General features: G+C 41.0%; 2 protein-coding genes across 2 annotated transcripts; both read right to left on the bottom strand.

Annotated features, from left to right (window-relative positions):
- Positions 1-822: 822 nt before the first annotated feature.
- Positions 823-15923, bottom strand: slc6a3 (solute carrier family 6 member 3). Its single transcript, XM_086217323.1, has 15 exons — positions 15555-15923; positions 14928-15138; positions 13758-13889; positions 10699-10915; positions 9365-9503; positions 8989-9123; positions 8100-8203; positions 7289-7413; positions 6179-6291; positions 5870-5998; positions 5649-5748; positions 3007-3107; positions 2649-2816; positions 2477-2548; positions 823-2372 (listed from the first exon to the last, which is right to left on the bottom strand). Exons 1-15 carry the CDS (start codon positions 15639-15641, stop codon positions 2349-2351), a joined length of 1857 nt encoding a protein of 618 aa, XP_086073449.1. The 5' UTR covers positions 15642-15923; the 3' UTR covers positions 823-2348.
- A 3741-nt stretch (positions 15924-19664) lies between these two features.
- LOC147253646 (lysophosphatidylcholine acyltransferase 1) lies at positions 19665-45937 on the bottom strand. The gene is made up of 14 exons (XM_086218909.1): positions 45488-45937; positions 34293-34432; positions 31674-31888; positions 29076-29188; positions 28534-28594; positions 28220-28278; positions 27316-27350; positions 26344-26398; positions 26040-26122; positions 25238-25363; positions 24621-24774; positions 24201-24299; positions 23609-23750; positions 19665-23476 (listed from the first exon to the last, which is right to left on the bottom strand). Exons 1-14 carry the CDS (start codon positions 45608-45610, stop codon positions 23244-23246), a joined length of 1638 nt encoding a protein of 545 aa, XP_086075035.1. The 5' UTR covers positions 45611-45937; the 3' UTR covers positions 19665-23243.
- Positions 45938-72089: the final 26152 nt, after the last annotated feature.

Genomic DNA, 72089 nt, shown 5'->3' on the forward strand with positions numbered 1-72089 from the left:
TGCTTTGCATGTCAAAAAATAAAGTCAAAATATTCAGAATTCAATTGAAATAACGCTTCAAAGCCAGAATCTCAGCTCGGTAAAGGAATCAACTTTAGCTGTGTTGCTGATATCTTACCGCTTCCTGTCGAGAAAACAGTTGCTGCACTGCACTCACCTGTTCGCTCCAACAATGTAGGCTAAGTATATATGTCAAATTATTTCTTCACATTTTGATTTCATTCGCAACACGTCAGCTTTATTCCTGACATCCATCCATTTTCTTCCGCTTATTCCTGTTCAGGGTCGTGGGGGGGCTGGAGCCTGTCCCAGCAGCCTTCAGGTGAGAGGCAGGGTTCACCCTGGACAGGTCACCAGTCCATCACAGGGCCAACATAGAGAGACAGACAACCATTCACACTCACAGTCACACCTACAGTCAATTTAGAGTATCAATCAGCCTCGTCCCCTCTTGATGTCTTCGGACTGTGGGAGGAAGCTGGAGTACCAGAGAGAACCCACACAGGAACAGGAGAACATGCAGACTCACATAGAAAGATCCTGTGCTGGAGCCGGGACTCGAACCCGGAACCTTCTTGCTGTGAGGCGACAGCGCTGACCACTGCACCACCGTGCCACCTTACTCCCAACATGCAAAACTCAACCAATCTCTACTGTCTGATACCCTCCTGGAAGAAGAGGGACTAAAATGTGGTAGGGAGAAGAAACAGAAATAAGAGGGGGAAAACAAACTAATTACAAAAAAAAAGGACATTGTAAATATAATTATTTATACTTTATTTGACGGTACGAAACAAAGTCATACGGTCAGAAACAGCACAAGGCACAGTACAGCAGCACAGGCATACAGTGTGGGACAGAATGAACCCTTCAGGGTTTCAATGCACCACAAGGTGGAAGCAAGGAATTTCTGACTAATTTGAAAAGGGTTTCTGATTATTTTCCATGTAATTCTCATCGAGAACTTGAGGGCTAATATGTATCAACTTCACATGAACAAAGCAATAATCAATATACATCATTTAGTTGGTCTTGTTATTCAATGTCATACATTACAATACAATACACGCCCCTCTACATTACATGAACCTACACAGATAGAGAACTTAATTAACTTGATACATTACATGACACCATTTGCAGTTCAATAAAAAGCAGCTTTTTTAAACAGTCTTGAAATACTGAATGATATTCTGTAAACGGTAAAATTAAAGCTTGTATGCATTTTGATAGAAACATGAACGTTTTAGCGTTTGAATACTTTGGGGATTGACAGAGCGACAAATAACGACTTCAACAACAACAACAAAAAAAAGGGTGAATGTGGTGATTTGAACGCGTCGATTCGCATGCGGATGAGCCGCTAACGTGGATTTGACAGTCAAGTTGTCCACGAACAAGAAAGAGAATCCCTTTGGCAAAGTTCTGACGCGACAAAGCTACATCTGAGTTAGATGCTTCTATCAGCGGCGATGGTGTTACTTTTGTGAGCGACAAGTATTTTGAAATCAGAAATATCTTTTTTTTTCATTTAACGGCATGATGTCGGCCTTAAATTCACCCATTATTGGTAAAAATAATAAAAGCTACTCCGTTGCAATTGAATCCATTTGTAACTGATGACTCATTGTTTTGTGTGCAGTGTTTTCCAGACTGATTCTAACTTGAACATTATATTATTTTGGTCTTTTAAAGAAGCAGTTGTTCGAGCCATTAAAATCTTGTGATGCAAACAAAAGTAGGCATCTTCTTTCGGCAAAATTTGCAGGAATATCATTTATGCTAACAGTCCCAAAAAAGAGACCGTAAACAACAAACATGAATCAATTAAATCAACGAGATATAGATGGGGATTCAGGTAAAAAATAATAAAAATAAGTCTAAAACGATGATATTTGAAAAGTACTTTAGCAAGGAATTCTGCGATACCGTGTGTATCACTGCAACATGTAGGGTAACAAAATATTTGATGGCACCAGTTTTACTGCTTCATGGTCACTCTGCACTCGACAGTGTAAAGTCAGCCGTTCTCACCCTTCGCTGCCTCTACACAAATGAGCTACAAGTGCAAAGTGAAGACAACCGAAATGCTAGAAAATGACACGCCGTCTGTTTGAGGAGAGTTTTGAACGGACGGAAGTGGCAGGATGAACACCACAGTAGCTGTTTGACTGAACCAACGGTGAAGAGAGGCTCAACCCTCAGTCGCACACATGCACTGTTGAACTTAAAGTACACTACAGCTTCTACAGGTTTTTATCGGCACTTTTAAACTCCTAATCGCTGTGCATGCATTCCTCCCTCCAGTCTACACACTCATGCTCTCTCTCTCTCTCTCTCTCTCTCATTCAGACTACCAACCAGTGATGCAGCTGTGGAGGAAAAGGGAATATGCCAATGAAACCAAGTGCACGCGTCTAAAGTACAAATAATAATGTTTGAAAATATGATAAATGAAATAGACCAAACTACTTACTGTGAACTGCCGAACCTCCCCGTTGTCTACCAAATGATGTTCTGTCTCCGGTGTGATGGCGTACGCCAGTCTCTGTTGACACAGTTCCAAAGGTATAAATCACATATTTAAAAGTAAAACTTATTTTCGTCATTAAGAATCCTGACCAGAAGCCTTGGTAGCTCGGACTTACATCACAAAACTTTCCAGGCAGTGTGCAAAGTTTGTAGATGGCGTAGAGAGGCACCATGGTCATGGATGAAATGGCCAGACACCATCCCACCATGGTCGCCCACGGAGGGAACATGTAGGAGCCGTAGGTTGGAGGGTTGAACGTGGCAAAGCTCACCACCACCATAAACTAGCACACACACGTCCATCAGTTCAAAGGTCCGGGGTTAGGATTCCATCACCAGAACAGTAACATCATCATCAGTGTCGACATGTTGCATTGAAACGGAAAAACCGCGTCGATTCCTTTATCAGCTTTTCAGGTTTATCTGGTTGTACAGATTTTTTTTTTCTTTTTCTGATTTTGTGCACCGACTCACCAGGAGGAAGCAGGGGCTGACAAACTTCCAGCACAGCCTCCAGTATCTACCGGGCCTCTGACCGATCATCTCCTCAATGTCGTCACTGAAACGGTCCACCCCTGCGACAAAGAATGAAACCTGTTTTTTTTTTTCTTTCTTTTTATTCACTCTTGGAAATAAATGTTCATTAATGTGTAGATAAATGAATCAAATCTAGTTGAGTGTCTTGAGCAACACCTCAAAAATGATTTGTGCTTCTTTCAAAGACAGAGAGGTTTCTGAGTTTCGTTCCGGCTTTCGTCAAAGGCAGAGATGATCTCCATGATCCGATAATGTCATTCCGGAGCAGTATTCCTAACAGCTGCAGGGAGAACATTTGTCCTCTAAACTCACTCACATACTTTCTACTAAACAATTTTTTACGACTGGATTTTTCAGTCAGTTTCTAAAAAAGTCGTGTTGTTTTCTGTGCATTTTAAAAGTTGATTCTCTGAAACTAATCTTAATATTTGTGTCTTTCAATAGAAAGGTTTCACAACCTATCTGGCCCATACAGAAGCCCTGAGAAGCAAGAAAAGAGAGGTAGTAAGATGATAGGAAGGAGAAGAAGATCATTTTTCTTTCTTTTTTCTTCCAAAAAACAGTTCATCTCTGAATCCGGGTTCATTTTGTTTGACAGAGTCATTTTAGTGTTTCTTCTTGTAATACTCATTTTGGCCACAGGAAGCAGAAGTGTACCATTGCCCTCAAGTTTAAAGAGGTCTGAAAAACCTTTTTTTGCCCCTTTTTTTAACATGTAGTGTCAGTACAGTTGAGTTCTTGTTAGGTTCGGCACCTCAAACCTCTCTTAGTCTTAAAAACCTACTGCAAAGTTAATTTTAAGCACAAAAAACACGTACGACTGCCGCTTCTGCGGTGAGACACACTGTGTCATAATTGTAATAATAATTAATGGTACTTGTCCCCTGGCTTCAAAGTTCTGTATTTGTTGGTACCAACCACCGCCTCATGCTGCCCTGATGCAGACTTCTTCAGGACCACCCCCCATCACTGCTGAACCACAGAAGAGGCTCCTACTTCACGTTGGCGTTACTTCCAAACACCTGGTAGTAGTTTCCCATGTTTTCAGCGATCGCCCTGAGAATTTACAAGTCACAAAGTCACTCCTGTGCAGAGCTCATTTCAGGAAGCTACTAGACTTCATGATACTTCCACAGATCTCATCATTTTCCCTCAGCCCTCCGGCCTGGAAGGCATCTCTCATGGCCCAGGAATTTATTGAGAATGACTAGCAGGTAGCACAGCTAGAAGGAAAGACCACAGTGGCCAGGGGTGAAAGGTTCCTGTCAGCAGTTATGAGGAGGGAAAAAGGCCCACTGAAGCCTTAGGCTTGATTTATCTGGCTTGCCAAGGTCACGACCCACTAAAGTGGGCCAATATGCAGACCCAGTGCCTGAGGCCTGGTTACTACTCAGCCCTTTATGGATCTCTCAGGCAGGTTCGAGAGGCATGCAAAAAGAAACTCAAGACAGATCAGGTCAATCGTTTTCCCTGACCTTCAGATTGTTTTCAGAATATTTTGTGCATGCTGATGTTTCAAAATGGGGGACAAGCATTCACACAGTATGAAAAGTCACTTTTTTTGTTTGCGACGAAAATACAAGTGAATAATGGAAATAGTTAATCATAAAAGATTCATAGTTGTGACAGTTTCAGTCGTATTTTTTGTTTGTCGTACGTTTTTGATCATGACGCTAATTCTGTTTTGAAGGCGTGTATTCATATTCATGGTAGTTTGAAGTCCATTCATTCATCTTTAGTAATTATTACCTCATTAAAGTAGGAAGTCACATGATGTCAATCAAATAGGGGGAAAAAAAATCTGTATGAGGGGGTTGACGTAGCTGTGTGAGAGAGTCACGTTGGGGGCAGCACTGAAGGAATCTAATCCTGTTTCATGGCTGGTTGGATGGGATGAGTGACTGCTTACCTTGCAGCTGCAGGGGAAGCCGACTGTTGACCTCATGTCACCAGTGGTGTGCTGCCTTCTTGTCTCCTGTGCTCACTTTAACCCAAACCTTGAACTTTTCTGAAACCTAACCAGTTGTTGCTGTTGTTTTTTTGTTGTTTTTTTTAACCTTAACATCATCCCTTTTTCAGTTAGTTGTTATTATCTTAGGTCATTCAGTAGGATTGGAGTCAGACTTTTTTTTTTCTTTTGGTTTGATTGCTATTAAACTGAACTTTAACTCTAATGTTATCGACACACGATAAAACATTACCTTTCAAGACAGTTTACCTTTTCTTTGGAGGTGAAAGTGGAGATTCATCTATGATAATGAGAGATGATAAGCACGTTGCCTACTGGTGGGTGCAGTCGGCCCCGTTTGATAGCAGCAAGATAACAAAATGATAATAACCATTTAATAGACTGATAACAAATGAAGCAGGTGGCCTGAGTCTAAAGGGGCAACAAGCCTCCGTGTGAGTCCACATTCTAGCGGCTGGTTCCTCTCGGTTAATAGACCCGTGTCGCGCCGAAGCACAGCACAGCTACATCAACAGATGTCTCATCAAAGCTCTAATCTAACATCCCACATTGCTCGCCATGAAAGCGTGAATCTTCACCTTCCGCCACATCTCCCGTCAATTTCTCTCACCATAAAACCAAGCGATGCCGATGGCTTCAATAAGCACTCCAAAGAGAATCGATGTCCCTGCTGCAAACTGGTCCAGCAGAGTAAACACGTACATGCCCCCCTAGACACAGAGAGAGAGAATACGGTCAACTGATTTATTATGTTTTAGTAAACCAGAGACTATCTGGTTTGCATAAACCAGACTTTGTCGGAATGAAAAAAAATACTAGTTTGATACTTGCATTTGTGACACAGAAGAGAGAAATGAGGAAGGTGGCGACGACTATGAAGAGGGTGAAGAGTTCTCGGTGCTTGTGGAGGAATTTGAACTCGTCAATCAACCCTGTGATGACCGACTCCATCCCGCCCATCTGTGACGGAGAAAACTGTAGTCTCATACTTGCTGTACTGCAAAAGTATTTGTTCTTCATAAGAAGAGTCCATATTCAGCACCTCCGAATTTTCTCAATTCTTCAGTTTCCTATTCTGTGTGTGTGTGTGTGTGTGTGTGTGTGTGTGTGTGTGTGTGTGTGTGTGTGTGTGATACTCACAGCACTGTCGATGCCTAAAGTCAACAGCATGATAAAAAAGATAACTGCCCACACAGATGAGCCAGGTAATGTAGCAATGGCTTCTGGGTAAATAACAAACACCAAACCAGCACCTAAAATAAAAAGAAAGAAAATAGAAAGTAAGAAGAAATCAAAAGAAAAAAGTTTGGTAAAACGCATTTCACAAACAAACAGAGTTCAGATTCATCTTTGTATACACACAACCCATCAGGGGAGGAATACATGGTTGGTGTGCAAATTCTTCAATGATGATGGATGACCGGTGCCATTTGAGTTCAGACACCACTGATTGCAGTCCTGGAAACTAACCAGAGCCCATCTGAAATATTGCTGACTCATGGAATACTATTATTAAAGAATGCGCCCTCTCTCCTCTAGCCACCTCCAACTTTCTTACATCCCACTCCACCTTGCATGAAGGAGGTCGTTTGTTATTTTTTGACAGGTGGGAGGGGCCAGTGGTAGGAACCCCTCCTGCTGGGAGCCCCAGACATTGTTGCAGTAACCATGACTGTGACATTTCTAGCTCTCCAAGCCCTTTCCACCCCAATAATGTCATTCTCATCTTTCTTTACCTTTAAATTAGGGAGGTAGACATGATGGATTTTCTTGCTATGGATTTTCATGCTATGGATGCTATCCCCCCCCCCCCCCCGACCCTAACGGAGGCTGTTCTTGGTTCTCGATCAGCCGATTGTTCTGGAACCAGTTTACCTCACTGACAACTTTAGCAGTCTTAGCAAGGAGCACAAGGCAAGTAACCCTCAACTCCTCAGCACCATGGACAGCACCACGGACGGATCAAGCCACTGAGCTACTGATATTTCCCAGCCACCATCCGAGGGGTCATTGATCCTGACGTGCTCAAACCTCAGTCAGGTTAAAGGATCAATGACTCAGGCAGACGAGACTGAATTATTTAACCAAACAAGCCCTCTGCACTCTCACTCTCTCCACCTGGAGGACACATGGGGGGCGTTTAGTCAATTTGCCAACGAGGAAGAATTCCACATGCAATGAGATGTGTTTGAGGAAATCTGTAGAAATACTCGAACCATATGTCACACGCACAGACACATAACAGCCTACCGTCTCTGGCAACCTTGTCCAGAGCCACGTTGTGTTTGTAGGACATGTAGCCCAGGAAGGAGAAGACCACGAAGCCCGAGAAGAAGCTGGTTAGAGAGTTGATGGAGCTGGTGATGATGGCATCTCTGGGTCCATCAAAGCATAAATAAGAAGATGATAAAAAGATAGAGGTGTCAAACAGTCAGTATTTACTCATTTGAGGATGTCAGGTGGTGGCTTCTGCGTGAAAGTAATGCAAGTGAGGGCAGGTTTTGATTACAGGATGTTTAATTTTATGGATTCTTCATGCGCCGTGTGTCTCACCGTCTCCTGGTGAGACAGTCTAACTTCCCTCTGTTCTACAAATGACAAAGTTAACAAGAAATAGAAATAAATGAATCGATCCCTGCAGAATTACAACAAACGCCTACATTCACACAAGCGAATTATACATTCACATCATCTGTATAAGTAATTGTCATGAACCTAAACTGTTATATTTTCAGCTCAAGGTGGAACTGTCAAGGTGAACAGTGTCATGAGTCAGTTGTTAGAAAAAAAAAGGGGGGGGGGGATAAAAGCCTCCTGTAGGATGTTGATGATTTTCAAAGCCAGTGTTTTCATTGGTATTACGGCTGTCTGTTGCACAGCATGGTGTCAAAGACATGGCGGGTTTCAAGGAGCTTCAAAGGTTATTGTAATTCACCTGCTGCTGTTGCGTGTGTGTGTGTGTGTGTGTGTGTGTGTGTGTGTGTGTGTGTGTGTGTGTGTGTGTAGAGGCAACACCCCATCACTGCTGAATCTCTCTTAACCTCGGTGTCCGTGTCTTTACCTGTAACAGTTGTTGCTGAATTTGTTGTAGCTGGAAAAGGCGATTAGCACACCAAACCCCACTCCCAGCGAGAAACAGATCTGCGTCGCTGCCTCGATCCAAACCTGTGGAGCAACAGGGAAAAAAAAAAGCACACTTGTGTGAAGCGGCAAACAAAAGGCACAGGAGAGGAAAAAAGCCATTATTAGGGATAATTGCAGGAAACTCATTCAACAGCAGTAGATGAAAGACGCTTGTGAATACGGGGGGTAATTTTGCAAATTACTGCTCCATGCATCTATCTAATCTAATTCTCCAACTGCCGCCATGCATCTCTCCATCTCTTTCTCTCTCTCGCTTTCTCCCTCATGCACCATCACACAGTTTTCAGACCTGCGTGCTTACTAATTGCTATCAAGGTGAATGTGATGTTGTTAAGGTGTGACTGCATGATGCAAAGAAAAGAAAAATATACTCTTTATTTTCTAGGTGGTACTTGAAACAATGTTGTGGTTAATTTACCAGCTCATACTCAAATATTAAGCATTAATCCAACAGTTTTATCCAAAATAAGCTTGTGAGATAAATCCGGGCTTTTTCCTGTTCTACATTGATTTATTTGTCGATCAAAATTGCAAGAGGAACCGGAAAGTTTTTGTGTTTAAATGTGCTGATTATCTAGTTTGTAGCAGTCGTCCTGCCTTATTTTCCTTTTTCTCCCTTCCTTTTCTCCATTCCTATGATATACTTTGTTCTGAGCTCACTGCTGGCCTGATACGGTATACATATTTATTTATGTGCATTTAATTAAGGAACATTGTGCAATCAGTTTAAGTATTTTCCAGTTACCGCTTTGCCACTGCTTCTTATGCAACCCCCCCACCTCCCTCACCCCATCTCCCCCACTCACCTTGGCATCACAGAGTCTCCGGAAGTCCACAGAGAGGTAAGCCTTAATGCCGTCGATGGCTCCAGGCAGTGTGACTCCTCGGAGCAGCAGCACAGTCAAGACCACATAGGGCATGGTGGCGGTGATCCACACAACCTGAATGGGTCACGGAAGGAAAACACACACACACACACACACACACACACACACACACACACACACACACACACACACACACACACACACACACACACACACACACAACAGAGCTACACATTTAAACCTGGGAGTATGGCCACACACAAACAAGCAGCTAAACGCACGCATGCAAGTTTGAGTGCTCATGTTTAACACTTTCCTACCTGGTGCCCACATTATCAAACATGTCATGTCCTACCTTGCCAGAGGTCTTGACTCCCTTCCACAGACTGAAGTACAGCAGGACGATCACCACAGCCAGACAGGAAGTCAGCTGCCAACGGGGACGACCCAGATCATCGATACCATTACTGTCCTGGATGTGCAGAACCCCTCGTCTACGGGAAGACAGAGTCAGACGGTCCTATTCAGAGTTCTAAAGTATCTGAGAACACAAATACATGACACACAGTCCAGTGTGTCCACTATGGCTCCTATGCAGAGATGTTGGATTTTCCTCACCATGGCTTACTGACTTGACCTCTAACCTTTAGTGCAATCTAAACCCATAGATTGATGCATTCTAGTAAAGGACAGTACAAACCGAGACCTGATTCTTTACAGGCTGCACAAAACTGGCTTCAAAACAACCTTAAGAGAGCTGCCTGGATTTAACAGGGAATATCTTGGTTCATCACTGCCAACAGATAACGACACCGATTGCTGCAGGAAAGGTTTTTGCAAGAAGAATATTTTGTCAGTATAGGAAAATTATATTGGCATTATAGAGTCCAGGCAATATACTATTTGCATGTTACACCACGCTTGAAGTTGAACGTGTGCTTTAAATTCTAATTAGATGACACCTGAAAGTTTATAAAAATACCAGAACATTCTTGATGCTGATTGTTTCAGAGGCAGCCGAGCAGACGAGGCTGAACGCACCAGAGCAGCGTTCAGCTGATCCGATCAAATTGTCTGCAGGTGCTTGTATGTTAATAGCACGCTGCCATCTCAGCGGATGAAATGCCTCGACTGTCACAACAGAACAACCCCTCCGCTTTTCGGAAGAGAAGACACCTGGTCAGCGTCACCCGCAGGGGAGCTGCAGGTGTTGCTTGACTTCAAAGTCGACATCATCACCTGAGGTTTATTTCTGTGTGTTATTCTGTTTCGAATATTCAGAGCGAGATATTCTGAGAGTTGCAGTGGCTTCAAAGTAACACGCTACCGCCGCAATGAACCAAACTTCTTGAGGACTCCCTGCCGGGGATTTGTTGTGGGTGGTATATGGGACAAGACATGAAGTTTTTGGATCTTGAACATGTATGTAAGTGTGTTTGCATTTGACTAAAGTCACGCTCAAGTTATGGATACATAACAAAAACGCTAAATATAAAAATGATCATATTATAGTTCAGTCCGGACCTCTGTAAAAGAGTATGTCATGCTTTCATGGTTCCAGTATAACTTCTTTCCAACACCATCATAGGTCCTCCAAGCAGTATATTTAATCCAGAAAAACAAAAGTATCAAATGTACAAAAATAAAATGCACACATAAATATTCAAAGTGAGTTTCAGCCCAACTCACTCAAAGTACTCCTGAGCTGGTGTGGCTTTGTAGATGTCACTGACTGTGCTGTTGTCGGCCCAGTCGGAGCAGTTGGGACTGTTCCAGGTGTTGTTGCAGTGAACCCAGGGCAGCTCGCTGGTGAACGAGGAGAAGAGGTAGAACAACGCCCAAGAGATGATGACATTGTAGTAGAAGCCGACGTAGAGGGAGATGAGGATCACGGTGAAGCCGACACCTGTCAGAGGTAGAGAGACGACCCAGGTTATTAGACGGGGGGGCACCTATTCTTGTTTGTCTTCAGGTCATTTACAGTTTCTCTCATCTCGCAGACCAGAACAGAATTTCTCTAAACTCGCGCTCATCGTTAGCTTCTCTCTCAAATGATTCTATACAAGTGTCTGCTGTTTCCTACATCATCAGCTGCTGATGTCATCTTGATCTGATCATCTCTGCATTAGTACTGGTCAAGACGTGTCAACAGCTGAACCAGCCTGTGGATCTGCACTTTACTATCAGACTTTAATGGGTTAAATACATCCTGAGATGAGGAATTTTAACAAGTCAGAGGTGCAGCTCATGAACCTCCTACTGGAAAGACTGACCACAGCAGCGCAACAGAGTTACTCAATGGAATTCTAAGGAAGTGAATATAGCCTGACTTCATCCATGGACAGGGTCCACAGCCAGGACACTGCAGGAAGGAAGGATTTCTGAGTCACGTGCAATTCAATGTTACAGATTGACGTGCAGAAACATGGAGGAGCAAAGCAAACAAGGGTGAACACAGTAAAGCTTGAAAACCTCTCTCCTCTGTAGTCCTGCATGAAAGCGGAGTGTAACTCTCTAACAGCCACGTACAGCAGTGGATGACGCATGATGATAGTTGATGATACACACCATACAAGGGGGGAAAAAAGCGTTCCTTGTGTGTTTTCAATCCCTAGCATCAAAACTTTCATCTGAAAATAATGAAACAGCGCTTTTCAGTGACCTATATGTCTAATTTCATTTACTGTTTTGAAATTTTGTGTTGGATATTTTAAACTAAAGGTTGTTTTTTTTAAAGCAAGTTACGGGGTTTTGCAGGTCATCCACTGGGTTTTGCTGGTAGAAATGATGGTGCTGTTTTGCAAATGTGACATGATGATCAGAGTGGTGCGCAGGCGGAGGGACGCGTCCACCAGTGGTCGAAAATGATCCGATTTCTGACCGTAGTTGCAGCTGGTGGGATGGAGAACGTCACAGCTCATCAAAGTTTAAGGGGCCAATAAATAATAATCAGCGAGAACCTTTGCGGTAAAGAAGAAAAGGGTTTGAATGTATTGATCAGAGACCTTGGCATCTCTTTCTCAAAGGGGTACTGAAATAAATCCAAAATAAATAGATAGAAAAACTCAGCTGATAAGCAAACATACAAATACACAGTAATACTATTACGACTACAAATCTTATCAATGATGTAGAAAATGATACAGTAAATCACCTTTTTACTTCATGTATGTCTCATTTACTAATATTTTTTAACAAGTCAGCAGAACAACACTTGAAGTACAAAAATATGGAGAAGCAGACACAGTAGCACACACACCTGCGGCCCTCATGGGAGTTCAAGTTTCTGCCCTCTGAGGGAAAAAGTTTGGGGACTCGTGGAATAAATGATGCGGTCTTTGAGAGTCTTTGCAGCAAAAATAATACACCTTCAAAAAGGTCAAACTGTGTCTCAGCACGACAGCAGGAGCAGCTCCTCCACGCCTGAGGTGTGACCACACAGAAAACACCACAACTTCTAAACACGGCCTCAATTATCGACACATCTACCCTTTCTACAAATGTGAAACTATGTCCACTCTTCTAAGGCCAAATGTAATTGTTCAGCTTTGCTAAGGAGCATGACCACAGCGATGCCCTATTGATTCCTTTGTAGTGTGGATGTGATATTTGTCCCTCTTTTATGAGCGCCACACGCAGTCGTGCCATCTCTCCATCTCTATCTGTCGCCCATCCTCACTCCCTTTTCTTCAAATGCATTGATCCTGAGAGGAAACCAGCTTGTTGATCAGAATAATTACTGTCAATATGGGCATGCGTGTGTGTGTGTGTGCGTGCGTGTGTGTGTTTGAATAATTACTGTTATCTCCCCCACTGAGAGAACGAGAGAGAGCATGTTATTAAAACGTCAATGTACTCAGTGGGTCCCTGACAGACGACACATGTTTGCACGCACACACACGCGTGTGCACACACACGCGTGTGCACACACACACACACACACACACACACACACACACACACACTGTAGGCCACCTTCAGATCCACAAGGACACAATCTAACAAAAGGCAGTGACATACAGTGATGCAACAGATGGTCTGATTGTAATAATGGCATTTCTCATGCATTTGTTTTATGAATTTTTTTAAGTGAAATAGTTTAAAGTTCTAAGTCAAACAACCATTTTACCAAGAAATTTTATAAAAGACCAAAACATACATACCGTAATTCTATGATAAATACCTGTAAAAAAAAAAAGAAATAAAGTGTGGAAGGGAGGATTGCTCAGGAACAAGAAGTGATCTTAATGTCTGTGTGTCTGGCAGAGCTTGGATGACATTCTTCTTTTGTTTATCGATGTGTTGAAAAGTACCTGCGGAGTGTGTCAGCCGGTATTTGACAGAGGAATTTGGACAATCAAGACAAGTCCTCTAAAAGCCTAATTTTCATTCGCTTTCCATCTGAGTGCCAGCAGAACCTGATGTTCTGGGAGGATAAACAATGCCTGTCGCTGCGCAGCACAGAGTCGAGCAAACAAAAGGAGACTGGCATGTGGATGGGCAGGCATGTGGGCAGACAGGAAGACAGACTGCAAGTATATTATCAGACACATGTAGGGAGATGGACAAATGGACACTACTCATACCATGACGGAGAGAGACAAGGGTGTGTGTGTGTGTGCGTGTGTGTGTGTGCTTGTGTGCGTGTGAGTGTGTGTGTGTGTGAGAGAGAGAGAGAGAGAGAGGGAGCGAGAGAGAGAGAGAGAGAGAGAGAGAGAGAGAGAGAGGGAGCGAGATGTCTCCTCTACCTTTAAATATGGGACATATCTTCCAGACCCCTGCAGCCCCCTCTCTGTTGTACTGTCCCAGAGCCAGCTCCATGTAGAACAGAGGCATGCCTGCTATCACCATGAAGAACAGGTACGGTACCAGGAACGCACCTACACACACACACACACACACACACACACACACACACACACACACACACACACACACACACACACACACACACACACACACACACACACACACACAAGGGAGAATTCAGCTCTAAGTAAAGGCTTCTTATCCTTACCTTATAAAACAGTTACGTAATTTAGACAAGATTAGTTTTTTATTGATACACATATAATGTAAACACAGAAATATTCATAACTATGCAAAACTTGGGGGATAATTGATTAACAAAGTTTAAAAAAAATTACCACCCGAATTAAACACATTTAATTGTTTTAATTTTGAAGGCCCAACACAAATCCCACCTTGTTGAGTGTGAGGAGAATCTGCCCGGCAGAGGAGTTTCAGCTGAGACTTTTCCTTTTATTGTTACATTTCTTCTTGTTATATGGAAGCTTGTGATTAGTTTTTAATGTCATTATCTGGACATCACAACTTAATTATTGCTTTATCCAGGGACAATAAAGCTTGTTGTCTTCCGATGATATCCTCTTATCTCTGCATAAAAATGGTTATTGCATGCACAGCTCTCCTTTGCTTCTGTCATGTTAAATGCATACAAATACAACACTGACCATGAATCGCCTCTCTACTTGACAGCCGCTAAATTAGACAATCAAGCCCCAAGAAAATAATTATAACTTCTTATTCAAGTCATAATATTTCCTCAAACACACAGGTATGACAACATGCTAAATCTAAAGACGTACAGTGTCTGTTAAAAGTGGTGACATCATCCTCTATGGCTCTAGTATCATTAACAGCCCTTAAATGTGATGAGAGCAGGATGTTCAACAGTCGTAATTAGTGGCTTTGATTGTTGGCGCTAATCTACTCCGTGCAGCTGTGGGTTTTTTTTTTTCTCACCATTTTATTCTGTTTAAAGGGTTAAAAAATACCTCTAACAGCAACCCAGGGAGCTGATATACACACCTGCATACATGTGTAAACACTCAAGTGTGTGTACGTGCAGGAAGGTGGGCTTCTGCCCGGTCATGTGACCCAGCCAGCTCTCTCACCTCCTCCGTTCTTGTAGCAGAGGTAAGGGAATCTCCAGACATTAGCCAGATCCACTGCAAACCCGATCACTGAGAGGAGGAAGTCGATTTTCTTCCCCCAGGTCTCCCTCTCCTCTTCGCCACTGGGGTTGGTCTGAGTGGCAGGTGGAGCCACCAGGGTGGTTGAGGTAAACTGAACACCATTCTTCTCCTTCACAAGGATCAGCTCCACCTGAAAGGTTAAAGGTCACTGAATGTTCCCAATCAACCCGGATAGCTCCTTGAAATATGATGATATGAGAGCAACCTCCGCTTGATTTAGCGTCATTCTTTGCTACAATGTTTCACATTTTCATCCCACCATCATCTCATGACCATGAGGAGCTCCACATGAACAGGCAGATGTCATACATGTAGCCTGCTGTGCACGCCATCTAATGTCTGAGCACAGGGTGAACCAGTCACACATTTCATCATTCTCTCACTTCCTACACATCACACTTCCTATCACCTCCACCAGCGTGTCATGCTTGAGCTGAGGTTTTTCGCCTTCTGGGCATCAGTGGAGCAGAGTAGTAATGAAGCTTTTAATTACTATTACATTTCTACAGCCAAATTTTGATTTAAGTCTGCAAAAACTGCACTCACCTCTTTGGGGCCCATGGTGTTGGAGGTGGGTTTTTCCGGGGCTACAACCGAGGACATGAGGCCGACAGGGACTCTCTCTGTCAGCATGGAGGCATGCACAGCTTTCAGGAGGGAAATAACAGTGGCTGTGGCCCCGAGAGGAAGCTGAAGAGAGCAGGAAATTCAAACAGAGCAAATCCCGCAAAGGAACTTCCAAAAAAAAATAAAAATAAATAGAAAAAAATCTGAAAACATTCTGATGAGTCTGATTCTTATGGATTCTTCTATGAATGAATGAATGTCCAGCCATTAGACTAAAAGCAATCAGGAAGGATTGGGATCGCGGCTATGGTTAACAAGAGGGTGTGCGTGTGTGTGTGTGTTGGGGGGGGGGGGGGGGTGCGTTGCTGCAAGGCCAACACAGTCTGCTCATTTCATTTCAGACTTGTTGATCGCCATTTTACCAGCAACTTGTTTTAGAGACACGTTATTCACTAGAATAATCATAAATAGCGTTATTTAGTTGAATTTATGCTGATTTTTTTGACTTAGTTGTATGATCATCTCTATAGAAATCTGCACAAGCATTTACACAATTAAAATATGGATTTTGTGATTGCTAAAGCTGATGATGTACCTTTAGTCCCATGAAAGAAGCCATTGGTGTCATTTTACACACTATTCTACAAACATTTCAACATGAATCAAACATGCTGACAAATTCAAGATAACATTCTATTCATTTTACCACAAGAGAGCGTTGATCCACTGGTTATAGCCAAATCACTTACTTCATATAAAAATACTCACGAAAGACTGAAACTGCAGAACTTACCTTGATTATAGAACAATCAAAAGCTTCTCCAGTTTCCCGTTTATTTCCAGTTGTGGTGATTTTCTTCGGTTTGCTGCAAATTGCTGCTGCTAATATTCACGAGAACCATTCCTGATAAGTTAGAGACGCATCCTGACTGGAGAAGAAAAAAGCTGATAGTGGAAGAAACAGAGGAGGAAAGATGGTGAAGATAAAAAAGAAAAGAGTGTAATCTAGGATGAATTGGAGAACCCTCCCGCCCTCCTTGGCTCCAGTGACAGACACACAGAGACCAGAGAACCCTGTGGTCTGCTATGGAGATCTGTCTGGGGGACCACTCTTGAAATATGAGAAACAATCAACACCCCCCCCCCGTCACTCTCCTCCCTCCCTCCCTCCCTCCCTCCATCTTTCCCTCCCTCCCTCCTTAGGCTAGCTTTGTCTGTTCCTCCTCTTCTCTCTCCAGTCGGAGCATATTTTCTCACCTGATGTTTGTATTCTGGAGGACTTTTCTGTATGAAAATTGTCAACATTGAAGGCAAAAAAAAAAAAAACAACAACCCCAAAACAAAAAAAACATTTGTTTTACAATTACAATAAATATATTGCAGTTCAATTCAAGCACTTATGACTATCAACTTCATTTCTATCGTCCTCATGGTTGTGAAATAATTATTATTGTTTGTCAAATCTCGGTAAAACTTCCTTCATGACCGCCTCATTTTAAAGACAGAATCAATGGTTTATCCAAAGCCAGGGAACAAATGAGGTGAGAGGTTAAAGATGCATGTTTCTGGAAAGTGCAAATTAACAGAAATTGTTGCAAGATTTTAAGCATGAGGTTCTTGGTTCGATTCCCACCTTCGTTGCATCTCGCTTCTCAACTCTCCTTCTGCTGTCCAATACAAGCATATAATGGCTGAAAAATAGATTAAAAAAAAAGAAGGATAATTTTTGCTCTTTTAAAGTGATCTGCCCTTGAATTGAATGGGTTCTTCCATGGCTCGTACTACACCGCTCCACTCTGCACCACAGGTTTGGAGACATTATGCCAGTATAACAGTTTTTGTATAATCCTGCAAACAGGCAGGAAAACATCCTGAAAGGACCTTGTCTCAGTAGGAGGCTGATTAAGAATGTAGGCTTTTCTAGGGGTCTTTGGCCTGTTAAAACACAAGCACCCGCTTAAAGTAGTACCTCAGACTCAGCTCTTATAAAACCACAGTTGACACTTTTCCCGCTATTCCTCTCTACTTGCTTCTCCTCCAAATACACCCGCTGACCCACCCACCCATCCTGTCAATTGGCAGAAATCTCATTACCTCTAATGTCAGATGGGCCTGACACCCAGACCTCACCCATTTCTAACTCAACCAAAACAGGACTGAGGCATCAAATAACACAATCAGCCAGCTCCCCACGGACAGATTTATGACCTTCATGGCCAGAATGCTTGTTGTTGTTTCCCAACCAATCACAATGATCAATCAGCCACTAAACACCAACACTAACCGCTGCCACAATGCGCACACACACACGTACGCACACCTTTTTAAAGTGCATTCATCAATCAAACCTCAGGCCTCATATTAGAAATCGTTGGAAAGCGTGGTGGATGTATGATTTTTCCGATGGAGCTCAGACAACAATGAGGTGAACATAATCGAGTGTCTTGTTTTCATAAATGCAACAGCTGAGACCCAGAGAGAGGGGACGGGTGAGGAGAGGGGGACACAGTGAAAAGGGACAGGACGCGAGGAAGGAATGGCAGAAGGGGAAATGGAGCGGAAGGGCAAGAAGTGGTGTCAAAAAGAGGCAGACATGAGATGATTGGAGTGTTTGATAGTGTCTTAATGCATTCTTTAGCCTTTAAAGATCATCTGTCCTCCAAACAAGGCCAGAGAGACAGAACCAAACGACGAGAGGCGCACGCAGCAATTCCTGCATACGCTGAAAATGTACTTTACGATTTAATGGGCTTTAATGAGTTGCCGCACGAGTTGTTCTCCAGAACTCAAGTCTTTCCTTCCACCTGCCTGGCTTTGTCTCAGCACTGCTAAGAAGGAAGAAACAAAGGAGGAATGAGAACAAATTCTTAGTCTATTAAGGCACAGCTGTAACCACTGGTTCCAGACAATTAGAAACACCCCCCTCACACACCCCGCTAACAGACAACCACTTCACCTGCTGAGAAACTCAGTGGGCTGATGAGGTCTCAGTAATAATAAATGATGCTTAATATAATAAGGTTTGAAAGAGGAAAAAAAAAAGAACATTTAATTAGTGTGCACTAGCTTTAAATATTCACCGTGGTGGGAGGGAATAAATGGAAAATATGCTACAGGGGCTTCATTTCAAGATGTGTTAAAATCAACAGACTGAAAATAACTGTGCCAATGGAAATCCCTCAATCAGCCGGAGCAACCAGATAACCTTCTGCAAGACAGCCACGGACAAGAAGTCTGCGGCCGTCAATAAGTGACAGCAAGAATAACAGATTACCGATCCACAGCATAGAAAATGTTTGGAAGGTGGACACTGATGCGATGCTTCTCAAAGACATGCAGTTCAATGAAGAGCGCCCTGGATGCGATGTACGAAGTTACCACAAGAGGGAGACATCACACAGCGAGGCAGCAGCTTCAATTTGATGGGGAGTTGCATTAAAACATGTTACACAGTCGTCTTCTTGTTTAGCGGCTGCGAATATTTTTAGTGTCAATTAAAAACTAAAATTGAGAAATTAGAGCTACGTGTGTCTCTCTCTCTCTCTCTCACACACACACACACGCAAAACTTGAAAAACTGGTGCTTGCTATCAAATACTTACATATATCATCACCACTTGTGGAAGAGGTATGTAGTTCCTTTACTTCCATAACAGTATAAATACTCAGATAAAAAGTAGTGGTGAAGAATGCATCACTTCCAAATTCTACTTAAAGTGAAGTATTTGATATATTGTAATAGTACACATTCTACACACCGTTTGTGTACTCAAGTGCTTGGGAGCGTTCAGTTCTTAGATCACGGTCTCTAAAGGTCAGAGATTGAAAAGGTGGCAACTTCATATTTGATACATCAGCATCAAGTGTTGTGTAAAGTCTTGTTCCGATTGGTTCAGACAAATGTAACAAAGTAAGAGTACAATATTTGTGCCCTAGTCCCCTAGTACAAATACTCAAGTAGATACCTTGTACTTCAGTACTTGACGTATCTGAATGTGGTACAACTCCTCGTGTCTTATTTCACCTTTCAAACCACACACACACACACACACACACACACACACACACACTTTCAACAACAAAGCATCAGTGTGTTAACATCTTTTTTTAATTAAATCCAAGAGTCACATTAACAAGTTATATCATAGCAGTCCTTAACAGACAAATTCAAAGTAGCTTGCTGTAATGACTCTTCATCATCAAAATGCATTAATAAAATAAAACATGTGGAGTATAGAAAAGGAGAGGAAGTAAAGCTACAGAGAAAAAGAGTTTCAGGGTCCACAGACGTTGAGCCATCAGAAAGACAATATCGCTCTGGCGAGAGTACACAAGTCTTTCTTCTTAGGCTCGCCGCTGGACCAACGTTGCAAAGCAGGCATTAGTAACACATACACCAGTTTCTCTCTCACAAGTTGACAGTTTCCCCGATTGACAGCAAGTAAGGAAACTAAAAATAAAAAAATAAAATGAAAAAAAATCCACCCCGAGTGAGGTATTTCAAATAAAAAAATACAGTAACATCCCATGTAGAATTGCTTTACATGTAAATATCGCAGGTAACAAATGTGACTTGATGAATTTCTTCTTTTGGACATCTGACGGGCAATAAATAAATCTGTGAGGGGGGAGTTGAAACCTTTCATTCTGGGTCATATCTCTTATCAAATTTTGGGATTCAGTCTTATTTCCTCGCCTATGTACAAAAGCCAGAATGGTTCCCTTCATCTATATAATCAACCACCTGTTCCAAAAATCACATCACTTATGAGAACATTGAATACATTTTTTTTAATCCATTCCACCGTGCAAGAAGTTTTTAACTCATTCAAATCTGTACGATCTTGTCGATTCCCACAAAGCCATTCTCGTGCTGTTCAACAATCCTGAGCAGAAAATTAGGTTTCAGGTGTTTAAACGAAACGAACTCCTACGGCGCAACAGCGAGAGGCAGCAGTTTCCTCTAATCCCGACCTCCCCTCTGCTGCCACCGTCGTGGCCCACACTGGAATGCAGGAGCTGTTCGTGGTGACGTGACTGAGCTACAGTACTGCAACCTAACTTAACATGCTGTACAGCAATGGGATATTTCTTTAAAAAATAAAGAAAATAATCTAAAGTGCAAGCACAAATACAGACAATTCAAAAAAGGACAAAGAGGTAAAAGGGGGGGGGGGTACTGAAAGCTTGGTGATTCACCATTAAATGTTAGTTTATATGGGTGAGTGTGTGATGTCGCCCGTCATGTGGTGGCAGACATCACCCTCAAGGCCTGACACACACACACACACGCACACACGCACGCACGCACGCACGCACACACACACACACACACTTCGCTTAGGTCGACCTGCTTGAACGTAAAAGGTCAACGAGGAGACATTTGAATGTACATTTGTGTTACTTAGGAAAATGTCCACTGGAGATCAGCGCTGAAGAGTAGCTTCTGATTGTGACAAGATTGTCTATACATTCTCTTTTTGTAGCATAAAAATTATATAGATTCAAGGCTATCGGTTTCCATACGAAATCTGCATTTTTGTTTCTAAGCAGTCAACTCAGCAATAATAACAATAAAACTCTACACTGTAGGAGGAATACAGCACTAAACAACTGCAGTATAATACAAAGAAAAATAAACAAAACAAGAGTGGCTCATTTTTGTTATTGTTCGACCACCATCAATACAATCTGCAGAAGATCACAGATCTTTTGTCATGGCAGTGAAAATAAAAAAAAAAAAATCATCCGTATACGTATATCAAAAATTCACAAAATGTCCTGCATTTGGAATATTCAAAATACATATCAGAACTCTTCAAAAGCATACATTTTTTGGAGAAGGCTTAGATGTGAAATATTGCTTCACTGCAAGCCGTTATGGGGATTCACACGTACGCATGATCTTCCATCGTGACTGAAAAATGTGAGGCTCGTGGACACGATGTAGAAAACTAAAAACAACAACAAAACACAGTATGATTGAAAGTTGATATCAGCTGTCAAACAAGTCAAGAAAATGTAGCCATGAGTGCGCAAATGCAACTGGCTTGAAAAGGATTCTCAACTCCAGTGAGTTTGCTGTCCTCTGCTCCAGAAATGTACTGATTTCCCTTTTAATAGTTCAGTCTTCCTGTAGACGTGTAAAGTAGATCGCATAGTTTTATAGTATTTCTACTTCGGGAGGGGATTAAAAAAGTTGAATTTTGTCGCAAGCATTTCTTGCCGGTATAAATTTTTTCCACCGTTTAACATTAAAATACAAATAACACCACTTAAGCATTCCTTCATTTTAAATCAGTCTGAAAGTTTAAGTAAAAGTAATACCGACTGGCCCACAGGCTGCTGAGTGTACTAAAATTAAAGGATTTGTTTCTTAAAACCAATACTATCAACACTAGCAAACCTGACGGTGATATCGTCGAGTCCCTATCGATGCTGATTCGAAGGTGACTGGGTGCAAAGATCCTTCCTTCGATGCACACGGTGACAGCAGCTCCGTTAGCATAGATTTACGGCTGATTGAAAGCTTCTACGCTGTAAACAGGATTGGAATGGTTTGACGCGTGTGGCGGTGTACGGCAGGAGGGGAAGTGGCGTGACTTTGCCTTTGGAAAACTCCACTTAACCACCCAACCTTATGTGCTTTCAATGGTCACACTTTGTGAATTTCCGCCTTTAAGCCGCTACACCACCGCCCGAAAAGGACAGTACAGGCAAAAATAAAGAAAAGCAGGTGAGGCTGACATCACCCAATGCTTTTTTTGGTCCGCGTTGTTTCATTTCAACAATTTAAAACAAAGACACTTGAATAAAGAATGACTGGGCAGAAGAGTACTGATGTCGTGGGGGGGGGGGGGGGGGGGGAGAAAGACATGCACATAACCCAGAGAGCGTCAAAAATGATGACATCATACGAGTTAAGTTTTTCATTTTTGTCACTGAACCCTGAGCTAAATCAAACATATTGTATACATATTTATATATTTATATGTATATAACAGGCTCATAGCAATTATGCCCATTGACTCGCAGAGGCCAGAGTTCACCTCAAATGTGGCTCCTGCAGCAAAATGCTTCAAGTGGTCAAACAATTGTCACTGGTATCCTCAGGCCCTCCGTCTTTAGATAAATATTCCTCAATACTGCAAAAACAGCACAAGCCCATTCAATTCTGCACTTTAAATCCAAAAGGCAGCTACCATTTAAGAGAAGAAAGAAGGAAAAGGACAAACAAGAGAACCCAACACTGATTTCACTAAAAACTAGTTCCTTTCACAGACGGGGCTCGGCTTTCTTCTCGCTTCCCTCTTGTTAAAAACATGCAAAGTCAGTACTACAGCGGAGGGAACAGAGAAGAACGAAATGTTGCCCCAGGAATTTGAGTAAGTGCTTGCCCTTCAAGTATGTAAGCATTGTATCTGGAACAGCCAGTGATTGGCATTTTGACCATCATTGCTACAAAAAAATAAAATAGAATAAAAGGAATTTGTAACAAAATGAAGATAACTTTATGGACACAATACTAATAAAAAAAGGTAAGGTAAACTTCTCATTGTTGAAGTTGTGGTTGCTGAGATGTAGTCCCTTACATGTAACCAACAACCCACCACTCCTCACTGCAGCCTCTCGCCAGGAGAGGTGCTTCTTCCTCTGTTTTGAACTCTTTCAGTTGTGTTTCTTTAGCAGTCCGTCCACTGAGCCATCGCGGTAATTGGGGCTGAAGTCAGGGCAGATACCGTTAGCAGTTTTGGTGATGGTCGTGCCTTGCAGGTCCAGGGAAGACAGGCTCGGCTTGGACCGGTGACGGCGACAGGTGCCGCTGTGGAGGCCGGTGTTTTCTGTGTACAGGTACTCCTCTGCGAAGTCGAGGTGCTGCTCCACAAAACTTCTGAACTGCTCTGTAATCACACCACAAGGGGGAGCCAGAGTCAAAGGCATTATTACAAGTTGCAGCAGAGTAATTCAGATCCAAGCTCAGAGCTTAAATAACAAATCCATCAATGATGAAACAAGACTGTCAGGTTTCATACCGAATGTGACCTTCCCCGTGTCGTGGGGGTCGATGGCGGTGAACAGGCGTGACACACTGAGGTTAGCCACTCCCAAAGCTGTCTTCAGAATGACTGCCAACTCCAACTCTGTGATGGCACCGTCCTCCTCTGCCTCAAACATCTGAAACCCATCAAAACCATCTTCGACTCTGCCTTTGGCCATGACACTCCGACGGGGCTGTCTGATTAGGTGCCCGTCTTTCACTGGCTGTATTTCTCTTAAATGATCCATGTTATTATAAACGATGAAGCTGAGCCTAATGGGTTTCACAAGCCCCACGGTCACACAGCTTGCTCAACTCTTTTGTAAAGCAATACAAGTGAAAACATGACTGGCCAAGCTATTTGTTGTTTTTTTTATGCAGCTATAACAAAAGATCAGTTGCATGACAACCCCCAAAGCGCTGCTCAGCTGATGTTAGATAAGTGCACCAACAACTATTTTATTACTTAGCATTGCAAAACTAAATACCAAGTCCAGCATGCGATATTTTAGCAGGGCAAACATCCTGCTGAATTACACTTTTAAGGCCGCCGCTTCGATAAAGATGAAGCAGGAAGCTGAACGTACCTTGAAGGCCAATTTCATCGTTTCCAGAGTTTTGGCAGGTCTGCATACGACAGATAAGGCGATCACATATTCTCTGATATCCATGCAGTTATCTTCATGCTGCAAAAAGGAGAAGACGCGTGACAATAGATGAAGATAGTGAACGTGACCTGGTGTATCCTAGGAAATGTTGGAGTTATAACAGCTCAATAACGCATCCTTGTAATCTAAACTTTTATTTGTTTTGGTACGACATAGCAAATCTATAAACTCAGGGACTACTTATTAGCATTGTTATTTTTGTATTCTAGCTCAATATTTTGCAGTGAAAACAAGAATAACATAAGGTGAGCGACATCATAAAGCAAGAGACACAAAACTGCAAAGCATATACTCTGAGCAAGATGTCCAGCTGGCAGGATGACGACTGAAATATCTTACCTCATCAAAAAGAGCAAACATGTCTCGTAGCATGTCTGAAACTGGCACATCCAAGAACTGAGCAAAGCCATCCAAGCTCAGCTTCTGTCCCTCCAGCTTCCTGGATCGGTTCCCATATTCCTGCAGAACCTTCTCTGTGTTTTTGGGTTTCAGCCTGGGACGGAGGAAAAGAATCTCAACAACTTGGATGTTGTGCACAGAGACCCAAAACCAAACATCAAAAAGTGTCTAAATAAGAATTAAGTTAAAAACAATAGACGCAGTGGAGGAGACAGCTCCCATGCTGATTATTGAGGATGTGCCATGTGGTATTACGTTGGCTGACAATCTTAAAAACTCCTGTCTGTTGTACTGCATTATGCAGAAAAGTACTTTGAGTAGTGCACCTCATCTAACCCATATGCATACATTTCCTTCCTTGTTCTACATCCATTCCATGCCCCCCCCATGCCAGTCCCCTGGCCCTCGCCAAGTCCACATGGCATATTTAGCTGCCTCACATGCCAGAGAGGAGTTTCCCTTGGAAGGTGCGACATACACCAACCCTTCCAGCACCCCTCATATGTCGGCATCTGACTAAGCAGTGGGAGCCACTGGGGTTGCGTTGCATGACTCACCCCAGTCTCCTGACAAGCTTGGCAAACTCCAGCAGACAGGTGTCGACTGGCAGTCTCAACTGGCCTTCTGCCATAGCCAGCTGGCAGTCTTCAAATGAATAGTCTGTGATGGGGACCCCCAGGGCTCTGAGCACACACACACACAAGGCAATAATGAGACATCAGGGTGCGCAAATCAATACAATCCACAGCTTTAGGCTCACAAGGCCACTAGAGCAGCTGATAGGACCACTTTCATGTTGAGAAGGGACAAGTTCTTTGGCCATCTGCAGCGATAAAATGAATGGGTAGAATGTTTAAATTGGCAAAGCTCTCTCCTACACTGGTTAATTTAAATGTACTGAACTGAAAAGAGTGACCTCAAAATCATATTTATCTGCTATCCACCTGCAGAGACTCGCTCCTGCACATGGATATCAGGGTTGAGTACTACAGAAACACAATATTCATGTATGCTCTGGATGGGTGCGATGCTTGTGAAACAAAACCAACAATAATCATTCGCCTTCTTGAGTTGCAACCTGGTCTTCGATGTCACAACAGCCAGATCTCATTACATTACTAACATTAAATTACGGACGTCACATAATCTGAAGACATTTTTTGTTACAACAGCAAATGAGGATTTCTTTTTCATTAGCAAATTTCAAGTTTCTCCAGAAAACTGATGGATGTTTGTTCATCCATCAACGGGAATAATCCAGAGCCAGGAGATCCAATGTGGCTGATGTGAAAACTTAGATACGTCGCTCGCTATCACTGTCAGTTATGCAGCTGCTGTGCACCATGAATTTGAACTCACTTAGCCATGACGCGTCTCACATTGATGGCAAAGAGAGCGGGGTTCTTTTTCTCCTCTTCTGAAGGTGTGTAGATGGGAAGGAACTGTGGAGAGAGCAAAACGGGTTCCAATGCACGGAATTATGAAGACTTCAAGGGATTTATCAGAAAATGTTAAAAGGACCAAAGAGAAGCGCAAACCTTTACGTGCTGGGCAAACAACGGCACGGTGTAAATGAACTCATCATTACACACATTCCATCATTTGTAAAACAGTGTAGGCATTCAATTCCCATTGATGCATTCATTAAGGACGCATTACCTACCTCTATCACAAACTCATTGTGCAGCTGGCAGAGAGTCAGCCACAAGATTTCAAACCTGGAGAGACACAAACACATTCACAAAGCCCTTTCATTAGGTGCCATGCACAACAGTGTCTGAGCAGTTCGTATGCAACAACTTTCTGTAAAGAATAATCCACACAAAAAATAAGAGGTTTCATTCCCTCTCCGCTCAGAACAGTTTTGCCTACTGTCAACAAACAAGTTTGATATATATAATTTAAGATCCTGCAGTGTGAAAGGAACAGTCGTGGAATTTTGAGCAGAAACCCACAATGGTCAAGGAGAGCGGGCTGACTCGGATGTGTCACCAAGGATGTAGTTAAGCTAGTAGCTTCACCTAGTAGTTTCAGCTAGCACGAGACCTATTTCAAATCAACAATGTGACTTTCCAGGAAACCTCCAGGCCACACTGCAAGATATAAACACCATGCTCATTCAGTCTTGTCAGCCATGACTTCTTCCACATTTTTATTCCTCTTTGTCTCCTTTTTTTATGCAAAACAACTGCGCGCACACACACACACCGTTTACAACAACTCTGTGCTCCATGTTTTTTTTTTTTTTTAAATTTCCCCCAAAAGTCATTTTGCAAGATCAAGAGTCCCTGGAATCACCTCCGAGTCTTTTGGAATACACACCAAGTGTGTTGTCCTATACCTAGATTGAATCCTCTAGAACATGAGCTCTTATGATTAAATGTCATCGTCTGTGGTCTCACGATTTTAAAATCAGTAAGATGTGAAAATCTTCAAGAATGAACCAGGCAATAGCTGCGGTAAATTTTGAGGTATATGATTGCTTGTAATTAAAAAACAAACAAACAAACAAACAAAACAAATGCAGGTGTAAATGCTGTAGATTTAAACTAGTTTATTACTGTAAGCTTAAATTTACCAGCAAAAAGAAAGTGAACCTCAGGACAACTACTGGACAGGAATAGACTGTACTTACGCTCCAGGCCCTTGCCACGTCCATGTGATGGTGTCCTTTACAAAATAAAATAAACATTAAACACACATTAGTCACACTTTTAGACCAATTATCAACTTGATACTGAAGCTCTTTGCATGAGACCAAATAAGGAGGGCCACCTTTCACACTGATCCAACATGATCTTGTGGAGTGGTGAGTGAATTTGTTCGACCCGTTAAATTGCAATTGTAAAGAGCTTTTTGTGACATTCCACGACCCGGGTGACTCACAAGTCTGCTTGTTTTCACAAAGACCAGCTTCACATCAAGAAGCCTCTACACACTGCCAACTGCTCAGTTTGCACGAGTTGTACTTCAACTCCATCAAGCATTATTGAACAGAGCAAATGAGATCTGAAAACATTCAGGATATAATCAGCTTGGTGAGAATTCTATTACAGATTGCTGAGAGGAATAGGCTGGCAAATGGAGCACTGCCTATTAGCGTCTCTGGAAACCGGAGTTTGAAAACTGCCTCTGGAATTAGTCACATTTTACCTGAAAACAAGGCCTGACAAGGATAAGAATGACTGCTGCATCAGAGGAAGCGAACTTAACTATTCACCATCTACGGTATATTAACATCTTACGTAATGGAGGAGGCATCTGGCAGAGTGTCTGTTTCTTATATTTTTTTGGTATGAATAAATGCTCTAAGGAGAAGTGCATTAATGTGGCGCACCCCTGAAGCCTTGTGAAATTAGTTGTCTGGTTATGTTTGAAAATAGCGATGTATTTTTCCTTGTACGTGTTTGTATGCGGGAATAAAATACGCCGAGGCTGCTTTTTTTGATGCGTAACTTAAAAGTGACATAAACTGTTAGCAAAAAGAAGGTTTTGTTTGCAAACAATCTTTTTTTTCCCCTTTTAATCAGGTTACTTACCAGGTTATTTGGGTAACGGATCACCACAGGCTGCACTGGTACAGCTGGGATGAAGGCCCCTGCAAGACACAAGCAGCCCCAATAGTTGAATCTGACGCAAATGTGCAAAGATTCGCACTGAAAAACAGGAGCATGCAAGTCAGAGGAGAACTCTAAATGAATACTTCCAACTGTAGCTTGAACCTATAATGTAGCCATAATTCATTTTGCAACATCGCCAATGTAAATTAGACAACAGTTCAAATTATAGAGATTATGACAGTCACATGACTGTGTAGCAGTGCTGTGATACTGTTATCAACTGGCAGATTTACCTGGCTTGAAGGTGATGAGGCAGGATCTATTGGTGCACGTTCCCTCTGGGAAAATCATGATCTGCATGAAAGAAAGGATGCGGCTCACATACTAGAGAACTAAGACCATGGCCTAAGCATGGTTTGACAGCAATTACGAAAGTGCTAAAAAAAAACAAAAAAAACAATACAGTTCCCTTTTTTTCCTCACTTAAAGGCCAAACATGTTGGTAGTTGTTCAACTACATCTACAAAACAGCATTGATCTCAGTTCTAACTTTTGCAAAAACAAATAAAATAAAATAAATAAATAAACACAATTGTTTTTGGCCATCCAGTTTAAAAAAAGATGCAGGACAATGTGTAATGTAATGTTGCTTGGTAACACAGGCTGCTGTGCGTGTTATGATAATGCTTTGTTTTCACATGTACTTTGCTTCTTTCAACACAGTTTAAAACAACATCCTCCGTTTGCTTTTTAAAAGACAACACTGAGGTCAGGTGCTGTCATATATGAACCCGTGACCTCCGGCAGTTTCCTCTCTTTGAATGTGCACACTTACCTGAGGCCATTCTCCTCCCGAGTGGGCTCTGCGTTTGATCTCCTCTACAGTCTTCTTCCTGGAGTCCTGGTCTGATCGGGATACAAACACTGGCCTGATGTACTTAATCAAAGCTGGAGCAAAAGGCAGACAGAGAGGAGAGAAAATACAAATGATTAGAGAGGTGTTACTGTGCACTGCAGTCACGGAGCTGAAGGGTAGAGTTCTGCTAACCAAACTATTGGAAGGTAAGAGTTCAACCCTCTGTTCATGTTGAGGATTTTAATTGTTTTGAAGAAACGACGTGTTTAACTATTCGTCTAATAACAGAAAACATGCTTTAATATAAAATGTACACAATACCGCAACTCTTTGGATTGATAAAGATCATCTTTGCACACAAAAATGCTTCCATAAACATCTTTTGGTTCTGAGTGGTTGGTCAAATGTTTTCTTTTTTTATAATTACACGGGTGATTTTTATACACAAACTAGTCATGGGATAATAAAAAATACACCTGGTATGGTAAGTGATGATGATGCGAAGTGGCAGCAATACACCGCTGTCCAACAACTTGGGTCTTACTGATGTTTCACCAGCACACTACTTCTAACTTCACTTTCCCAGTTGCCATCGTATAGAGGAAGAAAACCTTGCAGTTCAGACTGGGCCATGCAACAAACACAAAGGTGATGCATGAGGATTTGCATAGTGTAGAATTAAGCATGCCTCAGGCTTTTGAGACCTTGGAGGACGAGCTGACCTACAAAAGGAAAACATGACTTGACAAAAACTGTTTAAAAAAAAAAGACATGAAAAACAAGGGAGAATGAGGGTAACTGAAGGTGAAGCAAGAGGAGAGCGAGGCCATGAGAAGTAGTAATTGATTCTAACTGTAAGCTGTCTGCTGATGGGAAGGGATTAGGACTCTCGCTAGTATCCTGAGAGACACTCGACGCACGTCAGGGGCTGATCAGGACTTAGTGCTTATTCTGGATTCCCCTTGCTTGACTAGCATCAGTGCCTGGTTCCCTTCACAAACCCCAGCCGCACAAGTCAGACTGCAGTTAAACAGGAACAATGGTGAATGACCACCTTCAACACTCTTGGGATTACAGCCTTTTAAACTAGATGAGATGGTAAAAAAGAAGAAGAAGAAACAAAAACACCTGCCAACTTTGCAATGTATGATGGTGAGGGAAATGAAACTGACCACAGGTTTTGAGGGGCCCACACAACTCTTGTAAAAGCTGAGATACTCAATCCTGTAGTGGGCTAGTGCTAACTGTAGCTACACCGCAAGCCTTCCACCTGACAACTCAGTGAGGAAGCAAAGGTTCAGCAGGCGATGTCTGCACATGCCGAGCTGATGATAACTTCAGACATTGCTTAAATTAGCTTAGCAGTATGAGCCGAAACCCTAAAAAAACCCACATCATTACGTGGCTAATGCTAACCTTTATCACTTAGCTAATTCACAGCACTCCTTTCCGATGCACGACCCTGTCAGCTCACTGACTTCTGTTGAGACATATCAGCTAACTTGGCATCATCTCCCAACTCCTTGTCCCAATACGACCATTTCAGTTCAGCTACGTTAGCAAGTAGTAGGCTGGCATGTATGAGGTGTGTGTGCGAGAGGAAACGCTGAGAGATGAGGTGATCCAGAGGAAAGTAGCAGGAGGGGAAATGGAATAATGAGAAGAAACTTCCATGTCTTTGAATAAAATAAAATGTGAGTGGCAGTTTGTTGTTGCATCAAAATCATGATGCTTCTCCAAACTGATCATTTCTCTCACTATCACTGATTTATTCAATATTGATTTATCGTCATATCATCGTGACATCCAACAAGGTGATTGCATACTTATATGCTATACTCATATCATGCAGTGCTAGTGACATGGCAACTTAAAATGTACTAAATTCGCAGGCTAGTTTGTAGGATCTGCTGGGACACTGGTGGTTGCTGACAGCAACACTATTGAGACCCTCTTGAGCAGTTGGCCATTCATTTGAGGAATTTAACTCCAGTAAATCAAACCATTCTTACTCCCAAGCCCTGTAAATCAATCTTTGATCTGAAGTATTTTAAACAAATATATTATTAATTACCAGCCTCCCGTTTGAGTGAGATCATTTATCAAGAGAAAATTTGATGACTCTTTCCTGAGGACATGCATGCTTTAATGAATTTAACAATGTCATCAGGGAGCATGTAACAACACAGCAGAACAGAAGAATCGAAGTTTAACAAGATTAATTGACCTAAGACTGAAAAATAAGGCTTATTTTTGGGAATAGCTTTAATTATGAGTCCTTGCTCTCTGTAAAGTAGACTGAGCGACCCACTCTGTTTGCTGAGACAACAGCAAGATCAAGCAAACTTCTCTGACCTGCCCTCTACAGAGTAGCCTGACCTGTTTGAGGCACAACACAAAACGAGTTTCAAGTTGTAACAAACCCACATGTGGCTGAATGAGTTGAGCACATCCACTGTTACTTCGAGCATTGTTTACTTGGTTTAGAGTCAAAAGATGGCCCGATATTCCCTCGCATTCTAGGTCATATTCACACAGGTTAACAGCAATAACAGCAAGGGTGTGTTTATTACTTACTGCCCCACAGGGGTATATCCTTGCTCTCGGCTTTCATGACAATAGAGGCCATTGTCATGGTGACTGGAATGGCATCAAAGTAAGAAGAGTGGGGTGCCAGTGTGAGGATGGGTGCTTCAGCAGGCAATGCCCTTCGCCCCTTCACAGTCATCCAATGGAAACCACCCGCAAACCACATGACCCGCATGATGACCTTCAGAATTATGTCGACCAGTCTGAAAATGAGATGAATCACATGTCAGAGCCCTTTTTATGCAATTTGTAGATGATGTCAGACGAGGTGTGGAACACACACACTGGACTTTAATTCTCTCCCAAACAAAGTTTGCCCTAAGAGTTTCCTTTTGGCCCATAGGGGCTGATGCAGATTCTTCATTTTTTCCAACAATGTATGCGTGAGAAAGTTTGTGTGTGAAACTCAATTCTAACCTCCAAGTTTCCCCCTGGGAAACTTTCACAGAAGGTATTCCAAAGTCAGGAAACATGAGATTGAAAATCCTCTCGCCATTAAATTCTGCCTTCAGAAAATATTTCTCTTTCACTGAATACTGCCACAAACAAGTTTTTCTGCACCTTCATAGATATTGATTTAAGTATTTACTTATTTGAGAAGATATGTATTTTGATACTCAAGTAAGTTTCACTTTTTGTAAACATGACTTGCATTCCCACATGTGAAGCTATGGCAGGACACAGTTACTGTCAAGGGTTATTCTGGTTTTTGAGTCACCAAGACCAATGTTCTGGGCCCACAGTAGAGCACCCCAACCACATTATGTGCTACCAGAAAAAGACTGTGGATATCAATGTATGACTGCCCTTTCTATAACAACAGTGAGAGCAAAAGTATTGTGAACTAGGGCTGGGCAGTTGTTTTCTTCTGCTACAAAGTGTAGCGTATAGATCCTGAGCACAGAGCACACACTGTACTGACAGATGTGACGCGTTTGCACTCCAAACTGTAGCGTCACTATTTGATTTAACATACAGTCAGCGAGTGGGAGGTGAGAGACAAGAAGCAACATCAAATATTCTCATCTTCCGATCATGCTACAGTGTTGCTAGTTATATAAATGATTTTTTTTCTTCATCTCAAGTAAGCTGCACGCTGTATGTGTGGCCCCAACTTCAATTGCCTAACCGTCACTCTAAGGCTGCAAATCTACCACATGGTAGCCCAGCAGATGAGAGTAGCAGGGCCATGAAAGAGTAATCCCTGCAAACAAATTCTGATGATAAACGCAGAATCTGTCGGCAAAGGAGAGTGTGCCAGGACAGAGTTTCCTCTTGTTTGTGTTTTTCCTTCCTTTTTCAAGCTCCAATCAATCACATCTGAACAGGCCTTGGTTACGTCCAAAATGCAATGTCAGAAAATGTGCGAGTCTGATGATTTACCAACTTAGTTGTAGTGGTTTTAAACTACTAACAGAGTGCAAACTGGCTATTTTTGATTTCTAATTTTTAAATTCAGGCCTTAATTTTTTTTGTTCAGCATTTTAGGGGATTTGAACAACGTAATTATGATACAGTTTATACTGATACATAATAGAGGCCGTGGATTGTATCGGTCATATTAATTTGGTTGACATCATTTGTTTATTGGCAAGTAAGACGGTCATGGCAGCTGTTTGGCTGTTGGTGTAAATACTTCTTAATTTCTTATTTTTGGTTAATCTGGCACAAAAGGAAGAATACAGGCCAACACAAAAAAATGTAACAATAATAAAAAAAAATAAATAAGCATCAACATCTGACATACAGTATTATTTTAATCAGCCAAGAATTTCCAAACCTGTGTGTCCCTTAATTTGTTCACAGAGAGGCTGACGTACACATTTAATGACACAACAGTGTGTCACATTGACCACAATGGCTTCATTTAAGAAACAAAAGTGCAAAAGCATGGAAAGCTAATTAGCCGCCAGTCAGCCCTGCACATCAAAGCCGACCAAACATGTGAGGCAGCGCAGCATCGATCTTACAGACGGCGTTTGATAGCCTGCAGCTGCTGCACCCAGTGTGCAGCACCCCAGGCTCAAGTCACCTTTGCTTTAATAAAAGCAGTTTTACTTCCACTCTCCTGCTCCTGTTGTTTGATTGTGTGCTTTAATTCCATTTTAATTGTTTTTTTTTTTTTTTTAATTTTCTGGATTATTGTGTTCTTCATGTTGTTCATAAGTACGGGCTCTTTTCATTTCACAATGTTTTAATGTAAAATGACCTCTGGATGAGACTAATAATATCAAAAATAAAATAGAAGAAATCTAAAGACACGTTTGTCACCTAAACACTAACATTAACCACTCTAAAGAAACTTTTAGTTTCATCATATGCTTTAGATTATTATCATTAATACTATTTTCTTTGGAATATTTGGTTACTCTTAAAAGAATGAAGATATTTAATATGTGTAACAAGTTGGAATCAAAATGGGAAACTGATTTAAAACAACAAAACACAGAATCTGAATTAGCATTTCATCCTAAGAGCAGCTCACACCCATAGTGTGCTCCCAGTGCTACTCCAATAATAATAATGTGTCAGGTCTAAACCTGCAGAGTGAATATTCCTGAAATAGAAAACCTCATTTCAAACAAGTGCATGCGCAGAGACACACACCTCCTCCATAGGCACTGGGGTTCGACGGTGGTCTCGGAGCGTCCTACTGAGGCCAGGAAGGCAAAAGGCCAAGCTAGCAGCATCATGAATGCAGCTATGAACAGACGGATGGGGAACAGTGTGACTGTCATAAATGCAATCTGTAAAAGAGGAAGAAAAAAAAAAAAAGTTAGTTAAAACTGTCTAAAACTCAACACCATCACCTTTATCTTAATTCAAATCAACTATGATGTAATTGTATTTTGGTTGTTTATTCAGTCGTGACGACACCCAGCACTGAACTAGTGAGGATGACAAAATGTCTTGTTTGCTTAGTAGAACAGTGGTTCTCAATCTTTTTAAACCAAATACACCCTCAGAAAATAAGAGGCTTGCCAACTAACACCATTTTGACCAAAGTTAAAAAAATACAGTAGTGAGGCTATGTCACTTCAAGCAGAGTCAGATTTATTCCATTTCTTCCTGTTATTTATTTACCAATTACCACGGTCAGCCACAGTTTGCAAAGGTGTAGCACAACAACTGGCCTCTCCGCCAAACAATGGTCAGACAACTATGGGCAGCACTCCCGCTCATACAGTCAAGCACAGCCAGTAAAAATAGATACACACCCAGATATGGACATTTTCTAGCCTCAATGCCGACAATATTGTAACGCTGGTTAAGGAGGTATCGCGCAGAGATGCTTGAGTATCCAGAGTATCAGGCAAGCCCCATCACCTGGTCGCAAAGTCATGGCCCATCACCTATCAGAACACTGCAATCACCATACGGCTGATGATTCCAAGCAGTTAGAAAGCTGTAGATTACAAAGGTCAATTTGCCATGATACAATATTACAAGTTGACTGCTGACCAGCATGTTAGTGAATGTCATCAGTCAAGAAAAGCCTTCTGCTAAGGGTGTCATGGCAAAGCCCGGTTCAACCGGCATCAGCTTCAGTCTCAGGTCCATCTCAGCATCCATCCTGCTTCTGTATGTGATCTTGATGGTGAAAAGTGCAGAGAAGCTTGTTTCTTACAGACACACTATATTGCCAAAAGCATTCGCTCACCCATCTAAATAAGTGAAATCAGGTGTTCCAATCGCTTCCATTGCCACAGCTGTATAAAACCAAGCACCAAGGCATGCAGACCATTTCTACAAACATTTGTGAAAGAATAGGTCACTCTCAGGTCCGCTAATTCCAGCGTGGTACTGTGATAGGATGCCACCTGTGCAACAAGTCCAGTCATGAAATTTCCTCACTCCTAAATATTCCACAGTCAACTGTAAGTGGTACTAAAAAAAAGGGGACGTGATTGGGAACAACACCAACTCAGCCATGAAGTAGCAGGCCACTTACAATGATGGCGCAGGATCAACAGATGCTGAGGTACATAGTGCACAGAGACCTCCAAACTTCATGTGGCCTTCAGATAAGCTCAAGAACAGTGTGTAGAAAGGTTGATGGAATGGGTTTCCATGCCTGAGCAGCTGCATCCAAGCCATACATCAGCAAGTGCAATGCAAAGCGTTGGATGCAGTGGCGGAAAACACGGCACCTCCGGACTCTAGAGCAGTGGAGACGCGTTCTCTGGACTGACAAATCGCTTCATCATCTGGCAATGTGATGGACCAGTCTGGGTTTGGCAGTTTTCAGGAGAACGGCACTTGTCTGACTGCATTGTGCCAAGTGTAAAGTTTGGTGGAGGGGGGATTGTGGTGTGGGGTTATTTTTCAGGAGCTGGGCTTGGCCCCTTAGTTCCAGTGAAAGGAAATCTGAATGCTCCAGCATACCATGAGATTTTGGACAATTCCACACTCCAAATTTTGTGGGAACAGTCTGGGGATGCCCCTTCCTGTTCCAACTTGACCGTGCACTGGTGCACAAAGCAGGGTCCATAAGACATGGATGAGAGAGTTTGGTGTGGATTAATTTGACTGGCCTGCACAGAGTCCTGACCTCAACCCGACAGAACACCTTTGGGATGAATTTGAGCGGAGACTGAGAGCCACGCCTTCTCGGCCAACATCAGTGTGTGACCTCACAAATGCGCTTCTGGAAGAATGGTCAGAAAATTCCAATAAAACACACTCCTTAACCTTGTGGAAAACCTTCCCAGAAGAGCTGACGCTGTTATGACTGCAAAGGGTGGACTGACGTAATATTAAACCCTATGAATTAAGGATGGTATGTCACTTAAGTTCATATGTGAGTCAAGGCAGATGAGCCAATACTTTTGGCAATACAGCGTATGTTCTTTTAAACAGTTTAGCAGCCTGATGTGTTTCATCTCTTTGGCTAACGGCAGACACTGCTGCTCACTGATAGCATGCGGCTTGCTGTCTTTTGTTATGCAGAGGCTGGCACATTAAGAGGCTTCCTGTGCTTTTACTATTGTTTTAACACATTTGAATGGTGGACCTTGGCTGCTTCAGTATTAGCGTTATTGTGGTTGTTGCATTGTGTTTAAGGTTACATCATACTACTGTAATAAAACAGCACACCATATTAAAGCAAATAAAATGCAATCATTTCATATGTACTCTAATGTACTTGATGACACGTCTCATGTTATGTTACAGCGGGTTCATGATCCAGGTTGGGCTACGGAATAGAATCTAGAGTAGAATTGGTAAGTGGATCTGCACCATCAGAACTGTACATGAATGAAGTTAGTATTGGCACTGAATTATGATATTTCCATTTCAATCTCACATTTCTCACTTTAACCACACTATCATTCAAAGCCTCAATTGCCTGACTTCTGCTGTATCTCTCTCACTCTCACTCACACACACACACACACACACACACACACACACACACACACACACACACACACACACAATCCAGTAAAGAGGCAGCCTTGGACATGACATGGTGAAGAGTGTGAAAGTGAAAATAAAGATTTACTTGAGTTGATATTCAGGAAATAAAAGCCAAATAGAGTCAAACCCCCTCCTCATCAAGAATAAAGACACACATTTTCAACTACTTTCTTAGGAACCATCTAAAACAAAAGCTGTCTGTCTGTAGCCCAACATTTAAGCACTGCTCACCACAAATTTTGCAAATTCATGCAAACTGAGGTACCAGCTGAGGCAGCAACTCTTTGTATCTCAGCCTCTACCGGAAGAGAAGGAAGGACTGATCCTGACTGATTCATCATTCTTTCTGAACTTCATAGTATTTTGATGTTAGGAATATTTATAACTGACATTTTAGATCCATATCCACTGAGATACGAGTGTATATTAGGTGGGTTAAAAATGTCTATATACCGATATTTTATCAATATACACTTGTAGGAAAGATCATCGATACATAAATCCCAGTATCGATCTTTTAAAATGCATTAGACTTTACCCGTTTATTTTTTTGTTTTTGTTTGCCCCTTTAGTCTGGCGTGATTTAGTGCGTAGTGCAACGTTATTGCAGTCAGATTATCAGATCTCGCGAGATCCAGGCCATGTTCCTCTGATCAGAGAACAACAAGATGGCGGAAGCGCAACTTTAATCTCCGGCAAATTCAAGAGCCGATGTCTGGCAGCAGTTCGGCTTTAAGAAGTAAGAAAACTGCGCCCAACTTGACAAAAATAATGCTGTGCGCAAAATGTGCAAAGTAGAGGTTAACTACAACGGAAATACAACTAATCTCCGGAGCCATTTGACGAGGCATCACCCAGAGTACACTCAGCAACCAGGAAACTACAAGTCACTGCAACAACCCTCACTGGAGAAAGCATTTGGGATGAAGTTTCCATCCACACCTCCATGTGCAGAGAACATCACTTTGGCTCTGGCAATTTTTATCTGCAAGGATCTCAGACCAAACTGTGTGGTAGAAAATGTAGGCTTCAGATACCTCATTCAGACGCTGGAACCACGGTATGTGCTACTGACACGGAAACAACTGAGTCAAGTCACAATCTCAAAGATACAGAGATGTTAAAAACAACGTCGCAACTGCAATGAAATCGGCAGAGAGAGTTGCCATCACTTGTGACAGCTGGACAAGCAGAGCTACGGATTCCTACTTGACAATCACCTCTCATTACACTGACAGTTACTGGTCCCTCATGTCCCACATTTTACAAATGCAGGCGATTGAAGCTCGCCACACCGCGAGTCATCTTGCTGAGCTGCTGACGGTTTGTGGAAGTCTAAGTTGCCCTTTTGTTCTGAATGACAGTCGGTCATATATTTAAAGAAAAAGCGCATGATGTTGTATAACTATTGTTTACTGGTCAGTTCTCAATGTAAATATTGATATTTAATTATGCAGCAGGTTAGAGGGTTACTTTTACAATTGAATTTACAGCATAAGTCCTTTGAGAATCTCTTCCATTACCAAAGCAAAATTGGTATTATAACTAAAATATCGTATCGTATATTGTATTGAATCGTATCGGAAATCGTATCGACTTGGGACCCAGTGTATCGAGATCGTATCGTATCGGGAGGTCAGTGGTGATACCCAGCTCTAGTGTATATCATATACACAGCAAAGTCCTGACAAAGACATACAAACTTTCCTGAAACTGCAGTAGAGACCACTGAGTAGGACTGAACGATTCATAGAATTTTAATCTAAATGGCGATTTGATACAACACAGTTCACCAACAGGTTGTGATTAAGATACTCAATGATACAGCACGGTCATGTTAACCAACCAGAAGTGCATGCTCCTCGTGTGTTGGTCATTACTAACTAATCACAAGTGACCTGAGGCCACAGTGTATACACCCACTGAGAACAATTCAACAAGCAGTGCTGAATCTGCCGGGAACCAAAGATGAGGACGCGACACCATGGATCCCCAAATGACGGTTCACCATTTTCCTGCTTTATGAAACCATCACTTTAATAAAGCACAGAATCAGCTTCTCTGTTTGATTTGTGATGATCCAGCTCTGAATGAGCTGCTCTGCTCTTTGCAGGCAGCAGCAGGGGGCTGAGTTTCAGGACTGCTACCTGGCTGAAGTGTGCAGGGAGAGAGCAGACATGAGCCTTACATAAGTCAGGGCAAATGTATAGAGCTACAAAAAACAAACAAACAAAAAAAGAGAGGAAAACCCCCAGAACATTTAACAGCTCAGCTGCAGCGACCCCTCAAGAAGTGTTTCTGGAGCGTAGGTCATCTGCATTTAGGGGGCGACCAGAGCCTTACATACATGGAAGTAAAAGCATTAAACAGTGCAAGTATCTATTTGAGTCATGGAGACCGTGGTGACCGTGAAGAGCAAATCTGGGAAAAAGAAAATCTAAGAGACTACGATGCATCCAAGCCATATAGAAGTGAAGCTAATTCTAATCCATGTCTTTTATAGATGGAATGAAGCTTGTGACTTGCAAGAATGAGGACAAACTCACAAATCTAATTTATTCTACTTTTCTGCATTCTACAGGTTAATATTTTCAACTTTTTTATTTTTATTTTTAACTTTCTTACTATCAAAGAAAGCCATCATCACTTTCTTCAATCTTAAAGGGCTATCCTTAGATTAGAGCATTGAGCAGATAATAGTTTAATGTATCATGCTGTATTAAAACTACAACAGTGACTTGCCCAATTGAAGTTTCGTGACAAAAAAAGGAAATTACAAATACAACTGCAGTATTTGTCACAATAATCAAAATCTGATAAATGACTACTGAGTTTTTTTTAGTTTATTCACTGAACTGAATTGTTCGCGCTCAAAATCGGCTTTAATGAAACAAAATTTTAATCAAGATGGAGATTTTTGGGGAAAAAAAATTATAATAATCATAAAGATTCACAATTCCACTCAAAGTGTGTGTGCGTACATATATTCAAAAGTGTGTCTTCTAGTATCCACACAGACAACCAGCCATGTAAATATTGCAAAAACTTGGCACTGATAACAGCACTTATCTTCAGTCAATATTTGTCTTGATAACAACCACTGCTGAGGGAAGTTTATCAGGACCATCTAATCTGCAGTCGGACAGAATGAGCAATAATCACTTTATAACCTTATTAGTAGCTGGCGGTGAGACAAAGTATCCAAACATTTTGTGGATTTGTAAATTACTCAGGAGTGGTTGGAATGAATGACAAGATCAATTCTTCTGTGACCATCATAGTAATTGTGAGACCGTCCATTGCTTTCCCTTAAATCGTTAACTTTTTCTACACGATCTCTCAGGACAAATACAATATATTGAAATCTAGCTGTGTATTGCTACGTAAATAAAAAGCGATGCAGTTTTGAACATGAAAGGATATAAGATGCAGAATGCCGGTTTTCAGTTAAAAAAAAAAAAAAGAGCCTTGATGAGAGAAACTGAGCAGCAGCACGAGTTAATGCGTTCGTTAAAAAATTCATTCAGACCCAAAGCACGAGAATGCATGAATGTCACATGGAATTAAACTGGAGGCCACTTTACCCAAGATGAGATGTTATTTGTGAGGGGATTCAGGCCATGTACCAAAAGGCATCTTTAAATTCATACAATGATGCTTCTCATGGTCTTAGAAGCAAGTAAGAAAACTAAAAAACATACTGATGTACTCTGACAGACCTAAAGAACTGTGTTCTAGCAGCAAATGTAAGATCTAAATCATAAAAATACTATTAATAATGCATAACTTATGCTTCTTATTGAAAAAAAATACTAAGTGTAGCCATTTGAAACTCTTAACAAAAAGCAGAAGCAGCAGTGGAGAAAGTATTTTAGGTATTATGAATAAAGTGCCATCATCTTATTTATTACCCAGCTCTGAGATGGGGAAGGGAACATGACCACACTTGTAACCACCATCACACAACCAATGGTTATCAGGTTATTCCCTGTGTGCTTGGCAGTTTCCATACCTTGCAAATAAGACTGCAGCTTTGCTCTTTAATCCTGCATGCATTGATAAAACGTACATGTTTAGTGCACCTGAACAATTTGCTCACTAGACATTGTCAGAGTGATAAACATATTCTTATGGTACAGAAAATATCTAAGGTTCCCTGATGGGAAAGATGCATGTGCATGTCGAGTGTGTTGTTTGGAAACATCACAAGCACCAGAGCCATCTACCACTCTGGCCAGTGCATGCAATAGTTCTCAGGTCTTTTTTCAAAGAATGGCCCATGACTTGGACACTAGGGCTGCGTAATGAATCCAAATTTAAGCGAAATTAAAATACGACGCATTGCAGTTTTCAAATCGCAGGAGGGTTCAATGATTATCAAAGGCGAGCCATGCGCACAACACCATTTTTAATTAAGTGTTGTTGTTCTGCAGATAAGTCCTGTCCACACATACACTCACAACTTGAACATTTTTATTGATAAAGGTCTCCACAAAAATCACGTCATTATCATCTGATTCAATGCAAATGAGTATAATGGTATAGTTAATTAACATTTCCTCCAGTATTTCTAGCCCTACATTTAGCAGCTGGACCCTTCACTTGGGTGGAAAAGCTTCTGGACAGACTGCAGTGGAGTTGAAGGCTTCTGCAGTGAAAACACAGAAGGCCATGGTCAAGGCCTTTGAGGACTTAATCCATCATTATTGCACACACTCGGTTCTCAGGAGATCCTAGCAGGAGATCCTGATATTGACGTCGATCCACAGATAAAAGAAGGAATACTAGTCCATGGGAATAGGCTTTTGTCTCAATGCTGCTTAGGCTGGGAATTAATCTAACTTTACAATCAGCAGCTTGCCCTCTGGCCCACCTTTAGGGTTTAAGGCTAGGTTATGGTTTGAATGTTTGCTGATAAACATAAATCCCTGACGAAAACACTGCACCATGCTCTCACATTAGGACAATGCCAATCACCTGGGATCAATTCATTAACAACGAGAGCATCTTCTGTGGATTAGAATGTCAGGTTACTGGATTACAGTGCATCTTACTAATGAGGACTGGAGCCAGTTTTAGCAACTTAATGATTTGAAGCAAATGACAATGGGTCGCTATTAAGCTGTGTTCACACCACAGCAAAAAGCATATATTACGCATGATTGCACGAATATGTTAACTTGATCCAAGCAATCTTCCGCCTTTCTGTCCAGAACTTAACAGGAGAGAGGGGATGGGCTTGTCTCCTAGATGCCTAACCATGCTTGTTTCCAGCGTGTCCATCTGTAGTCAATATTCTGTCCAAAGTCAATATTTGGGCGTAGCGTTTGGTGTGAACTTACCTTTCACACATCTACATCTATATCAAAGAATGGAAATGTCTGAAGTTCCTCTTACCTAAACTGCACAAAATCATGAGCAACAAAGTTTTGAATCATTCCAACTCCAGCTAATTTCCTGATGAGCCTTTCATCGACTCACTGTGGCCCCGCTTTAAACCAACAAAACTCATCTGTTCCTTCCTGTGGTTCAGTATCAACTGCGGTTTTGGGTTCACACTTGGGTTGGATTTGGACTTTTATGGAGAAGGTAGAAAAAATCCCTAGCATGAGCAGAAATCAATATAAATATAGCTACTATTGCATTTCGCCTTCAGATATGGTCGCCCGTCTCTCTGTACTTTCTCAGTGAGGGCGGAGCTTAATATGTGATCCATGTGTCTGTTCGTGCCGCACACTCAGCAGATACACACAATCTCACTTCTGTTTCCCTGTGAAACCAAAAAAGATGTGGTTCACATGCATATTGAACATTGAACAGTTTCATGGTATCAATGTCCCAACACGTTCTCATCCAGTTATGTTTGCTGATTCATCTCTGAGCCACTGCACACGTTCACCAGCATCATCCCTTTAGAGAACACATCCCCCCTTTCATTGTGAATCCGTAATTGATTTTATTCCTTTATCTTCTAATCAGATGGGAAACACAACTACCACTTTTTGCCCTTGACTTAAACGTTTCCATTAATATTTCTTGCATTTCTATGGACGTGTAAAACCAGTCACAGGTGGTAAAACTATCGATTCATCAGAACAACGAGGTTGTTCAAATTCAGGTCTATCCTTAGATGACCCATTTTTGGTTCGGCACAAAATGTTTAACAAGACATTGGTGTTACAGACCTGATTTCTATAAATATATATCCAAAAAAAAAAAGAAGTTCTGTTGTCTAGACCATGACACCTACAGCCTATAGTGGGGAATGTAAGCTTTTCATTCATTTGATCACAGTGAGTTCACCACACATTTGCCAGCAGTAGAACTTTTACTTGGGTCTTACAAAAGAATTAATAAGCAACGCTTTATTCTGGTTGCTTCTTAATATAAAATACAATAATATAGGAGAAACAAGCAATGACGCACAATAGGATATGAACATAGAACCACTTTACTCTATTTAAATTCATTTTAAAACATTCACACAAACAGAGTGAGACAGGAATATACATTGTTGTCTAAGAGAACCTTTTCAAAGACCCAGAGGCAATATGATGTGTGTGAACCTCCCTCAGCGGCTATTCTTCCTCGTAACAAGATACCCTCATATATGGCTATGCTATAGAAGCACCATTGTTAGAACCGAGGCTCTCACATTGTCCAAATTCTGTCCCATCTAATACCAACAACAGGATGTATACTGATAGTTGTGGTTAAACTAAAAAAAAAAAAAAAAAAAAAGAAAAGCATTGGCCAATTATTAGTTTTGTCTTGCTAGCTGCCTGGATATTGTGGTTTTTTTTTTCATATCTATTGGTATCAGCATGTTTCGGATCAGCCAGAATTTTCCTTTGTTTTATTCAGTCATATACCAAGGGGGGAAAAACAACAACATTATCCTTAGTATGAAAATTTTTAATTTAACTGGTTTGTATTTGCAGTATGTTTCGTGGAAGTCTACCAAATACTTTAATGTTTACTTTTAAACCAAGTGTTTTAGGGGTTACCTTATTAATATATCTGTTTTTATCCGTTCACTCTTAATGTGCTTTTTCTTTTCTTTCTACAATTATTCATAAATAAACTTTAACTCATTTTCCCATTACTTTAAAGGGAGAACAGTTTTGTGGTTTGCGCTGCTGTCAATTTTGGCACCGAAATTTTGACATTCATTGCGACTGAATATCTTCCACAACAGCCTCCTTGACTTATAAATAATGATCTGTATAATTAGTGGTAACCCATGACTCAGACAAGAAACAAACACACACCAAGCTATTTAAGCAAGGCGATGAGGTGAGCTGCAATTGCCTTGCACGTTCCTCAAACCCAGAAGAACCATGCAATCCAATGCAACATTTGATAGATGTTTCTTTCATCCGTGCACTTGAGTAACGTTTGACCACAAGATACAATGTATGTGCTAAATCAAGCTATTCTGAGCGCATATTAAATTATGCATGATTGCATTTGTGCAGCCTGCTTACAAATAATAAGTCTTTTGTGGAATGAAATTCTTAAATATTTAACAAGTGATTTAGACAGGAAACAATTTAATTCCTAAAACATAACAAAGCATCAAATTCCTACGTTTGATTTTCAGCTGCAATGATCATATCCGTGTTGTTCAATAAAGGAAACAGCTGTTTCATTTTCATCTATGGTGGTAAAATGCCGGCTTGAACAGAGTGGGGGAAAAAAATGTATGCGGTTCCCAAATGAAAAACATGAACAGAACTGTCATCCGTGCATCCCAGCATCCACACGTGTTGGTTGCTGGTCAGAGGCTGTTTTCATCAACAAAGCACCATGAATGTGATAGAAGCTACAAAACGCCTGCGTATATGAAATAAATAGCAAATGTAGGTGGCCTAGATGAGTATTAGCAAATTATCTAAGTACAGGAATTGTAAAATCGTGTGATACTAAACCACAACCTTGTTTAAAATAGAAAATAACAGTTGAAGCGCAACAAGCTAGGCCCATCCTGACCGGCGGCCATGCTCTTAACTGTATATCAGGTTAGTAAATTCAGTGTGAGCAATGTGCATTCTCATCTTTAAGTCCTGTGTGAATTTCATGCTTTTTTTCTGCAGCTTAATAAACGACCAATTTAAAGTCAACCCGCCCTCCATTGCAGCTTTAAAATAAAGCGCCCAGCCAACAAACACAAGGGAGAGAAAGCAACATGTACTGTAAGTAGCTAACGCTAGCTGGTTGGCTAGCACTAGCTCAGCTGACCAGATACATGCAATCAGAAAAAAATACACTGTCACCAAATTATGACAACCCCTACCCTGTGTCGCCCCGTAAAACTAATTAAAAAAAAAACACACATAATAACGTATTCGCAATTTCTCAGCACGCAAACATGTTGTTACCTTAGCCTTTTCCAGAGTGGTGAATTTCAAGACGTGTACAAAAGGGTTCCTGAACGGAGGAGCTTGGTCCATCTTCTTCCCATCTCCCTCCATCGCACACTGTCTGTTACTCGGCAGCCTCATTCTTGCCCTACTCGATGGTGCGGCTGCAGTATTAATATTCACAGTAGAAAACTGTATCTGCCTCAGAGGAAGACTTCAAGCACAACGCAGTTTCCTGATTCTGTACGGTGGCTAATTGAGGTGGCAGTGCAAGGTTATTATCTCCCTTTCCCGGACAGCATGGAGGGATAATGGTTAGCTTAAGGATTAGCTGGGGTTATTTGAAGTAGCCGATATCTTTCTGTCTACAGTGCGCAGGACGCCTTCCTCCTCCACACCGTGTTCCCCAATCAGCCCGCTAGCTCTGGATGCTAACGCAACCACGATTCCTCTCCTTGACTGAGCGCATGCGCAGGACCATCCCTCACATCAGCTTGATTGCCATGTAAGGAACTACCTTACCAAAATAGACGAATTTCAAAAAAGTACCATACATTTTGAAATACTTCTTCGCAACTAGCAGAAGAAATTCAACAAGCAACCACACCCAATGGTAAAATGTGTATTGCTTAATGCGTGCCATGCCTGACTGGAAAAAAGAAAATAACTTTTTGAGGTAAAACTTTACTTGTCCCAACAGATAAGTCACCTTGACTGACTAGACTTCCAAAAAGTACATTTATGGTGTGTGACTTTTTATATGATTGCTTGCTTAGTTTTCTGAGATGAACTTCTTTTAGTGAACTACTGTTACTTTTGTTTGAGTATGGGACAACTCATTAAGCTGAAACACGCAACACAGATACAACATATGTTTGACTACAATGAAGAGACACATTATCTAGATGTGTTTTGAAAAAAAAAAACAATATTCAAGCTATAGTGCATTTTCATTTAAGACAAATATTTAGAAATGTGGAAACATTTTTTCTGTTTCAATTGTCCCTCTCCCTGGGACAATAATATATAATATTTTACTCAAGTATTGAAATTAAGTACAGTATCAAGATATATGTACTTTACTTGAGTATGTACATTTTTGGGGAAATTGCATTTTTTTACTCCACTTCATTTCAAAGGAAATTTATACCTTTAAATCGACAACCTTTATCTGAACCCATTTACTAGTTAGTTTGAAGGAGAACTGCAATGAAGACACTGAGAAATGTGATGAAAATTCCAAATTAAAAAAACAAAACCTAAAGACAGAATCCGAACCGTACATCTTGAATGTATACAACCCCAACATGACCTTTGGAGGTCAGATGTTTGAGGACTGACTCCTCTCAAGCACTGGAATACAAAAAACAAGTGGATTGTGCAAATTTACTTTTGACACTTCAGTAAATTCAAATACTTCCCAGCAGAAACTGGGTTCAATACCTCTGCGCATACAAGAGATCAGCATTATTTGTGTACTACTTTTAGATAAAGGTAAAGAGAGCTGCACTGCATACTTCCACCTTTACTTATCAGTTGCAATAAAATTCCTCTGTTGACCTTCACTGCAGACTGCGATGGTACGTACATGAAATACTGCATGTGTAGCTAACTGTTCCTGGTGAAAATTGCAAAAACACCCACCGATTCCTGTTAGCGTTTGAAAAGTGGAACTAATAGAAAATAGCACTTGAGGCTTGACATCCGTGTGTGTGTGTGTGTGTGTGTGCGCGTGCGTGTGTGTGTGAGAGAGACTGAGAACATGCAAATAGTAATGTAAAATGAGCCATAACAAGCAGCTACAATATCACAAACCTTTGTGGAGCCGTTTCATTATTATACACAATATGTTGCTAAAAATAACCCATGATTTTTGAAATAGTGTAACGTTTAAAAAGAACGACAGAAATTGTCAAATTAAACATATTTTGCTTATTTTGTATGATTATATGCAAATGTGTGAAATCCACAGTCATCAAACGATGGCCTAAAGCCACAGACTTAAAAACAAAGTCTTACCGATTTGTTACGTCATTGACACACAGATTCGTCACTTGTCACAAAAGATTTTGGCACTCAACAGATTGACTTAAACATGGGCCATGTGGTCTATGCTTAAGGCTATGCTTCCCTCTAGTGGCAAGAAGCTCACAGTACAGTGAGAAGTATTCTTCACACACACGCACACAGAAATATACACACACACAAAAATTGTTATTCTGTTGCATCGTTTCAATAGGGTCATGTATATTTATATAAAAATATGTTATCGGAAATCACATAAAAAAAAACAAAAATAAGTTGAACAATCGTTTGATATAAAGCATATTTTCAGGGGATCAAAACTCACACTATTAAAATTCTACTTCTTCTGAATCCAGATGTACTGGGTCATCATGTTGTTTCTAATAGTTGGGTTACTCATTATATCATATTTCAAAAGAACAATCAATGATTAAAAAGTATTTGTTTAATGCACTTTAATGATGAGAAATGTAGCTTCATGACCACGGGTTTCCAGAAACCTCTGTAGGGTTTTTAGGTGTTGATGCATTCAGATAGTGAAATCTGAACCCTTCCTTCGTAACAACACTTGAAGCTAGACATCATAGAGTGTGTGTGTGTGTGTGTGTGTGTGTGTGTGTGTGTGTGTGTGTGTGTGTGTGTTCGTTCATCTGAACACATCCTTAACCATGCATAACATAGATGTGAAACCTGCTGACCTAAAGACGTCGACAAGCAGTATCTCAATCACGGCGCCATCTAGTGGTTACAGGAAGTAAGCCTGATATTACAAACATTTTGATTTGCATCAGGATGATTCTGTGTCGTTTTCACGTATTGTAAAGCAATATAATGTATGAAGTGTGTGTTCTCTAGTGCCACCTAGTGGAGGCAGAAAGGGATTTTTTGAACACATTCGTCTGCTCCTTCATGCAAAATCCAAACTCATCTTTCTCAAGCAGAGAGAGTCCCACACTCTGATGTGTGCAGGAAGTGCGAGGGGCCGCTCTTGGTTCTTTCCTACTTTAATTAGAGCATGGAATTGCTAGGGGCCAGAAGTTCACCCTGGCGGGACTATGCACTCTGAGTGGTTTCTAGTTTCTTATCAAAGTGATTATAGCTAAAAGCACAATTCTTCTCTGAGCCAATACTTACAGTAATTATCCTTAAGATGGACGTGTGAACAAAGTGGCCTCTAATGATACTAACAAATTAACTCTCTCTAACCCTGACCCCAACCTCAACCACTGACCCCAAAATCACATGCTACTCTTCCCACGCAGCTCCACACACCCAAACACATGCACATAGGCACAAAAACGTAGGCGACATACACCATTCACCACTTCATATTTTCTTTTTCTTTCTTTTTTTTTTTGTGGAGCGTGTAGCCAAAGTGCCCTGTGGGCTGACCATATCAGGTTGTGACATTTGCATCTGACAGGAATCACATCAGACACGGTTAATACTGGAGAGGATGGAGGGATAGAAAAAGGGAAATAGCGTGTAAAGGCTTTCTCCCCCTATTCCCCCTACATCTCCCTCTCTTCCTCCTCTCCTTCAATCCCATAGCTGAGGTGCTTAAATTAAAAAGGAAGAAATGCAATTTAAAGACATGGGGTAAACAATCACAAAACACTTGTTTCTGCAGGAGACACAATTTCCTGGTGCCTTGTCCAATTTCTTATGGCCCGGAGGGCTGCCGCTGCGCTTTAACACCTGGTTCTACACCGCTGATTAAAATTGTAATGCCAGAGTGTTGAATCAATCCCTATGACATTTTGGAAATACACAAGTATCAGGACATTTTATATATACAGCATTTTTTTGTTGTTGTTGTTGTTTTCATTTGGAAATAGAATGGTGCAAGGTGGTGACTCGCACTGTGTGTGTCACTTCTATGCCTTCCAACTGTTTTAGTGAGGAAAAACGAAGTTTCAATATCCCAGACGAGAATAAGTGTGTCACTATCATTATATTTGCGCTAAAAACACATGTATGGCGCACTGCAAAACCTAAAACAAGATTACTATCAAATTACTTGTTTGTTTGGTTGTTTTTTTTTTAAATTATTGCCTTGTGATCATATTTGCGATTCCATTCCAACACTTCCATTTCTGAAAGCCTATCAGAAATATCACTCGTAACTTACATGGACTAACCAGTTGAAAAAAAAACTAGTCATCTAAATAATTAAACATAATTTGTGACTTGCTTGGACAAAAAGGACAGGCAGTCGGAGACAGACAGAGATGATTATACAGTGTATACTTAGTGGCAGACAGGCGAAACAGATAAAAGTTGAAAGGACCTTCAAGGTCAGAAATACAGTTTAAGAACAACGAGGAATGAATGAAAGAGAAGAGAGAAACAAGAACATGAGAGAGAATGTCCAGGTTTTTGTACCCTGTTTATACCAGCGCCTGCCCCCCCCAGGCTAAACATCTGAGGCAGAGTGACAGACGGACCGCTGTTTGCCTCACACCACAGTAATGTTTTACTAGCCCTTGCGCCCATGTCAATCAATGGCCAGCATGTTCCAAAACATATTCAACACACAGAGAAAACACTTTGGCTTGAGGAAATGGATTGTGTGCATGATTGGCAGCAGACTCCGTGGATGTGTCAATCACCAAAGGCCCTTTGTTTTACTCCTGTCCAAAGCTTCAAAGACAAAGATGTTTCCTTGCGTTTCATTTGAAGCACCATATATTTCCGTTTTACATTCAGCTCCAAGAGAAAACATGAATCTACACGTTTTGTTATTTGCTGGTGATGAGTTCAGGATAAGAGGTGGGGAGGGAATCGGATTGTTAGTGTTTGAATCCACAATTTCACATCACGGACATTTGAAATCGGAGAGAGCCGCTGGTTTCTTCCCTGGCATCAAATCTAAGCGGCTTCTCTCTCTTTTTTTCATCTCTCTCTCTCTCTCTCTCTCTCTCTCTCTCTCTCTCTCTCTCCCACCCTTCTCGTCTCTTGTCGTTTCTTCCTGTCTGGCCTCTCCAGGTGCCGCGCTATCTCACAGCTAACACAGGAATCCACAAGCCATGTACATCCACGCTCCTTTGAAAGAGGAAGCCAATTTACCGCTCATATTGGAAAGCACCCTCCATCGTCCTCTGTGTTCCCGGGGGAGATGAAGGGGCTCCTGCTCAGAGAACGGGTTTTGTAACCAAAGCCACATGTTGGGCAGGACAGCCAGTTGTAAGACAAGTAAGATCTTTGTGGCGAACACAAGTGCTTGGCTGTCCTCTTGCATGCCTGTCTGTCAGCATCGCTTTGCTGACTGGACACCTGTACGACTGTAATTTTACACAGGCAAAAACAAAGGCATGCTACAAAGGGGACGTGTAAAGAGGGATTATGGAAGCTTGTGTTTGTGTGTGTTTTTCTTTGTAAAGTGCTGCCGAGCGCCCTCTCCTGAAGGGTAATGTTTGATAGCAACCTTCCATCTGAAAACACATCAGCCTCCCAAGAGCTGAAGAAGTGAATGTCAAAAATGTTTGATACCAATGGCCTTTGATATTTTCGTGAATCTGAAGGAGTGAACGAATGACTGGCAAAATCTTTTTTGAGAATAACTTGAGAATTTCCTTTAGTTCAAAGAAAAGATGTGAATAAAAAGAGAAGCTAATTGGGAATGAATGAGAAGGTCATGGTTTTGGAATGCGACTGAATGATAGCAGGAAGAGAAAGAGTTCTGTTCTCTCCCCCACTGCGTATGTGTGAGCGCACGCACCCATGCACACACACACACACACACACACACACACACACACACACACACACACACACACAATACAGACACAAATACCTTGTTGTGCTATCAGCAAGTGTTGAGTGTTAGCTAACAGAAACCAGTGATCTGCCTCAGCACTAAAACCACGATAAGGCACAAGGACGTCGGTGACCTGCATGTGGAGAGTGAGGTCGTCGCGCAACAGATCATCGGTGTGACTCAGGATGATTAATTTTGCCATCTTAACAAGGATTTCTTGAAGAATTGCAACACGCCGCAATGCTCACCAGACTATCATGATACATAGATCTTTCACTCTGGTTTCCTAAGTATGAAACAACACGGCCAACATCATAGTGTGGCAGGTGTTACGCTTCATAATTTAGTAGGAATAATCCATTATGTATATGATTTGGCTTGAACGCATCTCACTAAAGGCCTTGCCATCCCTGCAGCAGCCCACATCTCTTGTAATACGGGAGTTACTTTCAAAAGACAACCATAAAATAGACTTTGCTTTTAGATGAATCAGGATAATAGCACATATTATGTTGGCCAAATATTCACTTCTGTCACTCACTTACCAGAGTTTAGAAATGACTTTTTATCGAATGGGGCATTTTTTCCTTTCTTTTTTTTTGTTTTTTTTTGGAGCAGATAGATGTGCTCTTGTTGAAGATCTCTGCAGATTTATTTTGTGTTAATGCACGCACACACGCACACACACACACACACACACACGCACACACACACACTCGCAGTAAAGCTGGTCGCTATTTATGTTGGTAGGCCATTGTTGCAACACATTCAGTCATTCCCGTTAAGGGGTAGGGGCAGGGTTAGTCGTGACCACATCACGCAAATCAGGTCATATTTGTGATGGCATCATGTTCTTAATGAATCTATCAGAACGTGATGCAATCACAAATGCCCGTTAGACTGGGTTCTGTCCGGGCAAAGGCTCCTGATCATGTGTGTCATCATTCCTCTTTGCCTATTTCTTGTCCACCTCTTTGCTTGTCCACTTCCTTTACACTCAAGGAAAAAAAAAGATTCAAAAACATGTGGAATCCAACAGTGTTGTACTTTCATTTCTGCCTGTTGTGCACCATTGCACTTTATTCTATGAGAGTAATGCACATCACTGAAGAAAAACCGCCTTGACATGTACCAACATGGCAACATATCTATTTTTGCCCTCTTTCACTTTCACTGTCTCTCCTGTCATTTGCCCTCTCCTGGAATGAAGCAACAGTTCAGTCTAACTGAGCATCTATGATGCTGTCAATGGCATCAAAGCTTTCTTTTGTCCTGAGTAATTTACACAGTTTTCTCCAGAACTCCTGGTTAAAACCTCTAGGTCAGAGGTGACCACCTGGAGGAGGGAATCACAACAATTCGGACTCCCCGACCTGGTAGAAGGAGCGTGGAATGTGAACCGTGAAAATTGAACTGACATATAGATATTTGGTATGTTCTCACATTTTGCAATATCCATTGGTTTGGGCGTGACTTGGCGTGCTATCAGTTATTTTGATTTGTTTTAACATCTAAATATTCTAAAAATACATTTTGTCCAATGTTGTTTGAGAAACTTTCTTCAGTTTTTATATGGCGCATGTAGAGTAACATACACTAATGCTCCACTAACCATTATCCAGCACTTTGGTTGAAAATCTTTGTTCACCCTGGACGGGTCGCCAGTCCATCGCAGGGCCATCAGGAGCAATGAGGGGTTCAGTCTCTTGCTCAAGGATACTTGGACTTCCGGGGGAAGTGAGGATCGAACCAGAGACCCTTCAGTTGCTGACCTCCAAGCCATGCTACCATAATAATCATAATCATAATCATAATCATAATCATAATCATAATCATAATCATAATCATAATCATGATCATATTTAACTTCTTTTAACATTTCCCCCCATGGGATTGTTTCAATTGTCACAAGGACTTTCATAGGGTATGCAAAAATGAAAAATAAAATAAAATAAAAATGCAGTCAACACCCCATCATTGGTCTTAATGATAAGGATTTGGAGTTTTTCCTCATCACATCATTGTTATTTTCCCTAAAAGAAATAAATATCATATAAATACTATGTATTGTTTATGGTTAATCAAAAGGCACTTTTATTTACGGCATGTGTTGTCAACGTCATGTGTCACACAGGATTGCAGTACTAGCTGTGAGCAAATGGAGGAGCTCTCGTGATGTTCTTCTGACCACTTGGGAAGACCACTGGGACGACCACAAGACAGAGTCTGTGTGTGAACGTCTACATTTGCATGCGCGTGTGTGTGTGTGTGTGAGCCGACAGTATCTGAGCCTCTATACTGTATGTGTGTTACTACAGTATGTGGGCACACATCATTTTCATGACCACGGTTTACTGTGTGATGTGTGTTTGTTCTTTTTGTGTATGTGCCACTCATGTTAATTCCAATAAATAAACGACCACAGACACTTCAGGTACAACTGATGAATTCGATTTTTTTTTATAACCTTCTGTTATATGTGTTTGTTGGATTGCTTAATCAGTTTTGTAGAATCAGACGACAAACTGTCCTGACTTCAAGTTTTTGTGTAACTTCTACACTTATTTATTTAATTGTGAAATGTTCATAATTGGCGACCTGTCCAGGGTGAACCCCGCCTCTCGCCCGTTGACGCTGGGATAGGCTCCAGCCCCCCCGCGACCCTTAATGTGTAGGAATAAGCGGAAGATGACGATGACGATGGATGTTAATAATTTCATCAGAGAGATGTTTCTGGTTCAAACAAGAAGGGATTACAAATAACTGATGAGACATGGAAAGCAGCAATAAGCAGTGTGAGAAAAGACACTGGAACCGGTATATTTCAACAGCACAGATTTGAACTTGCTGTTTTAATTGCTCAATAAGTGTGTCAACATTTCGCTACTCTGCTGTATCGGGGGACAAAAGAACAGATTAGAATTTAAAGTAAAAGTGAATCTGGTATTGGTTGCTGAGTAAAAGTGTCTAACGTAAAACTAAGGGAAACTGTTAGCTAGAGACGGATAGCAGGCTGCTGTAAGATGGAGAAGGCACAATAAGAAAGCATTTTATTGAAAATTGAAAATATTTTAAAGGAACGTTTGGTATGTTTGCAGATCTACAGAAATTAAGGGATGTTGGAGACAGGCGGGTATAATCTGGACACACATCACAAATAACAGGATTTTTTTTTTTATTCACTCTCACAACTCAAGAGATATACAGTGTATTTTTTTGTATTTTTACATAAGTGAAGCAGTACTAGTACAGAAGAATTGGAAAGCCTTTTACGTTTTACACAATTTGCTTTTGGAGTAAACAAAGCATCTGCTATCAATCATTATCAAGTCATATTTCATCCTAGAAAACCGCCACGGAGCAGCGTTATCGATTGGAATACATCTGATTGAAACTCACTGACAAAATCATTGTGAACAGCAACTCTACCTACTGAAAAAAAATCCTCATAATTACTATCTTATTCAGAGTTCATGTACAAGTATGTAGTTTTGGAGGGTACATTTGACATTACACTTGGGCTGCACTGACATTGAACAGCAGCCCAAGTAGGACCATTCTTTCTTACTTTCTTTCTTTCTTTCTTTCTTTCTTTCTTTCTTTCTTTCTTTCTTTCTTTCTTTCTTTCTTTCTTTCTCATATCTAAAACCCAGCTGTCATGCAGCCCTTACATGGTGTTTAAACTGTCACAGCACAATGCTTGACATTGGTCTTGCAGCAAAGAAGACAATGGCCCTACATGCTCCTATCAAACTCTTCCTTAAATCCCTCCCTTTACCCTTCTTTCATTCTGTGTCATTCTGCCTTATATCTGCAAAGGACTTACAAGTCTCCGACTGTGACATAAGGGATTCCGTGTTGTCCATTCCTAACAGATTACACAAGGACGCAAGACAAAAGCGAAGCAACATGGCCCACACATTTATTTGCCTTCGTTTAAAAAAAAGAGAGAGAGAGAGAGAGATGGACAGGGGGAGAAAGGAGGTAATGGAGAGGGACAAAAGGAGAGTAAAAGAAAAAAAAAGGAGAGGGGAGTAGTAATTTATACATATGGGTGTTGTTAGATCCAAAGACAGAAACAATAATAAAAGAAAAAAAAAGAAGAGATGGAAATAAAGAAGAGAAAGGGGGGAGCATTTTCTTCTACTGTCTGTGGTTATCGCGAGTCCAGGCCGGCATCTTTATTCTACCAGGAGAAAATGCTAATCATCAATCTCAGGCTGCATGCTACGTCTCTGTTTAATAGCTGATAGGGAGTCTCCACAGGCTGCTTTGCTTCTTTGTTTAAAATGACATATAATGGGACTGAGCCTTATCAGTGTCTCAGTGTGTCCTCTCTCTTTCTCCTTCTCTCTCTCGCTCTCTCTCTCTCTCTCTCTCTCTGGGATTGTGGTCCAGTGTAAAGGAATAAGGAATGGCAAGCCACGATTGATTTCGAGCCAGGGATAACTTAATCTATCAATTTAACATGAAATGAATATGCAACAGTGAGAGAGAGGAGGCAGGAGGGAGGGGTGTCCAGCCTCTCCAGCATTGACTAAAGAGGAGGACACAAGAATAAAAGGATGAGGGAGAGAGAGAGCGGGAGGGAGAGAGAGACACAAGGAGAGGCATGACAAACAGTGATGGTTTTAGTATTTACTAGTTAATACTTCCACAAATCTAGCTCCCAAATCCATCTCCAATTGTAACAAGACATACAGATGTAAATGCAACCACAATCTTAATTCAAAATTGCCAAATAATTTAGTTTCAATATAAAAATACATCGCTCTTAAAATAGATCAAATGAATAAGGAAACACAGGGAGGGGGAAGGCTGCAGTATTGGTTCAATATATCAAAAAAAAAAAAAGTAAAGGATAGAAATATTGGCTCAAAGCCTAAAATTGTATATATATCAACTTTTACAGTGTTTTTGTTTTTTTTCACACGCGCAACTTTACGTGCACGCATGCTGTCCATACATTTCGCGCATCTACGGGTGGTGGTAACGTGCCAAGAAACGCAGAAATACGCCAGCAAAATTCTCAGCAGCTTGCATGCAAACAGTGTTGAATTCAGCAGATTGCTATGAATTCACGAGATAGGAAATACATGTTTGTTTTCAGTCCTAAACCTTAAAAAAAAACACAACTGTATGGAAGCAAGAAGGTTGCAACAAAACACAAGAAGAAGAAAAGGCAGGACACGATAGTTAAAGTAGTTAAATGACACGTAGTCAGAGATGTGAGGCTCTGTTAGCGTCGACTGCTAGCACGCGCACAGAGCTGGTTTGTTTACCCACAAGAGAGACTAGACATAATAACACAAATCATGAAATCATGCTGAAAGTCCCCACTAAAACATGCAGCCATTTATCATAATCCTTCTCGTGGTTGTTTCCCCTCTAAGATGGATTTTAATGACTCTTTGTGAACTTTGTGATAAAAATACATGCTCTGCTTATTATACAGCGACTCTTTGTTCTTTATTTATAGTGTTTCTGATTTTAAATCAACCATCAATACCCTTGTGTCAGAAAAGTATCCTTGTCTAGACAGAAATGACCTTTATTAAAAGCGTATCGCTTCTGTACAGACTCATCTAAGTTTATTCACTCGGGGCGACGGCATCCAAACTGAATGATGATCACAACGGAAATCAGTGAAATGTCTTAATTCTAGAACCTCAGCGTTAAACTCCTTAAATGGAAACTTGTCGTGAACTATGAACATGCTATCGCGTATGAATGATGTTGCGTTCTAAAGAATCGTACGGACAAAATTGTCTTTTGATGCTCTTTTCTTGTACTATTTGATTATTGAATTCTGTACTTTATCTTTGAGGAACTTACAAAAACCTTCTTCCAATCTGATCTGGAGGGGTCGATGAACACTGTATAAGGGAGTTGTTGTCTTTGTACCTTTATTGAATCTTCTGTCTCTGTGTTTGTTTTAGTTGCCCTCTACTTTACTCATGTTTTAACTCTCTTTTCAGTCAAATCCCTGGCAAACTGCTTGTTTTGATATTGTTTTTATAATTTAATAATGATGATAAATAAAATATCCTTTTTCCTCATGTTTGTCTCTTGTGTTGTTTCTTTTTTAAGCCATTCAACTAGTACGTTGCCGGTGCCTAAGTAATAACTTTAAAATTGAAAATCAAATGAACTCCACAGATATTTCCATTTCATGGCCGTCATGGACCGGGAAGGTTGGTGCTGTTTACGGTGGTTTCGGGTCAGCTGCTTGTCTGTCACATGATCAGGAAGGAGGAAAAACATTAACATTGAACATGGACTGGAGCAGATGAAAGCTCTTGGCCTGACTGTCAGCGCTCCGAGGTGATGAGAGATGTCATTACTTATTCATGAGTCCTAAATGCAGAGCAGAGGAGATGGGCATGGCTGACCCCGAATCACAGGGGGTGGATTATGTGTTTGTGGTGGGGGGGTATTAGATGAAAGCAGGGTGATTGAATTAAACTCAGTATGCCAGTTGTGATGTTGACTTTATCCACGGGACCATCTGAGATCAACAAAAAGCATATGCAGTTTTATTTATTTATTCTTTTTATTAATAAAACATGCTCTTTTGTCCCCTATACACACTCTCAGACTGAAGATTGTACAAAGTACCACAATGTACAAGATTCCCTCACTGTACTTTTACTTTACCGGTGACTTTTACTCTTTTGGTTACATTAATAAAACTCATAAACTCAACGAAATGTTGCAAATTTAGTGGGCACTGTTGACATTTTTAAATTTTGTTTTTACTGTGATCACATTGGCCAGGGCCTCATGCAAAGTTTCATTTATTCTTGATGATTGATGAATATTGTTACAAGTACAGGTTGATGTGTAGACTACACTACACTCTATAAAAGGTTTTGGACGTGCAAACCAAGTTGTTTGAATCTCAAATAAACAAAACCAATTTAAAGACGATCACAAATTCATTTGACCGGAAATTTTAAAGAATGGAAAGTTTCGATTATCTATCTATCTTGTGATTGCAGGTGGGATTTTTTTTTTTCGAATCTAATTTTGGAGTAGAATTGTGGAAAGGTCGGGTTTTTAAATGATTTTTTTTGACGAAACGATGACGCTCTTAGCCGATAAAATAGCGATGCGTCATTCATCTGAGAAGACACACACACACACGCACTCTGGCATCCCGCTGAAACACAGCACCCTCCACAACTTCACTGCAAACCCATTTGCATACGTGTCAGATACGTGCAGCTTTTTACATCAAGATATAGCAAAGGTGTCCATGCAAGGAGGTAAGTTGGGTTAACCGGACAAGGTTCTAAACACAAAAAGAAACGATTATTTTCATCATTATTATTGACATTGTTTTAAAACCTGCGTCGCAGAAGCAATTCAAATATTTAAGGGTCCTCAATTTGGGGCAGTGACAGGCCGTGTTTCATTCGTGCGGCGTGGGTTTGTTTGTTGCTGTTCTCGCCAACCTGATATTTAAAAGTCACCAAACCTTGATATGCGGCCATCTAGATGGGCTACCATAAAGAAAAAAGTCCAAAAACAAACCATGTGAATGCAATGTACGTATATATAAAGTGCATTTAAATGTATTGAATCCCCCAGTATGTTCCTTTTAAATGAAAAGTGATATAAAGTAATAAATATGTGACTGAATGTGCACATGAAAAAAACTGATAAAACAATAATATGCCAAGAAATACCCAAACCCACATGTATAATCCAGATATGCAAGACAATTCAAAAATGTATGTCTGAATCTGTTTTTTTACTCTGTGCTCTGGGAACAAAAGGAGACACCTGTTCCGTTCTCTCCTGACACTTTGTTTGAACCCTCTGTGTCCCCTCCCCCTGCTGCTGAGTTGAGTTATGCTGGAATGCTTTGGATGGGATATTCCGAGTGAACAGCACCTTTTATAATCCATATTCAGTTTTGCAGCGACTCCATTTCCAGCGGAACACAGCTGAGGGAGCTACAGTTTCAAAGCAGCTGGAAATGATCTGTCAGCGGCGAAGGGAGATGAAGTTAATGGATGGGTATTATGACTTGTCTCTGAAAGCTTAGGAACATCACACACACTTAACACATGTGTGCACACACACTCTCTGTGCTTGATTCTGATATACCTCAATAACAACATTTTGGATTTGGAAACTGCAGCCGGCTGAATTTACTGTCGCTAAAAGATAAACTACCAAAGTGAATGCAGCATAATTCCCATGAATATTAATGTATTTGTTCTCCACCCAAACATCCAGTTGCCTCTCTTGATACAACTTGCCTGGGATAGGAAATGTAAACTTTGTTGCAGGCTTGTAGCGAGACAGATGATAGCAGGTAAAAACACAGTGTTGCTCCATGTTCCCAATCTGATTTACAAAACTCTGCTCTGTGCTTTCTATCTCCTCCAGAGAGAACAGGCCAAAGAGGTTACACTACAGGAAATGAACTCTATATCATGCAGCTATTTCTTTTTGATAGAGGCCGGTGTAAAATATGCACAGCGATGTGTCTGTGGGACAGCCCCACCGTGTTGTTATTATTATTATTATTTATTTCCCCCGCTTGTCACTGATGTATGTGGACAAAGGAATAAGTAATGCTTATGTAACCTATAGCATATACTCCTTCTTAAATATACATTGGCCAAGAAGTAAAATGTGGCCCCGGTGATTTTTTCACCATCCTTATCTGCATTTGCAGGTTGCCCAGATCCATCAATGTTTATGAAGCCAGGGCTGATGTAATTCTAGCACATTTATCCACCTGGAACACACACGTGCGTGTAGACATGCACATTGAAACACAGACACAAACACACACTGGACTTTTCCATTATGCCATGAATATCTCCAGAATGACCAGTATGTTTTTTTTCTTTCTCTGCTTAATTCCCATTCCAGACAAAAATCTAGAATTATTTTAGAGGGAATAAAATAAAATAAAAAAAAATCCCAAATATTTTATATTGTAGATAAGGTGGAGATAATGCTGAGGAAGACTCTTGGCTAGCCATTGCTGGAAGATAACTAGGTTTTATTAATGACCTGACAGGAGAACCGGCCAGAGTAATTAGGCTCTTTCCTCTCTCCCTCTCTTCCGGCCTCCTTCCCTTTTTCCACCTCGATAGATGGGCGGGCAAATTTTGGCGATAGTTTGATAACCAATGGGAACACCAGCATGCTGCAAAACAACACAATGAAAAAAAAAAAACGAGCAAAATGAATGAGCGCAGGAAAAAAGAGGGATGCCGTTGATGTTATCAAAGTTCATTCGATTTGCTGCAGAGAAAGCAAGGCGCCTATCGGTTACGCTCACCTGTGAATGGTTAATTGTGCAGCACATGCATATGGGCAAGTCATTAATAACGTTTGACGAATGGTTTACTTCTCGTTCTTCTTCTTTTCCCAGTGCAAATCTCACAACATGCATTATATTTTCATATAGTGATTTACTTCAGCCGATCAAAGCAGTCCATTTTACGACAAAAAAAAATGGAGAAGGTTTTAATCTGTTTACCTGCCAAAGATTCCTCTTTGTTAAATATCTTTCTTTTGTCGTCCTTTCAAAAGCAAAACAATGTGTTCATTCTGAGTTGATCACCAAAACCCCTTTGTGAAGTCTAGAAACTGAGCGAAATACATTTTCTTCCTCATATTTAAAAAAAAAAACATTTTTTTTCTTTCTGAAACTTGCATTGTGAAAATTCATGTTGACAAGATTGCACCTCTATCTTTTTTTTGTTGTTGTTTGCTTTTACAACATTTTTTCCCACATTTTTGAGCTGGAAACAGAATAGGATAGAACTTCTGTAGAAACACCATGAGGAACACTTCAGTTCCTCTCAAGACAATTTCAATTTTTTGGAAAATTTGAAAAACACCACAGCCGTCTCCCACGTCAATCTGAGCCGAGGTATCTTTTAATTCGAACATACCCCTCACTTTCACCAGAGGTAGAACCTAAAAAAAAAAATCATTTAATGATGAAAAACAAGTCCTTTTTTCTTTCAAAGACCAAAGGAGAAACAAATTATATATGAGAGGCGAGGGCAGTTTTTTCAAATACAATTTTCATAAATAACACGCTTTTATTTTTGTCATACAGATACCATGCACATAAACAAATGCAGCACTGTTTGCTGCTCAGTATTTTGCAAATATATTTATAATCTTTTTCTTTGCTGTTCCTAATGATTACATACTGTAAAATATTAGAGCATGTGGCGCACAGTGCACTGAGATGCTCTACTTGATGAATACAGCTTCAACTGAATTAATAAATATAGCTGATCCAAATCACCAGACAAAGAATATATCATACAATTATCTCCTCGGGACATGCCACTCCTGTGGAGTACCGATCCCTTTTAAAGGCCCATTTTTCTTTTGATCCATTAGTGGAAACATCTGAAGTATCTGTCCATCTCTCACAGCAGCGGCAGGATGGAGAGCGAAGAGTCTGACATCCATTAAGATGTCCAGTTGCTCTGCTAAGTGTTTAAATGTGATGCCATCCGTCCTTCACAATGTGTGCATTTGTGTGTGTGTGTGTGTGTGTGTGTGTGTGTGTGTTTGTGTATGATGCAGAAAGAAAGACTGCACAATTTTTTCCATGTGTGCGTATGACTTGAATATGTACAGTATCGCTTATAAATTAGTGGATTGTCAGACTTGATGTACGTGTGTGTGTGTGTGTGTGTGTGTGTGTGTGTGTGTGTGTGTGTGTGTGTGTGTGTTAGACATGGCAATCAGGCAGCCAGACCAAGCACCAGTGAGTCACTCCAGACAGATCCAGTGTCAACTGATCCCAAAGGAGCGGATAAGGAGATTATCAGGAAATCAAAGGTTGCTATCGGAACTGGTACTCCTCAACGGGGATGGATAGGCACTCTCTTTTTCTGCCTTCCTGTCTTTTCTTTTTTTTGTCTCTACTCCCACTGTTGCTTGCAACCTCTTTCTATTGTCCTCATGTCCTTATTTTGCTCTTTCATTCTTGCTCTACTCTTCCTGTCTGCATGTTTCCTCCCCTCTCTCTATCCCTTCATTCCTCTCTTTGTCATCTCCTGATAAGAGTTCAGATCACAATTCTGCTTCCTACCTGAATGCAGAACAAACTCATGAAAACTATGAGAGAAGCAAAAACAGCCAGGCTATTCAGAAGGACAGGTTTATGTCCATAATTAAGCACCAGTGTAATGGTGCTGAGTGCATTAGGTCTTGAGCCTGGTAAAAGTTCGACACTGACTTGGGATCAGTCTGTAAGCCAGCAGTCAGTGTGTTTTGTTTGTTATTTAGCTGGGACAACTGGACTTTTGCTATCTTTAGATACATCCTGAACCTCTGGAAGCAGACTTCAGATCTTCTACTCTATTGGCTTAACACTGACACGTGCAAGTTTAAATGGTAACATTGCATTTGTTGCAACTATGTTTGCCTATGAGATCGATCATAAAGTAACCTGGATCGCGTCAATGTTAGAATGAATTACAAAGCTTGAGGCGGCACGGTGGTGCAGTGGTCAACACTGTCGCCTCACAGCAAGAAGGTTCCGGGTTCGAGTCCCGGCTCCAGCACAGGATCTTTCTGTGTGAGTCTGCATGTTCTCCCTGTTCCTGTGTGGGTTCTCTCTGGTACTCCAGCTTCCTCCCACAGTCCAAAGACATCAAGAGGGGACGAGGCTGATTGATACTCTAAATTGACTGTAGGTGTGACTGTGAGTGTGAATGGTTGTCTGTCTCTATGTGTTGGCCCTGTGATGGACTGGTGACCTGTCCAGGGTGAACCCCGCCTCTCACCTGAAGGCTGCTGGGATAGGCTCCACCCCCCATGAAACTTAACAGGATAAGAACAAGAAAATGGATGGATGGAATTACAATTGCCTGCTTAACACTGAGGGCCTCATTTGGTGGAACATTTCTTCTCTCTACGTCATGCACTTTCGAGTAAGAAACATTGAATCTTCCGCCTGCTGCGACTCTTAACTGGAGCACTGTGTCTACCATCAAACCTCTGCTGCAAACCACAATATTACAACTTGTCTTCTGTGCTCGGCACACTGCCACCTTCTTGATCATTTTCTGCAACTTGCTTGCATTCAGGGCAAAAGTATGGTGCTACTTTACAGGACAGGGAAAGGACACTGTGCCTTCCTTCCTCCGGGCCATAGTGAAACCCAGACCTTTAGCTGTCCCACTTCTCAGAGATCCCTGATGGATCATGTTGATCATGTGGATCTGCTCTCATCTTCTGACATCACTCTACAATAGTGGAATAAACTCCCAGCTGAGGACAGCAGTGTACACTCACTGCTGCAGGCTAAATCCACCTTTTTCAGGCTGCAGAACAAAAATATCTCACAGGACATGCACTAGGCACACTTTTTTTTGTGTAGTTTCAATAACATACGTTTGAAAACAATTACTGCAGGTTGCATTGAATAAAAAAAAAAACACCACCAAATGCAATGCCGCGCACTGATGCTGATTAGGTGCTTTAAATGCATGCACATGTTCTCGATGATATTCTTAAAATGAAGTCCTTTTGTTCAGGTGTGAAATTAAATCAATAATCAAGTCCAAGTAAGTTTGAGCGTTTCCCTGCGTGTGTGCGCGCGCGTGCGTATGTGTGTAAAATCCATGATGCCATAATTGCCCCTCTTTGCAGCCTCAGCTTTGAAACAAGACAGATGAGATGTTCTTCAGCTGCTACAATGATGGACCTGTGATTTAAGTTGTAGTACAGCAGTTTAGCTCTCGTATGTGTGTTAGACAGACAAGATGTTTTACAACCTTTACAATGACAGATCTGCGGCTGAGATACACAACTAGCAAGTGCGTGTGTGTGTGTGTGTGTGTGTGTGTGTGTGTGTGTGTGTATGTGTGATGGATCAGCTGTGGGTTGACATGATGTCCAACAGGAGTGTAGTACAAGCTCCAAGAAACCATGTTGCTTCTGGTCTACATGCTCTGTGCATTTGCTCAGCTATAACTAGGTTTCCTCTTGTGGTAAGCAACCAGCACTTTCGTCCTCTGGGCAGATTTCTTTCCTTCCTGACATTTTTTCCCCTTTTATTTCGGTCTGTATTTGAAAGTTTGCAATCAATTTTCTGTTTTTTTCCCCCTTGTTTTCTAATAATATGCTGTTTTAAATATCATAAACAAAGGCAGATATTTTGAGAAAAAACATTTATCATCATTGTAAGAAGTAAAAACAAAATCTTGCTATGAGCAGCTTTTGCACAGGTTCATTTACTGGTTTAAATTTCATTTTTTTAAGACAAGATACAGTTTCAAAATCAGAGACAACAAAATCATGCATAAATATCACACATTTTGAATTTATATGAATGTGTCATGATAATAACCATGGTGGAATAAAAATTGTAACATTTCTCTCTAATCTTCTAATTGACGTTCATGTTGATAGCTATAGATATCTGTTCACAGAAAAAATAATTTTGATTTTCATGTGGAGGATGTGTGTGTGTGTGTGTGTAATTATGCCAGAAACGTTGCTCTAGGTGAAATATCGTTTCCTTGTACTGACCTGCTACAGCTGCTTTCCATCGCAACTCAGATCCCTGTAGAAAAGCTTGATCTCTCTTTCTCCTCAATTTACTCAGTCTACAAGGGATGAAGATTCCCTGCAGAGCATCACTATGATGTTCACAAACACACACACACACACACATACGCAAAGGGCCATTATACAATGCCAATTCATATTTCATATGGTCCTGTTTGAATCTGTTTGGGCCACACAGTTACAAATGGAGGCGACGTGGTTAAAGTATTTATGCTTTGCAAGCCAACAGTCTATCTATTAGTAATACAGGAGAGTGAAGAGAAACATATTCTTTGTCTTATATTCCATTTGTTGTCAGGACGGATTCACTCATTCAGCAAGATACCATACGGGGATAACAAGGGGATCATGAGGGGCCTAAAAGAGTGTGTGTGTGTGTGTGTGTGTGTGTGTGTGTGTGTGTGTGTGTGTGTGTGTGTGTTAAAGTGAGAGAGAGAGAGAGCGAGAGAGAGAGAGAGCGAGAGAGAGAGAGAGATAGTGTTTATGTGTGTGTGTGTGTTTGTGTGCCTGTATTCTTTGTGAGAGTTGCTTAGATGGACTAAATATATGTAATATAATCACCTTTTTATGTCAATTTTGTACGTCTAGATGAAGGAAATGAGAACAGGATTCACAGCATCATCTATTATTAATGTGTTCATCTTTAATTCTATATTGCGCGGTTTCCATTGTTAACTGTAGGTTTGAGCAGGTACATTGTGTCCTCGAACGTGACACGCAGGTGGTTTGCTCTCATTCTGTTGCCTGAAACTGAGCAACAAGGGTAAATGTCCAGAAGTTTCCTCGACAAAACAAAAACTTGACACGAATCTAAAATTGGACTTATAATAAAATCCATTTTAGTCAAAAGATTAAAGCTAAATACAAATCTGCACAATAAACGAGACACATTAAGGCTCACAACGAAATCGAGCTGAATTCTCATCAACTAAAACTAGAATATTCCGGACCCTTTTTGATTAAAATGTTCCGACTTTTCGTCAAAACCTTGAATAAATAAAGACAGTGAGGAGGATGGACATCCTTAATTTGACAAAAAAAAAACTATTAAAAACAATGAACAAACAAACAAAAAGAAAAAAATTAACACAAACATGCAGCAAAATTTCAGTGTTATGTCGTAAACTGGTACTTTTCAACTACTGCTTCTTATGCTGGGTAAAGTCTCAGCGCCACAGCAGCAACACAATAAAATGGTAGTGATTCTTACAGCCATTTTATTAAATATATCGGCGTAGTATCGGTGTACGAAACAGCAATAAAATGACAAACTTTTACAGTTTAAAACGATGATAGAAGATGTAATAAGCTCCTATGCCACACTTGTGTATTTCAGTAACATCGAATCTATTTGTTGAATCACTTTAGGAAACAGACAAATTAACGTAGCCTCAGTGGTAGTAGTCAGGCTAACATCATGTAAACAAGGAGAACTGGATGCCGCATTAGGCTAAATGACAGTTAAAAGGAAGGCTTGCAGCGCTGGTAGCAACATGCCAAGTAACAGACAGCAAAACAAAAAAGATAGATGTTTACAACGGTGTGACAATGAACCATGCCAGGGAGAAAGGTAAGAATTAATAGTTACAAAGTGAAATCCTACTTAGGATGCATGTTTACCTCTGGTTAAATGCATATTAGATGAGTGGGTGGAACTTCAAAATACAAATAAACAAAATTTCTAAGCCACTCCAAGGTGCACAAGGGTGTATTGTAATCACAACATGCTGGAACATAAGTTAAAAGTCTTTCAGAATTTATATAACATGGAAGTAACATTATTTTGCATGTGAGGGAAGGGGAGAATTTGCATGAGGTATGAATAACTTATGAGGACACAACACAAGTTTTTAGTACTGTGGGCACCAATCAAAATTAATTATTTCTATTGTTAATTTTTTATTGTCTCAACACACGACGGAGAAAATGCATTAGTCACTTAGCATCCATTTAATTTTTTATGGCAAGCTGCTGGGGAGAAAAAACACTATAGTCACCTAAGAGAAGACAACAACCAGGAAGGATGCAACGACAAGTCACACAGAGGGGGCTGAGTCCTGGCCAACGATGCTGATGGAGTACAAGAATTTAGCCTGCTTGAGTGATCATTTTTAGAATTTTCATCGAGGGAAAGACAGTTTTAGCAAAACGTTATTCCTTCACTTATGTCTTCATAGAGTACAATCCCATCTCTGTTCAACCAATAAAAACAAACAAAGCATGATGCACCTTAAATTTGCAGAAACAAACAAAAATAAAAGACTCAAAAATATTTATCAGCAATTCATGAATTCCTGTAAGAAGAAACAGACACAAAAAAGAGAAAATCAAATCAAATCCAATCGAATTGAATCAAATACCAAACAAACACAAAGAAAAACAGCTAGCATTCAAAAAGTTACTCATCCAAAACAAATAATAACAAACTAAAAAAAAAAAAAAGCTGAAGGACATAAATAAATAAAATTGGTTTTCCTCTTTTTATCCCCTTTTTTTAAAAAAAAATAAAATCAAAGAACGTCTCTGGAAAGCCGTCAAAGTCATCTTACTGCTGATTGCCTCTCAAATCATACCAAGTGTTTGTTGTTACAAATGACATTTGAATGTCAATAAGATAAAATCCCTTTGGTTCTATATTTCAGAATGGTGCTGAATATCCCCAGTTGTATGTTCGTCGCTACTGGAGAGTTAGCGTGAGCCTCATACTATATCATTTAAAGCCTTTTTGATCTTGTGAGACCTTTTTTAAAAAAAATCTTGCACATGAAATTACCATGCAAACTGTGTGCGACAGGCCGCATGCATATTAAAGGCATTCGTTTTAGTGTCAGGCTATGATGATGATTTGTCTGAAAATATGCTCAATTAGCTATTAATCCTTTACCTCAGTGCAATTAGCATTCTTTATGGAGGAGGGGGAGGTGGCCAGCTGCCGTTAACAGTTTGGTTCCAGGGGTACCGGAGGTTTTCAATCTGATCAATAATACAGGCTTTAATGAGGCGCAACCTGCCCCCAACTGAGAAGATTTCATCCAAAATTCATTAATTTCCTGTTTTATTAATCTGGAACCACAAGCTGAGATGTTCAAAGCTGCAGGAAGGCCAGAACCCGCGGTGCAGTGGAAGAGGGTAAAAGACTGAGAGGGAAAGAGACTGTCGTATTACGTGTGTTTGGCAAAACTTAATCGGGAGCTCGCTCAAAAAACGTATCATCATTCTTTTCCAAGAAGTAACTGACGATTTGATGAATGTAGTGAAAGGTCAACGTTGAGTGAAACCAAGCACTTTTGTTGACATTAGAAGATTTGTCATTTTTCAACCACTGCCTTAGCTTGAGTTTTAATGTTTAGTTTAATGCTAGAAAATACCACACGAGTAAATTCTGAAGGGTTATGTGCTTTAAAAACAGAAGCCGCCGACAAATGGCTACGAACATAATGAAGATGAAAGAAGAAGAAGCACAAGCTTTTGCGAGGACGTCGAGTCACGTGTCGGTTCTTTGGTGCATTAAGTCAGCATGAATAATACACTTCAAAAATCATAAAAGTGGTGTTTAGTCTCATTCTTTTGGTCTGCTACACAGTTATTTTTTGCAGTGATGAAAAATGCAATGTCAAAGTCCCAATGGTTTTTAAATGAGGAAACCCAATGCTGAGGGTCTGTGCTTGGACCGGTCCTCTTCACCCTATACCTGCTTCCTCCAGGCCACATTATTAGGAAACACTCAATTAATTTTCACTGCTATGCAGACGATACGCAGCTGTACTTATCAATGCATCCACATGAAACAAATCAGCTGACTAAACTGGAGGCCTGTCTAAAGGACAAAAAAAAAATGGATGACCCATAATTTCCTTTTATTAAACTCTGATTAAACTGAAGTTCTTGTGCTGGGCCCAAAACACCTTAAGCCCCTTTCACACTGCACCAAAAACGCGGGTCAACATGGGTGTTTGGGCACTCTGAAAGGGTCGACTCTGCATGTCGAGCTGCGTCGACCGGCTCGCCAAGTGAAAAAGGCAACCAGCTTTGTCTTAGGTTTCACCTCCCTGTCGCATCCTGATTTCGTCACTGTGGCGCCTGTCAGGCTTTGCCTGTAGCTTCTTCTGCTCCCTTCCAGACGAGCCAAAACCTCCATCCGCCTTCGCTGCATTAGCGCTCGGACATTTTCCAATCTGCGCCGAGTTTGTATGCTTTGCCAAAGAGACAACATTGGAATGCATGCAACGACAATGCAAACGTTTGACTTTATGTGAAATGATGACGTCAGCGCGATGACGTACGAGAGAGAAAAACACAGGCACGCAGCCCTCACAGCGGGAGTTCAGACCTGGGTCTTCTGGAAGCTTGAATGCAGCCTAATGCCAAGCAAACGTGGGTCCAAAAACCCGCCTTGACACGCGTTTTTCAGTGTGAAAAACGTATAACTTGTCTTCTTCTCTGGAGCCTTTGGGGCTACACACCTGAAGAGGCTCAAGCTGCCACACTTAACATCACCTGCTCACGTCCCCGTCTGTCCATCAGTCTCTTCCTCTTTCTCTCCCTCTTTAGCTCTGCATCTTTTGTGCATGTATTTATATTCATGCAATCAAAGTTATGTGTGTTTTCCTTTTCTTCTTTCCTTGTTTTAAAAGGAAGCCAGCTTCTTCCAAAGGGAATGGCCCACATTTCCCCATTCCTTCCCTTTGAGCTACTGTGCTCAGATATGTGTGGAAACCAACACACACACACACACACACACACACACACACACACACACACACACAGAGTTTGGATGTATATTCCCATTAATTTATGAGGTGTGGGTACAGGCTCATGCTAAGGTCACGAGGCATCATGTTTTTAAGCTGACAGTGTTTTTTAAGGTACTTGTCAGCTGACTGAGCCGAAAAGCTGCTCCCCTACATCCATACTGTGTGGAGGATGAAACTCAAGTGGGGAAGGGTTGGGGGATGAAAATGAATAGAAGAAAATGGAAACAAGATGATAAAAAGAAAATGGAAGTGAGAGAAACCTAGAGAGAGAAAGAGATGGAGAGAAAGAGAGATAAAGTTGGAATCTTGGTGAGAAGATGTGAGGATGGAATAAGAGTCGGTTCAAAGTTCAGCACATAAACATAAAACTACTTTTCTGCTGGGACAGGGTTATGCTTTTTATTCCCCATGACTGTTAATTGTTATGTACATAACTTCATACTGTATATCGTCAGTTATAAGCTGTGTCACATCTCAGGTGCTTTTGGTTCCAACCAGCGATTGTTTTGACGGGAACAGGAGTTTACCACAAGGTGGGACTTGTGATGTTGTGGTGGAAAAATAAATGTGGAAGAAGAAGTTTTTGTTCATTGCTGTTCTGGCATATTGGTTTTGACTTAGGCAAGACAAAATAACCCACAGAAGGGAACGCTGCCTTCCACAAAACAGGGTAAGATAAAACATTTGCTGGCACTACAACACCAGCGTAAATCAGTTTGGCTTCTTTTTTATGGTGGCCACATAAAGGACCCAAATTCTGTTGGTATTGACATTTAGCGAATATTTTTTTAAACCATAAACTTGACTATAACCTATATTGCTGTTGAACCAAAGATTTAATTTCTCCACCAGGAAAGGAGCTCAACTGAGCATCTATTGACATCGTTGCCATGGCACTGGCATGTCATTTTAACAGATATCAGCCATCATTTCCCCCAAATTTCTATCAACCAAATTCCCATCAGTAGATGTTGGAGAGAATGAGAGAAAGAGCCGAAAGAGTCAGTGGTTTGGCAGAATCGTCCATTCTGTCCATTTGTGTCAAGGACAAGAATGTTTTCCGGCACACAAAAACAGCCTTTGGTGTTCATACTCAACAGGAAGATGGACAAGTCAATGTTCATTTGAGAAGAAAAAAAAGTTTTTTAAATCTGCCGGTCCATTCATTAGCGTTTAGTAAGGGTTAGGTCTGATCTTTGAAAAGCTCTTTTTAACTCCAGCCGTCTCCATGCTCCTGGACCTCCCATGGCTGCTCCTGCCTCCATTTGCATTCATTTTCATGATTGCTCCATGCCTGTCTCTCTCCTCTTGCCTCGCCCTCCTATTACCTGCCTGTCCATTCGGGTTTGCATCAGTCTACAGACAGAATTCACCATATTCACCTCCTTTTCAAAACCACAGGCATGGTTGAGGGGAGCTGTAGACGAAATCGTTCAAGTGTGCTCGTTCACTTTTTTAGGGGCTTGTCATTTCACAATTCTACCTTTTCTAACGCTGCTGTCGGATGGAAGGAAATTAATAGGCATCACCTCAGTGCTCTTCACTCCTACTTTTCTCCTCTGCCTTTGAAAACATTAATAAAAATTCATTTTCTGCTGAATTTATGTATTTTAAATCATATTTTTCAGGCTATGTGTATATCAATGACATTAATCAAAGAGGCAATGACAAGAGTTTTCTAAGATCTATGAGATGTAAATTGTTGCCCCACAGTTTTTCGACAACTTCTGCTAAAGAAGAAGACAATAACTCTTGTGAGGAAATGCTGCATACATATATATATATATATATATGTATGTACATATATATATATATATAGAGAGAGAGAGAGAGAGAGAGAGAGAGAGAGAGAGAGAGAGAGAGAGAGAGAGAGAGAGAGATGGAATTGGATGGAGAATCCACAAACAAACTGTAACAGAACATAAGGCACAATTACAGAACACCAAAGTTCTTGCCAGGTTGTAGCAGCTCTGTCGTGAGTCAACAGAACTGTGCTTGGTGTTTTTTTGGTTGAGAATGTTTCAAGGTCAAAGTTCAGTCAACTTTGAGGAACCTCTGATTTCAGAAAGCATCAAATTCGACTTGTAAAACGATCCCTCTGACTGTCCATGAAAGGTGCAGGGATGCACCCAGAGTGATTGCTATCTCATGCCTCTTCTTGTCTCATGTCAGGAAACACATCAAGACCTTGTCACATTGTGAATTGTGATATGGAAAATAAAACTATTGTCATTATAATATACATGAGCTCCCACGTCCCTCCCCTCCCCCTCCTCTCCGCTCCTCTTGAACCCTCCTCCTCTCTCATGAATGCCAGAGGTGACAGAGACTTTCTTGTCTCCTCTCCACACTTTTGAAACACAGAAAAGGTTAATTCCTCCTCTTTGACGCAGACCTTATTTCAACCAACGGGGTTATACCCCTGCCCCTGTCCTTTAAAGACAATGTTTAAATTTTTTAAACTGACACGTCCTGACCAATTAACTCCAGCTGATCATTCTACAGA

Source organism: Aulostomus chinensis, chromosome 11 (assembly GCF_037954235.1).
Source record: "Aulostomus chinensis isolate RoL2024-O1b breed Wild chromosome 11, RoL_Achi_v1.0, whole genome shotgun sequence".
Taxonomy (NCBI): domain Eukaryota; kingdom Metazoa; phylum Chordata; class Actinopteri; order Syngnathiformes; family Aulostomidae; genus Aulostomus; species Aulostomus chinensis.

Bases quoted from the DNA above. Each gene is read 5' to 3' on its own strand.
- slc6a3 (XM_086217323.1), bottom strand. From the start codon at position 15,641: ATGCTGACAGAGAGAGTCCCTGTCGGCCTCATGTCCTCGGTTGTAGCC. The intron at 9,124-9,364 runs GTAGGACATGAC...TGACCCATTCAG, and splicing joins GAGTCAAGACCTCTGGCAAG to GTTGTGTGGATCACCGCCAC. The intron at 3,108-5,648 runs GTGAGAGAAATT...TCTTTGTCGCAG, and splicing joins CGGCATCGCTTGGTTTTATG to GGGTGGACCGTTTCAGTGAC.
- LOC147253646 (XM_086218909.1), bottom strand. From the start codon at position 45,610: ATGAGGCTGCCGAGTAACAGACAGTGTGCGATGGAGGGAGATGGGAAG. The intron at 24,300-24,620 runs GTAAGATATTTC...TCCTTTTTGCAG, and splicing joins TGTTTGCTCTTTTTGATGAG to CATGAAGATAACTGCATGGA. The intron at 23,477-23,608 runs GTATGAAACCTG...GTGTGATTACAG, and splicing joins CACGGGGAAGGTCACATTCG to AGCAGTTCAGAAGTTTTGTG.